The sequence below is a fragment of the Arachis stenosperma genome, chromosome 9 (genome assembly GCF_014773155.1).
Source record: "Arachis stenosperma cultivar V10309 chromosome 9, arast.V10309.gnm1.PFL2, whole genome shotgun sequence".
NCBI lineage: Eukaryota > Viridiplantae > Streptophyta > Magnoliopsida > Fabales > Fabaceae > Arachis > Arachis stenosperma.
The window spans coordinates 110,439,265-110,511,353 of NC_080385.1; the positions used below are offsets into that span (position 1 = coordinate 110,439,265).

The window sequence follows — 72,089 nt, forward strand, 5'->3', positions numbered from 1 at the left end:
TAGAGGATTCCTCTTTCTTTTCTTGTTTTCTTCTCTTTCATATGAGCAGGAACAGGGATAAAGGCACTCTTGTTGAAATTGATCCAGAACCTGAAAGGACTTTGAAGAGAAAATTAAGAGAAGCTAAATTGCAACAATCCAGAAACAACCTTTCAGAAATTTTCGAACAAGAGAAGGAGATGGCAGCCGAAAATAATAATAATGCAAGGAGAATGCTTGGTGACTTCACAAAGCCAACGTCCAAGTTTGATGGAAGAAGCATCTCCATTCCTGCCATTGGAGCCAATAATTTTGAGCTTAAGCCTCAACTAGTTGCTTTAATGCAACAAAACTGCAAGTTTTATGGACTTCCATCTGAAGATCCTTATCAGTTTTTAACTGAGTTCTTGCAGATCTGTGAGACTGTAAAGACGAATGGAGTTGATCCTGAAGTCTACAGACTCATGCTTTTCCCTTTTGCTGTAAGAGACAGAGCTAGAATATGGTTGGATTCACAACCCAAGGATAGCCTGGACTCATGGGATAAGCTGGTCACTGCCTTCTTGGACAAATTCTTTCCTCCTCAAAAGCTGAGCAAGCTGAGAGTGGATGTTCAAACTTTCAAACAAAAAGATGGTGAATCACTCTATGAAGCTTGGGAAAGATACAAGCAGCTAACCAAAAGATGTCCATCTAACATGTTTTCAGAATGGACCATATTAGACATATTCTATTATGGTCTCTCTGAATTTTCGAAAATGTCATTGGACCATTCTGCAGGTGGATCTATTCACCTGAAGAAAACGCCTGAAGAGGCTCAAGAACTCATTGACATGGTTGCAAATAACCAGTTCATGTACACTTCTGAGAGGAATTCCGTGAACAATGGGATACCTCAGAAGAAAGGAGTTCTTGAAATTGATACTCTGAATGCCATATTGGCTCAGAACAAAGTGTTGACTCAACAGGTCAACATAATCTCTCAAAATCTGAATGGATGGCAACATGCATCCAACAGTACTAGAGAGGCAGCTTCTGAAGAAGCTTATGATCCTGAGAACCCTGCCATGGCAGAGGTTAATTACATGGGTGAACCTTATGGAAACACCTATAACCCATCATGGAGAAATCATCCAAATTTCTCATGGAAGGATCAACAAAAGCCTCAACAAGGCTTTAACAATGGTGGACGTAATAGGCTGGGCAATAGCAAGCCATATCCATCATCTTCTCTGCAACAGACAAAGAATTCTGAACAAAACACTTCTAATTTAGCCAATGTAGTCTCTGATCTGTCAAAAGCCACTTTCAGTTTCATGAGTGAAACAAGATCCTCTATCAGAAATCTGGAGGCACAAGTGGGCCAGCTGAGTAAGAAAGTCATTGAAACTCCTCCCAGTATTCTCCCAAGCAATACAGAAGAGAATCCAAAAGGAGAGTGCAAGGCCATTGACATAGTCAATATGGCCGAATGCACAAGGGAGGAGGAGGACGAAAATCCTAGTGAGGAAGACCTCCTGGGACGTTCCTCAAGCAAGAAGGAGTTTCCTATTAAGGATCAAAAGGAATCTGAGGCTCATACAGAGACCATAGAGATTCCATTGAATCTCCTTCTGCCATTCATGAGCTCTGAAGACTATTCATCCTCTGAAGAGGATAAAGATGTGACTGGAGAGCAAGTTGCTCAATATTTAAGAGCTATTATGAAGCTGAATGCCAAGTTATTTGGTAATGGGACTTGGAAAAGTGAACCTCCATTGCTCATTAATGAACTGGATACTTGGATTCAGAAAATTCTACCTCAAAAGAAACAAGATCCTGGCAAGTTCTTAATACCTTGTACCATAGGCACCATGATCTTTGAAAAAGCTCTGTGTGATCTGGGGTCAGGGATAAATCTTATGCCACTCTCTGTAATGGAGAAGCTGGGGATCATTGAGGTACAACCTGCCTTGTTCTCATTACAACTAGCAGACAAGTCATTGAGACAGGCTTATGGAATAGTAGAGGACGTGCTAGTAAAGGTTGAAGGCCTTTACATCCCTGCTGATTTCATAATCTTAGACACTAGGAAGGAAGAGGATGATTGCATCATCCTTGGAAGACCTTTCCTAGCCACAGCAGGAGCTGTGATAGATGTCAACAGAGGTGAATTAGTTCTTCAATTAAATGGAGACTACCTTGTGTTTAAGGCACATGGCCATCCCTCTGTGACAAAAGAGAGTAAGCATGAAGAGCTCCTCTCAGTTCAGAGTCAAGAAGAGCCCACACAGTCAAACTCTAAGTTTGGTGTTGTGAGGCCACAACCAAACTCTAAGTTTGGTGTTAAGACCCCATATCCAAACTCTAAGTTTGGTGTTGGCAACTATACAACATTGACCTGATCACCTTGTGGCTCCATGAGAGCCACTGTCAAGCTATTGACATTAAAGAAGCGCTTGTTGGGAGGCAACCCAATTTTATTTATCTAATTTTATTTTATTCTATTTTATTGTTATTTTGTGTTTTATTAGGTACATGAACATGAGGAGTCACGAAAAAATCATAAAAATTAAAAACAGAATCAAAAACAGCAGAAGAAAAAATTCACACCCTGGAGGACGCACAGGCTGGCGTTCAACGCCAGCAAGATGCATCTGGCTGGCGTTCAACCCCAGAACAGAGCACCATTCTGGCGCTGAACGCCAGAAACAAGCAACATTCTGGCGCTGAACGCCAGGAATGTGCCCAGAGAGGAAAAACTGGCGCTGAACGCCAGTAACAAGCATGAAACTGGCGTTCAACGCCAGAAACATGCTTTACATGGGCGTTGAACGCCCAGAATGTGCACCAATGGGCGTTTAAACGGCAGAATGATGCACGAAGGCATTTTACATGCCTATTTGGTGCAGGGATGGAATTCCTTGACACCTCAGGATCTGTGGACCCCACAGGATCCCCACCTAACATATTCCCACCTTACCTCCTAATCCTATTTTTGTGATTTCTTTTCCCCATGTCACACTTCCCAACAACTTCAATCTCTGAATCTCTCTCTTCCCAATGAACACTCTTTCCCAAAACCCTTCACCAATCACCTCAATTCCTCTTCCCAATTACTCCCTTCACCATTCACATCCATCCACTCTTCCCCATAAACCCCACCTACCTTCAAAATTCAAAACCAATTTCCCACCCATTCCCACCCTAAATATCCGAACACACCATCCCCCCTCTCCCTATAAATACCCTTCCATTCTACTTCATTTTCACACAACACAACCCCCTCTTCTCACCCTTGGCCGAACCATCACTTTCCCTTCTCTACCATATTTTCTTCTTCTTCTTCTTCTCTTCTTTCTTCTCATGCTCGAGGGCGAGCAATATTTTAAGTTTGGTGTGGTAAAAGCATAAGCTTTTTGTTTTTTTCCATTACCATCAATGGCACCTAAGGCCGGAGTATCCTCTAGAAAAGGAAAAGGGAAGACAAAAGCTTCCACCTCCGAGTCATGGGAGATGGAAAGATTCATCTCCAAGAGCCATCAAGACCACTTCTATGATGTTGTGGCAAAGAAGAAGGTGATCCCTGAGGTCCCTTTCAAGCTCAAGAAAAATGAGTATCCGGAGATCGGACATGAAGTCCGAAGAAGAGGTTGGGAAGTCCTAACCAACCCCATGCAACAAGTCGGAATCTTAATGGTTCAAGAGTTCTATGCCAATGCATGGATCACTAGGAACCATGATCAAGGTATGAACCCGAGTCCAAAGAATTATCTCACAATGGTTCGGGGGAAATACTTGGATTTTAGTCCGGAAAATGTGAGGTTGGCATTCCACTTGCCCATGATGCAAGGAGATGAACGCCCCTACACTAGAAGGGTCAACTTTGATCAAAGGTTCCCATATGATCTAAGATAGCATAAAATTAGAAAATAGCTACCAAGATTCCAAGATGAAAAATACAATAGTAAAAGGTCCTATATATAGAAAACTAGTAGCCTAAGGTGTACAAAGATGAGTAAATGACATAAAAATCCACTTCCGGGCCCACTTGGTGTGTGCTTGGGCTGAGCAATGAAGCATTTTCGTGTAGAGACTTGTCTTGGAGTTAAACGCCAGCTTTAGTGCCAGTTTGGGCGTTTAACTCCCATTTAGGTGCCAGTTCCAGCGTTTAACGCTGGGATTTCTTGAAGTGACTTTGAACGCCGGTTTGGGCCATCAAATCTTGGGCAAAGTATGGACTATCATATATTGCTGGAAAGCCCAAGATGTCTACTTTCCAACGCCGTTGAGAGCGCGCCAATTGGGCTTCTTTAGCTCCAGAAAATCCACTTCGAGTGCAGGGAGGTCAGAATCCAACAGCATCTGCAGTCCTTTTCAGTCTCTGAATCAGATTTTTGCTCAGAACCTTCAATTTCAGCCAGAAAATACCTGAAATCACAGAAAAACACACAAACTCATAGTAAAGTCCAGAAAAGTGAATTTTAACTAAAAACTAATAAAAATATACTAAAAACTAACTAGATCATACTAAAAACATACTAAAAATAATGCCAAAAAGTGTATAAATTATCCGCTCATCACAACACCAAACTTAAATTGTTGCTTGTCCCCAAGCAACTGAAGATCAAATAAAATAAAAAGAAGAGAATATGCAATGAACTCCAAAAACATCTATGAAGATCAGTATTAATTAGATGAGCGGGGCTTTTAGCTTTTTGCCTCTGAATAGTTTTGGCATCTCATTTTATCCTTTGGAACTCAGAATGATTGGCTTCTTTAGGAACTCAGAATCCAGATAGTGTTATTGATTCTCCTAGTTTAAGTATGATGATTCTTGAACACAGCTACTTATTGAGTCTTGGCCGTGGCCCAAAGCACTCTGTCTTCCAGTATTACCACCGGATACATACATGCCACAGACACATAATTGGGTGAACCTTTTCAGATTGTGACTCAGCTTTGCTAAAGTCCCCAATTAGAGGTGTCCAGGGTTCTTAAGCACACTCTTATTGCCTTGGATCACAACTCCATTTCTTTCTTTTTCTTTCTTTTTTTCTTTTCTTCTCTTTTTTTCGGTTTTTTTTTTCGCTTGCTTCCTTCTTTTTTTTTTGTATTCACTGCTTTTTCTTGCTTCAAGAATCATTTTTATGATTTTTCAGATCCTCAGTAACATGTCTCCTTTTTCATCATTCTTTCAAGAGCCAACATTCATGAACCACAAATTCAAAAGACATATGCACTGTTCAAGCATACATTCAGAGAACAAAAGTGTTGCCACCACATCAAAATAATTAAACTGTTATAAAATTCAAAATTCATGCAATTCTTTTCCTTTTCAATTAAGCACGTTTTTATTTAAGAAAGGTGATGGATTCATAGGACATTCATAACTTTAAGGCATAAACACTAAGACACTAATGATCATAAGACACAAACATGGATAAACATAAGCACTAAAATTCGAAAAACAGAAGAATAAAGAACAAGGAAATCAAGGAACGGGTCCACCTTAGTGATGGCGGCTCTTCCTTCCTCTTGAAGGTCCTATGGAGTGCTTAAGCTCCTCAATGTCTCTTCCTTGCCTTTGTTGCTCCTCTCTCATGATTCTTTGATCTTCTCTTATTTCATGGAGGAGAATGGAGTGTTCTTGGTGCTCCACCCTTAGTTGTCCCATGTTGGAACTCAATTCTCCTAGGGAGGTGTTTAGTTGCTCCCAATAGTTTTGTGGAGGAAAGTGCATCCCTTGAGGCATCTCAGGGATCTCATGATGAGAGGGGTCTCTTGTGTGCTCCATCCTTTTCTTGGTAATGGGCTTATCCTCATCAATGGTGATGTCTCCCTCTATGTCAACTCCAACTGAATAACAGAGGTGACAAATGAGGTGAGGAAAGGCTAACCTTGCCAAGGTAGAGGACTTGTCCGCCACCTTGTAGAGTTCTTGGGCTATAACCTCATGAACTTCCACTTCTTCTCCAATCATGATGCTATGGATCATGATGGCCCGGTCTAGAGTAACTTCGGACCGGTTGCTAGTGGGAATGATTGAGCGTTGGATAAACTCCAACCATCCTCTAGCCACGGGTTTGAGGTCATGCCTTCTCAATTGAACCGGCTTGCCTCTTGAATCTCTCTTCCATTGTGCGCCCTCTTCACATATGATTGTGAGGACTTGGTCCAACCTTTGATCAAAGTTGACCCTTCTTGTGTAAGGATGTTCATCTCCTTGCATCATAGGCAAGTTGAACGCCACCCTCACACTTTCCGGACTAAAATCCAAGTATTTCCCCCGAACCATTGTGAGATAATTCTTTGGATCCGGGTTCACACTTTGATCATGGTTCTTGGTGATCCATGCATTGGCATAGAACTCTTGAACCATCAAGATTCCGACTTGTTGAATGGGGTTGGTAAGCACTTCCCAACCTCTTCTTCGGATCTCATGGTGGATCTCCGCATATTCACCCTTTTTGAGTGAAAAGGGGACCTCGGGGATCACCTTTTTCAAGGCCACAACTTCATAGAAGTGGTCTTGATGCACCCTTGAGATGAATCTATCCATCTCCCATGACTCGGAGGTGGAAGCTTTTGCCTTCCCTTTCCTCTTTCTAGAGGTTTCTCCGGCCTTGGATGCCATAATGGTTATGGAAAAACGAAAAAGCAACGCTTTTACCACACCAAACTTAAAATGTTTGCTCGTCCTCGAGCAAAAGAAGAAAGAAAAGAGTAGAAGAAGAAGAAATGAGGAAGAGGGAGATGGTGGTGTATTCGGCCAAAGAGGGGGAGAAGTGTTGTTTAGGTTGTGTGAAAATGAAGGAGTGAAGAAGGGTATTTATAGGAGAGAGGGGAGATGGTGTTCGGCCATTATGGGTGGGTTTGGGAGGGAAAGTGGTTAGAATTTGAAGGGTGAGGTTGGTGGTGTTTTATGAAGGATGGATGTGAGTGGTGAAGAGAAAGATGGGATTTGATAGGTGAAGGGTTTTTGGGGAAGAGGTGTTGAGGTGATTGGTGAATGGGGAAGAAGAGAGAGGGTGGTGGTGGGGTTGTGGGGGTCCTGTGGGGTCCACAGATCCTGTGGTGTCAAGGAAAAGTCATCCCTGCACCAAATGGCATCAAAATTCACGTTTTGAGCCATTGCTGGCGTTAAACGCCGGGCTGGTGCCCATTCCTGGTGTTTAACGCCAGGTTCTTGCCCTTTTCTGGCGTTTAACGCCAGTCTGGTGCCCCTTTCTGGCGTTAAACGCCCAGAATGGTGCCAGACTGGGCGTTAAACGCCCAACTGCTAGGTTTACTGGCGTTTGAACGCCAGCAACATCTTCCTCCAGGGTGTGCTGTTTTTCTTCCTGTTTTTCATTTTGTTTTTGCTTTTTCAATTGATTTTGTGACTTCTCATGATCATCAACCTACATAATAAGATAAAATAACAAAAGAAATATATAAAATATAATCATTGGGTTGCCTCCCAACAAGCGCTTCTTTAATGTCAGTAGCTTGACAGAGGGCTCTCATGGAGCCTCACAGATACTCAGAGCAATGTTGGAACCTCCCAACACCAAACTTAGAGTTTGAATGTGGGGGTTCAACACCAAACTTAGAGTTTGGTTGTGGCCTCCCAACACCAAACTTAGAGTTTGACTGTGGGGGCTCTGGTTGTCTCTGATTTGAGAGAAGCTCTTCATGCTTCTTCTCCATGGTGACAGAGAGATATCCTTGAGCCTTAAACACCAAGGATTTTTCATTCACTTTAATGATCAGTTCACCTCCATCAACATCAATCACAGCCTTTGCTGTGGCTAGGAAGGGTCTACCAAGGATGATGGATTCATCCATGCACCTCCCAGTCTCTAGGACTATGAAATCAGTAGGGATGTAATGGTCTTCAACTTTTACCAAAACATTCTCTACAAGTCCATGAGCTTGTTTTCTTGAGTTGTCTGCCATCTCTAGTGAGATTTTTGCAGCTTGTACCTCAAAGATCCTTAGCTTCTCCATTACTGAGAGAGGCATGAGGTTTACACTTGACCCTAAGTCACACGGAGCCTTCTTGAAGGTCATGGTGCCTATGGTACAAGGTATGGAAAACTTCCCAGGGTCTTGTCTCTTTTGAGGTAATTTCTGCCTAGACAAGTCATCCAGTTCTTTGGTGAGCAAAGGAGGTTCATCCTTCCAAGTCTCATTTCCAAATAACTTGTCATTTAGCTTCATGATTGCTCCAAGGTATTTAGCAACTTGCTCTTCAGTGACATACTCATCCTCTTCAGAGGAAGAATACTCATCAGAGCTCATAAAAGGCAGAAGTAAGTCCAATGGAATCTCTATGGTCTCATTTTGAGTCTCAGATTTCCATGGTTCCTCATTAGGGAACTCAGTGGAGGTTAGTGCACGCCCATTGAAGCCTTCCTCAGTGGCGTCCACTTCCTCTCCATCCTCTCCAAATTCGGCCATGTTTATAGCTTTGCACTCTCCTTTTGGATTTTCTTCTGTGTTGCTTGGGAGAGTACTTGGAGGGAGTTCAGTAACTTTCTTGCTCAGCTGTCCCACTTGTGCCTCCAAATTTCTAATGGAGGACCTTGTTTCATTCATGAAACTTTGAGTGGTTTTAATTAGATCAGAGACCATGGTTGCTAAGTCAGAGGGGTTCTGCTTAGGATTCTCTGTCTGTTGCTGAGAAGATGATGGAAAAGGTTTGCCATTGTTAAACCTGTTTCTTCCACCATTATTATTGAAACCTTGTTGAGGTCTCTCTTGATTCTTCCATGAGAGATTTGGGTGATTTCTCCATGAAGAATTATAGGTGTTACCATAGGGTTCTCCTAGGTAATTCACCTCTTCCATTGAAGGGTTCTCAGGATCATAAGCTTCTTCCTCAGATGAAGCATCCTTGGTACTACTTGGTGCATTTTGCATTCCAGACAGACTTTGAGAAATCAAATTGACTTGTTGAGTCAATATTTTATTCTGAGCCAAAATGGCGTTCAGAGTATCAATCTCAAGAACTCCTTTCTTCTGACTTGTCCCATTGTTCACAGGATTTCTCTCAGAAGTGTACATGAATTGGTTATTTGCAACCATTTCAATGAGCTCTTGAGCTTCTGTAGGCGTCTTCTTCAGATGAAGAGATCCTCCAGCAGAGCTATCCAAGGACATCTTAGATAGTTCAGAGAGACCATCATAGAAAATACCTATGATGCTCCATTCAGAAAGCATGTCAGAAGGACATTTTCTGATCAATTGTTTGTATCTTTCCCAAGCTTCATAGAGGGATTCTCCATCCTTCTGTCTGAAGGTTTGGACTTCCACTCTAAGCTTACTCCATCTTTGTGGTGGAAAGAACTTTGCCAAGAAGGCATTGACTAGCTTTTCCCAAGAATCCAGGCTTTCTTTAGGTTGTGAGTCCAACCATATTCTAGCTCTGTCTCTTACAGCAAAAGGGAATAGCATCAGTCTATAGACCTCAGGGTCTACCCCATTAGTCTTGACTGTGTCACAGATTTGCAAGAATTCAGCTAAGAACTGATGAGGATCTTCCATTGGAAGTCCATGGAACTTGCAATTCTGTTGCATTAGAGAAACTAATTGAGGTTTAAGCTCAAAGTTGTTTGCTCCAATGGCAGGGATAGAGATGCTTCTCCCATAGAAGTCGGGAGTAGGTGCAGTAAAGTCACCCAGCACCTTCCTTGCATTGTTGGCATTGTTGTTATTTTCGGCTGCCATGTCTTCTTCTTCTTTGAAGAATTCGGTCAGGTCCTCAACAGAGAGTTGTGCTTTGGCTTCTCTTAGCTTTCGCTTCAAGGTCCTTTCAGGTTCAGGGTCAACTTCAACAATAATGCCTTTGTCTCTGCTCCTGCTCATATGAAAGAGAAGAGAACAAGAAAATGTGGAATCCTCTATGTCACAGTATAGAGATTCCTTGAGGTGTCAGAGGAAAAGAGAAATAGAAAGAAGAAGCAGAAGAAGAATTCGAACTTTAATTAGATAAGGTTCGAATTGTGCATTGAGAGGGAGTGGTACTCCATAAATAGAAGGATGTGAGAAGGAGGGAAGAGAATTTTCGAAAATTCAATTAAAAAGATTTTGAAAACATTTTGAAAAATTGATTGATAATTTTCGAAAATTCAAAGTGAAAAAGAAATCAAGTGATTTTTGAAAAAGATTTTGAAATTAGAAGTTAAAAAGATTTGATTGAAAACTTATTTTGAAAAAGATGTGATTGAGAAGATATGATTTGAAAACAGTTTTAAAAAGATTTGATTTGAAAACAATTTTAAAAAGATTTGATTTTAAAAATTAATGACTTGCCTAACAAGAAAAGATATGATTTGAAACATTAAACCTTTCTCAACAGAAAAGGCAACAATCTTGTGATGTTCAATCAAATCATTAATTGTTAGTAAGTATCTTTGAAAAAGGAAAGAAATTGATTTTGAAAACATTTGATTGAAAAGATATGGTTTGAAAAAGATTTGATCTTGAAAAACTTTGAAAACTTGAAAAAAATTGATTTTGAAAACAAAATCTTCCCCCTTTGCCATCCTGGCGTTAAACTCCCAGAATGGTATACATTCTGGCGTTTAACGCCCAAAATGCACCCTTTTTGGGCGTTAAACGCCCAACCAGGTACCCTGGCTGGCGTTTAAACGCCAGTCTGCCTTCTTCACTGGGCATTTTTGAATGCCCAGCTTTTTCTGTATAATTCCTCTGCAGTATGTTCTGAATCTTCAATTCTCTGTATTATTGACTTGAAAAGACACAAATTAAAAATATTTTTGGATTTTTAATAATCAAAATGCAACAAGAATCAAATAACAATGCATGTAAGACACCAAACTTAGCAGTTTGTATACTACTGACACTACATGAGACACATAAACACTCAAGTCAAAAGAATTCAAAGATCAGAGTAAGAAATCATCAAGAATTACTTGAAGATCCTTAAGACACATGAATGAATGTATGCAATTGACACCAAACTTAAGATAAGACACTAGATTCAAGCAAGAAACATCAAATATTTTTGGTTTTTATGGTTTTTGTGAATTTTTTTTGTGATTTTCGAAAATTAAGTGAAAAAAGATATCAAAATTCTTAATGAGAATTCCAGGAATCAGTGCAATGCTAGTCTAAGACTCCGGTCCAGGAATTAGACATGGCTTCACAGCCAGCCAAGCTTTCAAAGAAAGCTTCGGTCCAAAACACTAGACATGGCCAAAGGCCAGCCAAGCCTTAGCAGATCACTGCTCCAAAAGCACGATCAACAAGCTCTTGTGATGATAAGTTGAAACCTCGGTCCAATGAAATTAGACATGGCTTTACAGCCAGCCAGATTTCAGCAAATCATCATGAAACTCTAGAATTCATCTTCAAGAATTTTGAAAAAAATAAATGCCTAATCTAAGCAACAAGATGAACCGTCAGTTGTCCATACACAAGAACAATCCCCGGCAACGGCGCCAAAAACTTGGTGCACGAAATTGTGATCAATACTTTTCAAAACATAAACAATCCCTAGTAATGGCTCCAAAGACTTGGTGCTCAATACCATGGCATAAACACAACTTCGCACAACTAACCAGCAAGTGCACTGGGTCGTCCAAGTAATAAACCTTACGCGAGTAAGGGTCGATCCCACGGAGATTGGTGGTATGAAGCAAGCTATGGTCACCTTGTAAATCTCAGTCAGGCAGACTCAAATGGGTATAGTGATAAACGAATAAAGCATAAAGATAAAGATAGAGATACTTATGTATATCATTGGTGTAAGAGCTTCAGACAAGCGTATGAAGATGCCTTCCCTTCCGTCTCTCTGCTTTCCTACTGTCTTCATCCAATCCTTCTTACTCCTTTCCATGGCAAGCTCATGTAGGGTTTCACCGTTGTCAGTGGCTACCTCCCATCCTCTCAGTGAAAATACGTCCCTGATGCTCTGTCACAGCATAGGCTAATCATCTGTCGGTTCTCGGTCCGGCCGGAATAGAATCCAGTGATTCTTTTGCGTCTGTCACTAACGCCCCGCCTTTCGGAGTTTGAAGCACGTCACAGTCATTCAATCATTGAATCCTACTCAGAATACCACAGACAAGGTTAGACCTTCCGGATTCTCTTGAATGCCGCCATCAGTTCTTGCCTATACCACGAAGACTCTGATCTCACGGAATGGCTGGCTCGTTTGTCAGGCGAGCACTCGGTTGTCAGGCAATCAACCATGCATCATGCAATCAGAAATCCAAGAGATATTCACTAAGCCTCATATGCATGTAGAACAAGAATGGTTGTCAGTCACCTTGTTCATAGGTGAGAATGATGATGAGTGTCACGGATCATCACATTCATCAAGTTGAAGAACAAGTGATATCTTGGACAAAGAACAAGCGGAATTGAATAGAAGAACAATAGTAATTGCATTAATACTCGAGGTACAGCAGAGCTCCACACCTTAATCTATGGTGTGTAGAAACTCCACCGTTGAAAATACATAAGAACAAGGTCTAGGCATGGCCGAATGGCCAGCCTCCCATATGATCTAAGATAGCATAAAATTAGAAAATAGCTACCAAGATTCCAAGATGAAAAATACAATAGTAAAAGGTCCTATATATAGAAAACTAGTAGCCTAAGGTGTACAAAGATGAGTAAATGACATAAAAATCCACTTCCGGGCCCACTTGGTGTGTGCTTGGGCTGAGCAATGAAGCATTTTCGTGTAGAGACTTGTCTTGGAGTTAAACGCCAGCTTTAGTGCCAGTTTGGGCGTTTAACTCCCATTTAGGTGCCAGTTCCGGCGTTTAACGCTGGGATTTCTTGAGGTGACTTTGAACGCCGGTTTGGGCCATCAAATCTTGGGCAAAGTATGAACTATCATATATTGCTGGAAAGCCCAGGATGTCTACTTTCCAAAGCCGTTGAGAGCGCGCCAATTGGGCTTCTGTAGCTCCAGAAAATCCACTTCGAGTGCAGGGAGGTCAGAATCCAACAGCATCTGCAGTCCTTTTCAGTCTCTGAATCAGATTTTTGCTCAGAACCTTCAATTTCAGCCAGAAAATACCTGAAATCACAGAAAAACACACAAACTCATAGTAAAGTCCAGAAAAGTGAATTTTAACTAAAAACTAATAAAAATATACTAAAAACTAACTAGATCATACTAAAAACATACTAAAAACAATGCCAAAAAGTGTATAAATTATCCGCTCATCAAAAAGCGAGAACCAACCAGTGATTAGCCGTGCTGTGACAGAGCGCGTGAGCGTAGTTTTCACTGCGAGGATGGGATGTAGCCTTCGGCCAGTGTGATGCCTCCAGACTATTAGCCATGCGAGTGACAGCGCAGAGGACCATTTTCCAGAGAGGATACAAAGTAGCCATCGTCGAACGGTGAACCCCTATACACAGCTTGCTATGGAAAGGAGTAAGTAGGATTGAGCTGAAGCAGTAGGAAAGTAGGCGTTCTTGAGCCATACAGTATCTTCATTCGCTTATCTGAAATTCCCACCAATGAATCTGCATAAGTATTCTATCCCTTTTATTATTTCTATTTTATTATTAATTTTCGAAACCATAAGCAAATTTAATCTGCCTAACTGAGATTTACAAGGTGACCATAGCTTGCTTCATACCAACAATCTCTATGGGATCGACCCTTACTCACGTAAGGTTTATTACTTGGACGACCCAGTACACTTGCTGGCTAGTTGAACGGAGTTGTGAATTCAACCGGTGCCATAATAATGATTTCATACAAATACAAAGAATATGGATCACAATTTCGTCCACCAACTACTATGAATTCTCACCCCTCTCGCTTTGAGTTTAGTTCTAACTTTGTTGAAGGAAACAGAAACCACAGCAGGAATATGCATCAAGGTCAGACCAATCAAGGATGGATGGAGTCAAGAGGATCTAATCAACCCTTTAGGCAACAACACCCTCCAAGATATCATGGGCAACGACCATTCTGCAATGCAAACTCAGCTAAAGGATATGGTGGACAACCTTGTAATTACCAACAAGCCCCACCCCGTGCCTATAGACCATCTTCTCAACATAACCTCGAACCACCACGCTCACAAGCTTCTTTTCACCATTCACCACCGTACGATCCTTATCCACCCCAACACCAATCCAATTACTCCCAAGAATCACCACTCCCCCAAACACCATACCCATATCCATCAAAGCCAGAATCACAGTTTCGCCTCGAATAATCAGTAAAACAATTTACTGCAACCCTTCATCAACTGGAGCAAGCAATAATTCAATTATATTCCAGACGTTCAACCCCTCAACAGACTCCCATGGCTTTATGTGGAGAATCCAATGAAGAACGCAGTACAAAGAAGACGCTAGAAGCTCTAGTGAACAACATAGAGCATAACTTCGTACTAGAACAAGCAAAGGACGCTGTCATTGTAAAAGAAGAAGAGTTGGTTGAAGATTTAGGAGATGCTGAACCTCCATGGGAATACAGAGTCATGGAAGACCCCGTCAAGGATGTTATAACTGACGCTAAAGAGGGTGTTGCACAGCCTCCAATGCAGATATCTTATGAAGAACTAGACGGAGTAACTCAAGACGCATGTTTCTTTAATGATGATAGTCACCAGTCAAGTCCCCCTCGTGATGAACTTGCATCCGCAAGTGAATCCTTTGAGACAGAAGAATCTTCCCCAAGTGAATACGAAGATGATGCAGAGGTCGACTTTTCTCAACCTCCTGTTTATGACTCAAGTGATGAGGAAGATATGGATGACTTTGACCAGGACACGACTGGAATGGAAAAGGTTTCCAAGGAAGTGGAGGAATTCACTGAAGACCACAAGGGAGTAGATCTTGCAGAACCACTGGAAACGCTTGTCCCAAGGCCACTACCACCCAATACAGACTTCGAGTGGGTAAGATCCTTAGCTTTTATCTTTACTTTTCCACTTGAATATGGTTTACTTGAAACAGATGGCCAGCTTAGAGCTCTCTGCGGTTTTAAGAGGAAAAGGGATATGACTCGCACTCAGCGCTGGTATGCAAGATTCAATAAGGGTTCGCACTTCAACTTGAGGTGCAAGAATTGGTGTCAAGCTCAATTTAAAGGATCTCGAAAGCCATTTGGTCACTGCAGTGAGAATTCGGATTACTCATCACCCGACTGGACTAATGTAGATCAAGACAAAGACGGGTGTAGAAGAAAAGTTTGGGATCCTGGAGTCTATTCTGACATTCAATACTCTGGGAGCCTACAAGCCTGTTTGAACTCACACAAGGGCTTTACGTACTTTGTTTGGGACCCCGGAGGATGCTGGCATTCCAAACACTGGTGGAGATTTCTGGACGAATTCAAACATAAGCCACCATAGCAGGAAGCTCATCCAATGTCAAACTTAAGGACTTTAACTAAAAGTGCTAGGTGGGAGACAACCCACCATGGTATGATCGTCCCTTTTTCAGTTTTCACTTTTGTCTATTTTGTTTGTCCTTGAGTTTTGATTGAACCTGGAATCATGCATAGCATTCACATTAAGCACTGCATTTGCATCTGCATATTGCATTAAAAAAATATGGAAAAACACGCACGCGACGCGACAGCGTCGCTGACGCGTCTGCGTCACTAGTGCGTTGGGAAGAAAAGAATTGAACAGAGAGTCACACGAGAGCGTGGCTGGAGGCGCGCCTTTAGCATACATTGACCCCACGCGACCGCGTCATATGGAACTTTGGCCTCCCACGTGACCGCGTCATCCACGCGGCCGCGTGCCATGAAAATCGACGTCAAAAAGGTGCATGGCCGAAAGTTGTGCTGGAATTAGGCTGGACTCGTGCTAGAAGCCCAAGCCCTCCCACGCGAACGCGTGCCCCACGCGGCCGCGTCGTCTTTCAAAAATGACCATCCACGCGATGGCGCCATCCACGAGATGGCGTCACCCACGCGACCGCGTTACCCAGATTTTTGGCAAAATAAGATTTTGAACAGAAAGTTGCGCGAGCGCGCGGCTGCCCTCGCGCCTGTAGCACAAATTCACTCACGCGACCGCGTGCCCCACGCGGCCGCGTCACTTGACAATAGCGCCAACCGCGCGAACGCGTCACTCATGCGGCCGCGTCGCCTGCACCGCACAGCTTATCCAGATCAGCCAAGATATCTTCTCTTTTCTCCCCCAAATCTAAACCTTTTCTTTCCCTTCTTATTTCTTTCTTCCTTCCTTTCTTTTTCTTTTAATTGGTGTTGGAAATTTATTTGGGTCATTAATTCCCATATTTTGCTTATGGATTATTTGGAATTTGTTTAAACAATTATATATTATTATAAGGGTGCTTGCATGTTCTAATTAATATTTTCCATACCTTATTTAACATGCATGCTATGTGTTTGTGAAAACGCCCATATGGCATTTTACGCTATTTTTAGTTTCTTTTAAATCTACTAATCTAAATGCCTGCTTTTCACACCTTCTCTATTTTATTATTTAAATATAATTATTTTTACAAACATATTATTAGTTTGGAAGACTTGGTAATCCAACTTGGACATTGAATGCTTGATCTATGCTACTCATGCCTTTGCCAGCATGCCAATAAACATCTTTGCATTTAACTGTCATCACATGCACTTACTATATTTCCATTGATGACTTTCACATGTAGTCATGACCATGTGTTAACATCATTCTTCTTTACTGTGCATTGATTACCACCTTTCCCGCTCTCTTCCTTGCTGGCTCCCCTAGCTTTACTTGTTACTTTCTTTTTCCCTTTTCAGGATGGCCACCAAGAAGGGTACAGAGAAAGCTACTCCCAAACCACCGACAAGGAAAGGAACAAAGAGAGCACCAGCTGAGGAACCACAACCCCCATCCACCTGCACATCTCAGCATGCACCGAGGACGGTGCAATCTTTAAGTGTGGGGAGGTCGATACCGATCTCCACGGGTTAGTTAGTCCCTTCTCAACACCAATTTTAGTCTTTCATTGTTGCATTTGCATGTTTGATTGCATGTTTGTTTTTTGTGCATATTTTACCACTTGGTTAAAGTAATATTTTCTTTTTCAAGAAATTTTTATAGTATTTCACTAATTTGAGTAAAACTTTTTGAAAAACTTGTTTGAAGAAATATTATTTTGGAACATAGTTTAGAGCTCGAACACATAAAACCTGTGAGATTTCTGAGCCTATTTGAATTGGTTGCATTTTATCAACCAATATTTTATTTTTGGTGTGTGTTTTTTCTCTCTAAAATTGTGATCTTTGTCTTGCTTAATTCTATATTTCCATTGTTTGATGTATGCATGCACTGATATGATTGAGGCCTTTGTTTCACTAAGCTTACATACCCATATGGCCTTACCCTTTCATTATCCTTTGCAAACCAATTTGAGCCTAATATACCCATTTGTTCTTTACTTTAGCTCATTACTAACTCTAAGCGGAAAACAATAATGTCCTTAATTTGAATCCTTGGTTAGCTTAGACTAGTAAAAGTGTTCATGATTTAAGTGTGGGGAAGTTGGGTTTGAAATTATTTGGTTTGAATAATTGGGTGTTGTATATTTTAGTGAAAATGTGCAAAATAATGGTTGAGCACATGTTATTGCATTCAATACTTTAATCATATGCATTGAAAAAAAAAGTGAAAAAGAAAAAGAAAAAGAGCAATTAATAAAAGGGGACAAAATGCCCCAAAATAAATAGTGAAATCAATGCATATGAGCTGTACTCAAAACTTGGAATGCATGAACATGTGGAAAGCACAGTTAATGGGAAGTTAGATTTGTATTTTAATTAAATGGATTGTCTTAAGTTAGGTGGGAAGTTTATGTTAATTAAGGATTCAAATTTCAGTCCACTTGGCCAAATACAATCCTACCTTGACCCTAACCCCATTACAACCCTTACAAGACCTCTTGATTTGTGTATTGGTGCATTAAATTTTTGTTGATTGTTAGATGAAGAGCAAGCTAGAGAAAGCAAGATTAGTAGAGAATTGAGAGAATTGACCCTAGACACTTGAGAGTTAGAGTGATATACACTACCAAGTAAGGGTTCAGCGCTTAATTCTATGTTTCCTGCTTTTATAAGCTATCTTCTTTTTGCAAGTTATTTGTATTGTATTTTGTGATTTGAATTAGTGAAATCCAGTTCATATTTATTCTTGAAAGATTTATTTACTTTTTCACCAAGTAGGTAGAAACATTTTTGCATTTAGTTACATTCATAGGTTGCATCTCATACATTCTATCATTCCTCTTCATCTCTTTATAGTTTCTCTTGAGCTTAGCATGAGGACATGCTATTGTTTAAGTGTGGGGAGGTTGATAAACCACTATTTTATGATTTATTTTATGCTCAATTGAGTGGTTTTTATCAACTCTTTACTCACTTATTCATACAATTCGCATGTTTTACATTTTCCTTCCTGATTTTGTGTTATGATTGAAAACATGCTTCTTTGATCTAATATTTGCTTATTATTAATCCTCTCTTATTACCATTAGATGTCTTGATATGTGTGTTAAGTATTTTCAGGGATTACAGGGCAAGAATGGCTTAGAGGATGGAAAGGAAGCATGCAAAAGTGGAAGGAATACAAGAAGTTGAAGAAACTGCAAAGCTGTCAGCCTGACCCTCTCGCACTAAAACCATCATAACTTGAGCTACAGAAGTCCAAATGACACGATTTTACTTGTGTTGGAAAGCTAACGTCCGGAGCTTCGATTTGATATATAATTTGCTATAGTGGCCATACAGATAGGCGACGTGAACGTGTCATCCACGCGGACGCGTCGCATCTGCGAAAATCAGCGTGGCAGATTTCGCAAACAGCGAATCCTGGGCTATTTCCGGCCCAGTTTCAAGCCCAGAAAACACAGATTAAAGGCTGCACAGTGGAGGAATGTAGGGGACACTTCAGATGCTCTCATAATTCATAATTTTAGTTTTAGATGTAGTTTTTAGAGAGAGAGGTTCTCTCCTCTCTCTTAGGATTTAGAAATTAGGATTTAGGACTTCTCTTAGTTTTAGGAGTGACTCTCAATCCCAGGTTCTTTGTATTTATTTATTTTCAATGTTCCATGTTTAGATTGATTTTCTTAATTAATGTTATTTGAGATATTTCAGATTGATGATTGCTGTCTTTTATTTATATAAATAATTTGGATTTTCCTGTTGCCCAATTGGCTTATGAATATTTTCCATGTTAGATTTTACTGCTTTGAATGAATTGAAGGTATTCCAGATATTTATGATTTTAATTTAGCTTTTTACATTCTTGACTGTGGTTGATTAATTGGTGACTCTAGAGTTATCAGCTCCATTGTTGATTGAAAATTGGATTTCTTTATTTCATTAATTCAAGTTCCAATAACTCTAGCCTTTTCCAAGGAAAGACTAGGACCTGAGGAATCAAAATTAATTCATCCACTTAACTTACCTTCATAGTTAGAGGTTAACAAAGTGGGAGAAAAATCCAATTCTCATCACAATTGATAAGGATAACTAGGATAGGACTTCCAGTTCTTATACCTTGCCAAGAGTTTATTTTACAGTTATTTATTTATTTTTATTGCTTTGAAAATATACCTGTGCCCATTGCCCAAATTCCAAAAACCCCCAATTTTACCTTTTTCATAGCCAATAATAAGAACATACCTCCCTGCAATTCCTTGAGAAGACGACCCGAGGTTTAAATACTCGGTTATCAATTTTAAAAGGGGTTTGTTACTTGTGACAACCAAAACGTTTGTACAAAGGGATTTCTGTTGGTTTAGAATCTATATCTACAACGCAACTATTTTTATAAAATTATTTACTAGCAAAATCCCAACGTCGCATGCTTCCACACTCTTAGGATATAGTGCCCATCACACTCTCGAAATATAGTGCCCGCTACACTCAGGGAATATAGTGCCCGTCGCATTTTCCAGGATAAAGTATTTCCACACTCTTGGGATATAGCTCCTGCCACGCTCTTGGGATATAGTGTCCGCCACACTCATGGGATATAGTGTCCGACACAATTCCCAGGGTAAAGTGCTCCCACAATCTTCGGATATAGCACCCGCCACGCTCTTGGGATATAGTGTCTGCCACATTCCTGAGATATAGTACCTGACACGCTTTACAAACAAAGAGAAAGTGATGCAACACAACAAAACAGAACATACATTCACACTTCACATTCATAATCATTGTCTTTATAATCACTTTCAATCATTCTTCTTCCTCATTTTTTACCTAGAGCAAGTAGACAACGCCACTGCATATTACCTTGTCTCATATATCTCAATCAATCTCATCATATCTCTTTCAAAGTTCATAATTAACTAAGTTTTCCTTATTCTTCTTTCTCATAGCCAACCTCATCATCAAACACCTCTCAACTTAGCCACATTTTATTACTATTATCATGATTTTTATTATTTACTTCTTATTCAACATCACCAACACCTCATTAATTCAGATAACACTTCGCAAAACCCTCCCAAGTATCTCCTCGACTTATTTAACAGACTCATCCCCGTTCTAAAGTTTAAAGACTCACTAACGAACCTTAAACAAGTGCAAAAGAGGTCTGGTTAAACATTCAAAAATATCACATTTGGCCAAAACAGGTGTTCCGCGTATGCAATATTATGTCTGCGTATGCGAGATTTCAAAATAGGGCGGAGTGCTCGCGCCGCGTGTGTACTCTCAGGTACGCGAGCTAAGTGAATTAGGTTTCGCATATGCGGGACTTGCCCCGCGTATGCGAGATTGCAAAATAGTGAGCATAGCTCGCATCGTGCGTGCAAGTCGCGTACGTGACACTCCCTTTTCTGCAAAATCTGTTAAGACATTAAAAATCAGTTTTATACGCCTAACGTCCGACGTTCATAACTTCCTCTACCAAACTCTGATTTCCACAAATTTTAAACCGTTTTAAAGATCTTGAAATGACCTTTAATTTGAAAGAAATTTCATTCAAATCTAAAATCCGAGGCTCATGTTATGATCCACCGAAATTGGTTAAAATTTACTTTTTGCCAAAAATACCAAATTCCATATGCTTTCCAAATTTTCAATTCTATAGCATAATTCTATAACCAAAACAACCCCAAAATCATATCTACCTATTTCCAACCACTTCTCATCTTCAATACATAAAAATATCATCAATACACTCAAATTCTTTATTCTAATTACAATCATTATTCATCAATTTCATCATCTCACTACAAAAAATATGATTAAAATGACACTAATATTAAGGAGGTTTAACATAATCGCTGTATTATTCCGTCTTTTCAACATTTTTCTCTTATGTCATAATGTCTATAGTAAAAGCAGTACATTTTGGCATTTGCTATACTCGTCACTCTCTCAATTTGTTTTATTATCTTTTTTAATAAAACTAAAAGAGCATATGAGAGGGGAGTGAATCTTTTTTAGTGGAAAAAAATTAGATGGTGTCAATTGTTTAATTTTACTTTTCATTGCTTTTTCTCTCATATATATTTTTGGTACCATTTATAAATTAATAGTAAAAAATCACATTTTATTCTCTCAAATGTTTAAAAAAATTGAAAGAATACATTTCCATATGAGAGTGAAAGAAAATGATATTTTTAAACATATGAGAGTGAGAATATACGAAAGCCTAACAATTGCACCACCGTTCATCTCCACATCAAAGCCATTGTTACCTCCGATTGAGCTTTTACTTAACAGCAAATCTTGCTTGAAATCTAATTTCAATTAGAAAATAATCTAAATAACAGATTTTTTATTATATATTATTTTGGTGATAAGAATTTTGTAATTATTTAATTCGAGATGTCTACTATTATAGATATCTAGATCTATATTTTAGGGGATCATGTAACCTCATACTAAGTGCTGAGTGCTTATAATGTTAACCTAGTGATTCATGATGAAAATTTTATGTGATAAATATATCTGTATCTTATTTCCAAAAACATCAATATTGCAAGTAAATAGAGTTCATGTGAAGCGTCTTTTCCTTAAATTCTGAATTTATCATGATAGGTATTTGGCATTCAAAGTTCAAATTTAGTATAAATAGAAAACGATAAATCCTTATGCTAAACAGGTCAAAATCTAAACCATAACGAATTCATTCCAATTGAGCAATGCAATTGAAAAAAAAAAAGAGCTTAAAATATATCTTCCACATTTTATTCAGATCTACTACTTCAATCAGCACATGTTTTTATTATCCGATCAGAAGACAAAATATTGGGTCAACATTTTGAATGCACTAACTAGTCCATGGATTCCCTTTCTGTAAATAAAATCTGAAGAGACTAAAATGATTTTGTCAATCCTTGATGCACATGTTAATTTAAGCTATCTCTCCAATACCTGATCAATCTAAGGTTTCTTTCATATTGCAAATTGCTTGTTATTTGTTGTTTTCATTGCTGATTATTAATACTGAGCATGATGAGGAGAAGTAGCTTTCATGCATTGACTTAAATGTGCTTACAACTTAGCTTCTATGGAAGTCTTGATTTTCTATTTTACGTTACTTTTTTTTACTCTAAAATGATAGTTTATCACGGGGACTCTCTTGTCGACTGTGGTTGAATTCAATTTGTTGGACATACTATTCTTTGATATACTAACTTTGTGGGGCGTTTTTCACCTAAATAAATTAAATTAAAATGATAAATACTAGATTGTCCTAATATAATTTTAGTTACAATGTTACAGTTTAGTCTTTTTATTGAATTGTCATTACTAATTTTTTGTTGTATTTTCCTTTGGCAGATTACTTATAACTTAGAATAAAGATTTTACAAGGATTTACGTAATAAAAACTTGGTTTTAGTGAACGCTGTCTTATGTATATATAAAAAATTGTTATCGTTGTATATTTATAGTTAAAAATCATGTTATGTTCGATACTTTGTATACGAGTTATTATTTTTTATTTTCAATACTAAAAATTCATATATTATGTTTAATATTTTGTTTACGAGTTATATAATATTTTGTTTATGGATTTTGACTTTTATTATTGTTAAATTTTAATAAAAAATTATTTGTTTAACGTGATAAAAACGAGTTTTTTAAACGATAAAAATTGTCACTTTTACTCGGTAAAAATGGCAGTTTGTAACTGCCATTTTAAAAAGCATGAAACGCCCTTTTAACTAATAAAAATGTCTCGCCAGGGTAAAAAGGCGGTTCAAAACCACCGTTTTAACCAACCAAAACGCCACTCTGTTAGGTAATAATGTCGGTTCATAAACGCCATTTTAACCAGCCAAAACCACCATTTTAACCAACAAGAAAACGCCGTTTTAACCCAAGAAATTGTGACGATTTTTAAAAAACCGTCATAATAACCAGAATGGCGCCCAGAATTATGTTGCTTTCTGAAACCGCCGTTCTTGGTAATAATGGCAATTCAAACTGCCGTAAATACAAAAGAAAACTACCATTTTTACCAGATTTTTTTGTAGTGTCTCATCATTCTGTCATCATCAATCATCGACAGTTGGGAATAATCAACACATAATTATCACAAACTCAACACCATGTTCACCACACTCATACATATACATAATAATTTCATCAATCCAACTACACCACATCAATTCAACACATATAGCATCAACTAAATCCGCTAAATACGCACCAAACTCAAAATTCGTCTTATCCTAAATTGTTTAGCCTAATTTTTCACGCAACATTATATATTATCTACGAAAAACCAAAATCATACCTTGGCTGATTCCTCTCTTAGCTCAGAACACCATAAATACACCGTTTTATAAATGCTAGAAGCTCCAAATGTACACCAAATAGAAAATTCAGCCACAAAGAATCAAACTCAAGCTTCCAATGTTCACTCCTAAGCCTCCAATTCTATTAATTTGTCTCCACAACACATAATTTAATCTAATACCATACAAATATTACTAAATCAACATAAGGTTTGCTATACCAATAATTTCATAAGTGTTAGAGAATCCTCACCTTACCAACGGATATTTGGGACAAGACCCAGCAAGTTTACAAAGTTAATTTGATCCTAAACACTAAAATTTAACAAAATCTCAACACATTTACTCAAAGTTTTCAAAATTGACAAAGGAAAAACTGGGTCTGAAATTGAGATTTTTTTAACAAATTGTTCAGTGAGTTTTGTAGAAAATTCTGGGATGAACGCGTGGCCACCGACGGCTCATCAATCAGAGCTCCAAATTGAAAGTTACGTGAGATTGAATTTTAGGTAAGGGTTTGAACGTTCCTCCCCTTTCTCTCCTTAGTGCCCAGCGTGTTTCCCTCTTTGTGTGGGGAAGAAGAGCTGTGCTCTTCGTTAAAGTGTTGTTAGGTTGGGCCTTGAGCCCGATATGGGTCTTGTTTAATCAGTTCGGTCCGTTTAGCTTAATTTTGGGTCAAAATTTTTGAAATTAGTGTCAAAATTTATATTTTAATTATTTCTACTCTATTAAACTATAGAATTTAATTTTATAATTTTTTAAATAATAATTATTTTATTAGTTAACTATTTATTAATTACCCGAAGTTTATAACAACGATCTATCTGATGAAGAAACCATAAATTTTGCTCTATTTTCATATTGTGAGCCATTGAACTTTGAAGAAGTCTTTAGAGACAACAATTAAAGAAAATTAATGTATGAGGAGATTCATGCCATTGAAAAGAATGACACATGGAACCTAACAGATTTACCAACAGATAAGAAGCAGATTGGAGTAAAGTGGGTTTATAAAAATAAGTACAAATCCAATGGTGAAGTTGAGCATTTCAAGGCAAGATTAGCTGCTAATAGATACAAAAAAAGCCATGTATCAATTATTTTGAAGTATTTGCCCCTATTGCTAGATTAGACACTATTCGTATGGTTATTTCACTCTCGACCCAAAATAAATAGAAGATACATCAAATAGATGTTAAGTCAGTATTTCTAAATGGTATTTTAGAGAAAGAAGTCTATGTTGAGCAACCTGTAGTATATGAAATTCCTAGAGAAGAAGATAAAGTTTACAGGTTGAAGAAAGTTTTGTACGGGTTGCAACAAGCACCAAGAGCGTGGTACAAGAAGATTAATTCTTATTTTATTGAGAATGGTTTTAGAAGATGTCCATTTGAGCATATCCCTTGTATCAAGTTCGTTGAGCCTGAAGAAATCTTGATCGTACTTTTTTATGTTGATGATTTATTTTTACCAACAACAATTTGAAGATAATTGCAAAATTCAAGGAGGCTATGAAAAAGCACTTTGAAATGACGGATATGGGGTTGATGCCTTACTTTCTTGGCATTGAAGTCGTTCAAAAAGATGATGGAATCTTCATTTTAGAGAAGAAATATGCAAATGACATTTTGAAGAAATTTTAGATGGAGCACTCAAAACTAGTTCCTACTCTGGTTAAAGAAAAGTTCAAATTACTGAGAGAAGATAAAGGAAGATCAGTAAATCCCACATATTACAAAAGCTTGATTGGAAGTCTGAGTGATTGGGCCAGAGATATAGAAACAAAAAAGTACTTCGGGATTTGTATTTCATCTTGGTTTTGGTGCAATTTCATGGTCTTCAAAGAAACAACTAGTAGTAGCATTCTCTACAGCAGAAGTAGAATATATAACAGCAACAAGTTATGCAACGCAAGCAGTTTGGCTAAGAAAAATTCCTGAGGAATTGAACAAGAAACAAAGTACTCCAGCAACAATATTTTGTGATAACAAATCAGCTATTACACTTTGTAAAAAAATTCAATATTCCATGAGAAATCAAAGTATATTGATATTCAATTTCTTAAAATCAGAGAGTTGGTGAATGAAAAAGAAGTTGTAATTGAGTATTGTCTTACCAAAGAATAAGTTGCAGATATATTTACATAGCTATTGAAGACTTAGTTATGTTACAAATTGAAAAAGATGTTTGGAATATTTAATTCTGCAAGTTTGATTTAAGGGAAGCAATGTTAGATAATTAAATCAAGAACATTCAAAGATAGTACAAATACAATATGCTAAAACATTAAAGAAATTCGAAATTAAATTGAATTGGAAACCATGTTGCACCCTCAATTAAGTGGTAGAAACTACAAGAATGCAAGTTGTTTTTTCTAGTGCAAGACAACACAACATTTATGAAAAATAAAGAATTATGAATTGGAAGTTTCAAGTTGATGACTAAGCTTGAAAATTTTGAAGCAAATTTGAATAAGTTAACTAGTCAAAGTTTCTACTAGTTTCATAAAATATTACAATTAGTATTTAGTTCTTATAAGAATTATTATTTTATTATGAAAAGTTGCCTATATAAAAACTTCATAGGTATGTTGTTAACCATCTCTCCATATGAATGAAAACATATTGGATTATTAGAAAGTTTCTTCTAATTTATGAGTGTGTTGTTGGTGACATTGAAAGCCAAAAAGATGATAGTATCGTTTATGAGTGAGTGATTCTGAGACCAATAAATTGTGAGTATTTTACTTGTAATTTTGCTTCCAAATCCAATCTGAACCACCCAATTACATCCTTTGTTTACTAGACCTGCCAAGAGGGGTGTTTATCCTTACAAGTGATAAAGCTGACACAAAACGTTCTCATAATTAACAAAAACATAAAAGGAATGGTCATTCAATTGTTCGAATTAACTATTTCTACTATCTGCTTGATAGTTGTTGAAGTTAGATCGGGTTGGCTAATTAACAAAGAACTCATCAATAGAAGTTCAAGAATATAAAATGCTATAACTGAACTATTCCTCAAATTTGAGGATATGAATGCAAAACTCAGCAACTAGACAAGTTCTCAATGTGTTGTTTAGCTGTGGCTGTGACAAATTTACAAGAGACAATGTATCTTTGACCTCCTCATGACCTGACAATATTTTCTTAGCTAGGATCATTAACATACCTATAATCCCCATTTTGATCTTCTAAGCAACTTAAAATGTACAACTAAAAAATGAAACAATATCTGATACCTCCAGTTTGTTCTGCCGTATAGAAGGTACTTGTCTGTCACATTCATAATCAACAACTGATCATGAATGAACAACATATCTGCATTTCCCATTTACGCTCTGGTTCTCATGGTCCTCGCATCTTCTCAACAATGTGCCTGCTTTTCTCTTCAAGATGACGCCTTTTCTCTTCGAACTTCTCACCCATCTTCTTCCGCAAATCAAACATCCTTTCCCTTCTCCCCATTTTCCTTGGCGTTCCCTCATCTTGCTCAATAGAATGATTGCGTTTCTCAGCTACCAAACTTCTATCCACTGATATGATCTGAGAGTTATCCTCCATCCTATGTTCACTAGTTTCGTCTTCGTCATTTTGTGAAGGCGTTCCAAATGGCTCCGAGTCTCTAGTTTCTTGTGGTTTGTCATTCTCTAATAAAGGCGTTGTCAATTCTTCCAACTTTCTGCTGCTTTCCAGGGATGGTTGGCTTGATGAACTTTGTGGAAGAGCAGAGTATGATGATTTGCTGGTCGGCTCTTTACTAGGTTTAGGAATTTTAGGCCTTTGTTGTTTGTGGTCCGAACCAGTACTCGAAGTACATGCATTAGCTTTCACTCCACCAGAAGGTTGATTATTGCTATCATTTGAACTGTCAACCGCAAATTCTTGGTTAATCCATATGAATGGAGCAACAGTGCGAGGAACCCAATCATTCTTTTCTGCTAACATCCATGGGATACAAATGGATTCACAATTGGGGAGTACTAAAGTTTCCCAAATTCCTGCCTGCAGGAGGAAAAGAAACAGTGAAATTTTATAGATTCCCTTTTGGCGGGGAAAAGAAAAATACCAGCTCAATCTCTTGTCCCGAAAATCCAAATTCCAATTTGTGTATAACTGACCATATTTGAGACAAGCTCAACCAGAAAGTAATAAAATGAGAGAAACTTAGGCACTTAAAAGGGGGTCCATATAAACAGATAGATGGAGACAAAAAAAAAATTGCTTATAGAAGATTTATCCTCATTTAATACAATTACTGACACCTGTGATATATGTAAACTCGGTCTAAGTTTAAATAGCCTATGGTCGAGTTACGCTTATGACAACCAACATAAAATTTGTCTATGCATGGCCATGACGCAATGACGTCTTTGGATCCATGTAGGGTTGTGTTAGGTTTGCAACGACCAACGTAAAACTGTCGCATCCCAATGAATGGACACGACGCAATGACGTCTTGGATCCATGTAACCGACTCCGCCTAGTAGGAAAAGGCTTTCTTAAGAGTTAAGAGAGTTACACACTGAATAAAAACTGTAGGAAAAGAATGATCTTTGGCTTGAATTCTTTAATGAAATTACATACCTTTATTCTATTGATGAGGTACGAAGCAATGTGCCCACTAGCTATCTTACGTTCTCCAACAGATGACTCCAAGCTAAAATCAATATCTGGCATTGATGTGAAACCGTACCAGAGTTGATCAGACGGAGGTGGCTTTACATGCAAACGCAATGTCCCTCTGAGGGATTCTACCTTTATTGCCAAAGAGAGCGGAACCTTTTGATAAGAAATAATCAGTTACTCTGAGAATAAAACACCTTTGGCTGTTTCAATAATAATAATAATAATAAACGCACATATCATCAAATATAAATGTCTCTAGGTGCATGCATCAAAATAGTCTAGAATTGCAATATTATGCACCTTGTCAATGATGTTGTATATTATCAAAAACCTACAAAGTGGTTATGCGTGCAGTGACAAGAAAAATGAAGATAATATTAAGAATCATAACCAAAAAAGATTCAACTCACGCACTTCAGTTAATTTAGTTATTAAAAAATTCAGATAAATATATTAACCAACACTTATTGAAAGCAGAAGTCAGTGTTACTCGAACCAATATATTTGTATATAGGAGAAGATGCCAGCTTGCTGCTGAATCTTTCTAAGTAAGAACAGTTTGAGGATTTTCAAATTCAATGTTCTGGTACAAAGAAAAGAGAAGTTTAGCACAAATATGCAATTTTAACAAAAGCCTGTGACTCTCAAGAACCTTCTTGAGATAATCTTGAATTGCATGCTACTTCTGTATAGATTATTCATTTAAATTAACTCATTGTCTTCCAATTGGGAATACTCATGCCCATGGTCATAAACTTGCTGGAAAACAAATGACAATCAGCCACCAGAAAATTACACGATATGATAAACTTTCTATGCATGTGAAAAAAAGAAAAAAAAAAAAACTTTATGATGTCATGAGAACCTATTTGGTTAGAATTCATTTAATGTAACTTTCAAGTAGTATGTTGTAGTACATACACCATTTCAAAATACCGGTCATATATATTGAAATCAAAAGAAAACTAAATAATAATGGTCTCATTGGAGGCTTCCTGTTTGGCATGTTTGATATGGATTTGTGCAAGTTTGCTAGTCAGTGTCTACCCATTCAGTTTCAAGGATTCAGAAGAAGAAAGAAAGCAATTTTGTGACATTGCAGTTTATGGGTAATGTGAGTGGTACAGCAATGGTTGGAAAGAAACACCCGTATACTCAATGATATTTCATTACCTCTTAAATTTGTTATGCATCACATGATTTTCAAGAACCTATCTTTTCAGACATGCAAAGGGATTGACTCTAATACAGTTACTAATTTTGTACGAGTTCTTTCATTATGGTTTCTTTTACTGATTTTATTTGTTGGGGATTTCTTATCCTACAATCTTGATTGTTTCTTTATCCAGCTTTACCTTATAAAGTTCTTTTATCAATACACACACAAAGACCTCCCTTGTGGTTAATTTTCATTGGTCTTTGTGTACAAGACTACAGCAGCAAAGTCTCTATATTTTCCAACAAATGGACAGTCTCTTCACTGGTTTGGTAAATCTCACGGAGAAGTTAATTCAAGTTACTCAAACAAGAAGTTATTTTTCAAAAAATTTAGGGTGAAATAACAAGCTCGTGTGCCAAAATATAGGAGGATCTGTGCAACACACACACTATTTAACTGAGAAAAAAGGAATAAAGGAGAGAAGATGCCAATTTATTATGACCACACCACATTAGTGAAATAGCAGAAATTTAATAACAGTGAAAGGGACTGGTAAAGTGTAAATGAAAGAAGAAACCATGGAATAAAGGAGGAAAATATAAGAAAATGGTACCTGTGAAACCTGTTTGGCAAGAGACTTTAATATAGATTTCCATCTTGATCCAGTTGAGGAAGACAAAATCTTCTTAAAGCTCTTAGACACATCTGCTAATAGAAAGCAAGAAATGATGGAAGTAAATTGAAGTTTGAAAAATAACAAAAAAGTATTGGATGTTCAAACAATAATGAAAGTGGAGACCTCATGTCCTGTTTTTATTTCCATTTTTCATTTACTTTTTTGTTTTTGTTTTAAAATTGTGTGAGGGAGATAGTTAAAATAGGAAATATAAATTGTTTTAACTATTGTCACCTTGACAGAATCCTTAAAATGGGAAACACAAAAAATGGGATAAAAAAAGAAGCCAAACAGGCCCATAATTGTGAAACAGATTGAACAATCTCCGAGACAACCAAGTTCAAGTAGATTTCCCGGAAGAAAGACAAACAACATAAATAATTGTGTTTGACACAACTCAAGAGGAAAGTTCAGTATAGGATGCACGTAGAAAATGCATAAATAACTGGACTTGATAGGACTCATCACTAACCAGTGTTCCAATCATCATCGTCTTCTTTTTCCTCTTGTAAATCATTCTTTCTTTCCTCAAGATTCAATTGTTTTCCTAAATCTTCAAAACCTTCAAGAAGATCTGATGGGACAGCTCCTCCATCACTTACCTCTGGATTTGAGTCCTCTGTTTCAAGTTCACCAACTTCAAGCCTTGTTTCAATCTCTACCACCACACCTCCAGAATATTCAATGTCAACTTCAAAGGCCCATACTTCACTCAGTTCCATAGGAAGAACCCTCATTCTAGCTATACAAGGTGGAACATTCCCAGTATTGATGTCAGTACAGATGACTTCACCAATATAGCTGGGAGTCCTCATATTGGACAATGATCTCTGTTAGATTTTAATAAAAAAATAATAAGAATAAGAAATTAAAGAAGGAAACTTAACAAACAACAACCACCTCTCTAGCAGCAACCATAATGAAATTAACAAGTAGTGCACTATGACCATAAGTCCATGACGGAATTGCTGCATAAACATTGGTGGGGAAAACAAAATGCATGATTACATTCTCTCCAATTCTATCCAAAAATATTTTTAAATCAATTAATTACATTTTCCATTCACCAGATTGAAAAACTCTGAAACGGAAGAGATGCCTTTTGATTAGTTAAACTAACAAATTTTCTTTACAAAAGAACACATTTGGAAAGAACAGTGGCTGTGATTCTTAATGTTTTATATTTAGCACAATTTAAATTCTATGAGTATAACCTTGAGCTTTATCGAAGAACTAAGAATGAAAAGGTTACTCAATACTCAAAAGATAGAATATCTGTTATCATGTTTCCAGCAACAATAAGCAAATATTCTCAATTTGAATAACAAGTGCAGATAAATGCAAGAAATTCATAATTAAGCACAATGATCTCCACTTATACATTGATGCAAAAGAAAGATAACTAAACAAACTCACACGAATCCAATGGGACAAGTACAAACCTGAATCCGTGATTGAATCGATTTCTTCAACTCTGTGTTTCCTTTGACATCAAAAAATAGTCGAGAAATCAACAGATTCCAACATAATGTTCCCTCATCAATGCCAAACTTCTCCTCAGCATCAGCATCATCTACTACCAAGGAACTCTTATGCTTTCCTGTTGGAGCATTTTTCATCAATCCAGTGGCCAAAACTGCATCTTGACCAGCACGAAGCTTCTCGCTGTACTTTTTTTCGTCATGGCCTAACAATAAAGCTGAACTTGATTTATGTTCCAAACCAACCCGGGAAGTTCTTTTCGAAAACTTCTTCAAAAGTTGACGAACCTTTGAGGAAGCACTATCAGGCTTACTAGATCTTTCTACCGTATCAACACTTATTCCTGCTGATGGTTTCATAAAAGAATGAAATACAGAATTTAAGGATGTTAAATAATTATGAAATTCTTCATGCAACTGGGAGAACCATTTGATTTTATCCTTTTGATCACATGAAACCAGATGGAGAGCTTTACACCAGGCTTCTTTCTCCCATGAAGTTTCGAGATATATGTAGAGGGTTTTGCTTCCATCATATATTGCAGAGCCCTTACTTTCCAATTTGATGGGGAACCTTTTTGCCCTATTAAGTAAACCATTAATCAAATAAGAACTTGAAACATTTAATTTCTTGAATGAATGATCAATAAATAAAATAAAATTCATCTCTCCAATATTATGAAACGAATACCCCCAAAATCCATGCTATCACATGACACCCATTTTTAAGAAGCAGAAAAAGACAAAGAAATGACATTCTCTATATGAATACACATATGAGGAGAATTCAGAAAAAGAAGTCCATTTTTACAGCTTTGAAGTTTTGAATCAAATGTTGAAATAAAAAATCATGCACAATGCACTTGAAAATGTTTGCCTTTGAAAGGAATAAAATAAGTTACAGAAGACGACTGCAACTCTAGCATAACCAATTTAGTCAAGAATATAATACTCACTACGGTAATTCATTATAACCTATTCATTTCTTTTCTTTACACTGATACTAAATAGTTAAACCCATGTATGCGTGTGCAGTTAAGAGAAAACCAGCAATGATAGGAATCACAAACAAAAGAGAGGCAGCATGAGATAAAATTGGAAAAAAGGATATGCATGAATATCACCAAATAAACATCGACACTCTTCCTATTTACTGTGAGAAATTAGATACCACCAAATGAAAGTGACTACAAAATCACATTACCATTTTCTTGAAGAAAAGCTTGAAGCTGACACAGCCTGAACTGTGCAGCCCTTGAGTTCAATTGTTCTCTGCAAACCATCAGACTCTCTTAGAAGAAGCGATTGACCCTTGATCTGCCCATACATTTTGATAGGGAAAACCTCTAAGAGCTCCCTTTTTCTTTTTTGTTCTTTTGATGGTTTATCCAGCCATGATCTCGAAACTTCTTCTGATTCTAGAACCCATAGAACACCCTGCAAGAAGCTAATTAGAATTAGATGAGGAGTAATAAGATGGATTAAAAATTGTGGAAATTAATGATTCCCAAATGAAGGTTTCAAATCTGTAATTTAGTATTGCATAATCAAAACCTAAAACCTAACAGAGTACCGTGCGGAGTTCCTTACTGGGTTTTCCCCACCCTATGTACAAGACTTTCCTTTTTCCAAATTCTTTAAACATCAATATTTTCTTTGAAATCATTGTGATTAGTGGCACAAGGCTTGGTTAACATTAAAATAACTATTTTCCATAAATCAGAAGCTCTACTTTCCTTCTTTCTTTCTATTTCCATTTCCCAATTCCAACCACTAAGAGCCAAAAATGCGAAGGACTAACTAATTGCTTCCTATGAAACTCAGTTTTATATCTGCAGATAAATCGCAGTCTTCAGTTTACACGAAGCATACACCAAATAAAAAATGAAGCTCACGTCAACAGAAAAAAAAAAGGCAAAAGAAACTGAAGAACATACAATGAATTTTACTCGAAAGCATAAAAAATCAGCTCAAAATATTATTATTGTACCAGCATTATTATTAACGAATTAATTTAATTAATTGATTAATATCATTCAGTTTGCTAAAGCGCGTAACGTAGTAATATAATTAAAAATACGATTAATTTAAATTTAAATTTTGAAAGAAAAAAAAAGAGGGAGAAAAAGAAGGATTTGAGTTGAGTTGAGTTGAGTTGAAGAATCGAAGAACCTGCTTCTTGGAGACGAAATCGAGAGACTGGAGAGGATCGAGCTCAGCGGGTGGTGGTTGGGAAGCAGCGATTCGGGATTGGTCTCTATCGGCCTTAAAACGCAGTCGTTTGAGGATGAAGAAGAGTGCGAGAGCTTGGGCCGCAAGAACCGCCGCAACCCCGAGAATGAAGCCAACAAAAATCAGAGCAGATACCCACACCATTCTCGATTCTGACTGACGCTGACACCAGAGCTTGGATTGAATAAGAGACTCTGAGAAGTTGAATTCAAGTGAGAGAGAGAGGAAGTTGGAAGATGGAAAATGGAATGAAGAAGAAGAGTTGCTTTGTTTCGTTGTTGTGGGAAACAGAACACAAAGGAAGGAAGGAAGGAAGGAAGGAAGCGCGTTGTGGGAAGAAAGAAACACGTAACAGTAACAATAACAGTAACAGTAACAGTAACGGCCAGAGACACAGTCGCACCGAGTCATTTCCAATAATCTATTTTTAAATTAGTAAATTGTCTATTTGACCCCTGAATATCAAAACACTTATCAAATTTATTTATTAATAAATAATATTTATTTTATATTTACGAAAAATAATTTTTATAAGAAAAAAATATTTAAAATATTAATTTTGTTTAGGAAAAAGTTTTTATTAATATTCTAGATAAAAATAATAATTTATTTTCTATATAAAACTATTTTTTTTGTTCGCAAATAAATTTGTTTATAACTTTAAATTTCAAATATAAAAATTATAATATTTTATAAAATATATTTGTAAAAAAATTATAAATAAAAATACCTCCAACACGATCAATTTTTTCTCAAAAAATAGATGCTTTTGAATTGGTTTAGTTCTTGTTTGATTAATGTTTATTTTTTTTCTAAAAAACAGATCATATGCCAGTGCTATTTATTTACCCAAACAGAAAAAATTAATTTGACTGCAATTTCAAGAAAAATAGAGACGAATGTTATTATTTTGGACAGACAAATAATTGAACTTCTTTTCTTTTTTTTTAAATATTATTTATATATCAAAATTAATCATTAAAATTAATTATCAATATATTTATATATAAATATATGTATAATTTAATTTATTTTTAATGTATATTTATATTTAATATATATTTTATATTAATAATTATTTTTAATGATTAATTTTAATGAACACGTAATATATTTTTTTTTTCTTAGTAAAATAGCCCTCCACATTGAATTCGGGTAAAGTACTAATGAGGTTAACTCAGGTCACGACTAAATGCTTAAATACTCAAATAACACCAACGTATCAACGAAGATACCTCTTCAAAAATCACAAGCATCAAATTCTATCAAAAAGGTTGTACAAAAGAATAATATAATATTTGGTGTAATTCAGAAAATAAAGCTTTGAAATAATAAAATAAGTGGCCTGGACTCATAAGAATTCAGAATCACAAGAAAAGAAAGGTATACCTTCAAAAATATCTGTAAGAGAAACTTGAACCATGCACCGGGCTACCGACCCTTCAAGTTCATGATCAATCAATAGGATACAAATTTTAAAAATATTCTTAAATTTTATTTTGTTTCAATTTTGTCGCATAAATTTTTGTTTCATATTAAATATATTTTTGATAGCTAATTTTTTAAAAAATTTAAAATCAATTCAACAACAATTTCATAAGAACAATCCTCAACTCAAGCAAATCAAATATAATTTCATATATTATTATTAGATTAGTCTTAATTTTTTTAAAAATTTAGCCATAAAAAATATATTTGATATAAATCGAAAATTTTTTGGACAAAATTTAAACAAAATAAATTTAGAGATATTTTTAAAATTTTTGTCAAACTTTAGGAGTAAAAAATATACTTTACCCTAATAAAAAACATCAAATTTTACTCATAGTTTATTAAAAGAAAAATATAAAAAACTATCTTTTAGTTAGTTAACGTGAGTTTTTCTTTTAATTCTAAAAAACAAAAAATCTTTTTTTATTTAAAATTTAAAATTTATTATTAAAGATTTATAATTTAGAATTTAAAATTTAAGATAAATAAAATAATTTTAAAAAGGTCGACCGATATTTGCCAAAAAATATTTTCATTAACATTATTTTTTAATCCACATGCCTTGAATTATATGCAATTTATCTAACAATAACAATAGCAACCACAAATAAACTATTACTTTTATTCAGGATATTTAAGATGCTGATAATTTATTAAAAAATAATAAATAAAATTAATATTGTACTCAAAACAATAAAATTTAAAAGACAATACTACTCAACTACAAAAAAAAATAGCCATATTTTTAAAATATTCCTTCTAACTTAATATAACCCAAAATATCTAACAAAATTTTTATTTTATTTCACCATAAATCTCTAACTTTTCACTACCACTCCATCTACTTGTAAATTGCAACCACTATAACTCTACTGATGCAAAATTGTATCAAGAAATAGAAAATTAGATAAAAATTCAGAAAAAATAGAATAAAAATTCTTAAAATTAAAGTCAAAAGAGAGAAAATAGAATTTTCAATTACATCATACATATTTACATTAATATATTTTATTTATATTTATAATATAATTTTTTAATTAGACTAGACCCAATACTAATTTTAACATTATTCTCTCCTTCAAAATAACTGTCTTCAAAAGTTGTAAGAAAAAATTATAAATCATTATTAAATTTATAAAAGTAAATTACAAAAAATTAATTCTAAAACAATATTTTTTATACCACTGCTTAAAATAAAAATTAACCACCAGACCACGAGGATCTTATTGTTTAAAAAAAAAACTAGATTTTTTTTAGTATATTTTGGAACCAGAGTTTAAGAAAACAAAAGAAAAATTACAGATTCATTATTCTCCGAGGTAAAGAGACCCTTTTACAGTAATCATCAAGTAATAATCTAAGGCTATGAGGTGGTTGATCAAGAAAATAGTATTCCTATTGTATTTTCAAGGTTTCCTTTGTGAGCTAATCTACACTCCTGTTACTCTCTCTGTAGATATGTCTTATGACTCTTATCTGTATTTTTCAGCTTTGCTTCATGATGGAACCTATCTTTCTAACTAGACTTTTCAGGTGTTTGTGCATGTGTTCCAATTTCGTGAGCACTATTACTGCTGCTTGTGAATCTGATTCCACCATTACCTTCCTAAATCCTAGCTCCCAGGCCATTTGTATACTGTGGAGAACGCCAAATCTCTGCTCGAAAAGTCACACAGCTTCCAATGTTAATCATAAAGCTACCAATCCAATGTCCTTGTTCATCCGAATGAGCCCTCTACAATCCGCTGCCTGCCATGCTATTAACAGCCCCATCCGTAGTCAACTTAGTCCATCCTTCATTTGGAGGTTACTTTTTAGAAGTTGACCCAATATTTGGTCTATTCTACAAGATCTGAATTTGGGCTGAGCCAACATATTGGAAGCCTAACCGGGAGGATCCCTTCCCTTCCCTTCTTTCATTCCTAGAGATGGAAAAGAGGAGTAAGGAACTCGCTACTGCAACCGACCCAGATACCGTCGGTAGTCGCTGGCTTGCATTGAGGAACCGCTATCCAGCTCTTATCTTACAGAGTATATTTTATTTTTGAATTACTGGACTCAATTGAAAAAAAATATATGGCTGTTGCTGATTTGCTTAATTTCTATTTTTTTCACTATTGTATATTTCTCAATTTGGAGTAGTTAAACTAGGATTCTGATAATATGCATGGCTGCAAAGTTAATTTGCTTGCTAGAAATAAGACAGATATTTAATTTACTATGTATAAAGATGGTTGGTTTCCTTCAATAAATGGATGTTAGTTTCAATAAGAAGGATGTTTAATTTACTATGTATACAGATGGTTGGTTTTCTTCAATAAAAGGATGTTTGTATATGGATGGTTGGTTTCCTTCATATGAAAATCGCCATCGAAGTGACTGATGTTGTGAAACCGAGGCATGTTATGGTGGTCCCAAATGAAGGGATGCAAATTTCTAAAGAACCAGGGATACAAAGATTCTTGAGAATCAAGTTTGATGTTATGTTCCCTTTAAGGCTTTCCACATATCAGAAACATGAGCTTAAGAAGATTATGAGAAAGGATTATGAATTGTCATCATGAACATGATATATATAAATAAACTAATTCTTTCAATCTTTTATCACTTACACTGATATATGTATGTAGTGTAATTTTCAGCACTAGTCTTAAAAAAATTGTGCATAATACTAATAAACAAGGCATGGTTGGTTACTGCTACACAGGTTTTGAAATTGATAGCAAAAAATTATTACTGTGTAAAAATTGAAAAATGAAAATATTTTTTGTTTGTAACTTGAGCATTGTCTATTAAGGTAGTTAAATATAGTTATATTGTAATTTACATAACTAAGTATAACACCACAAGTGGCCCTGGATTTTGTTTTTAATAATATTATTATAACACGTTACTACTTGTTATGTGTAAAGTGTGTATGGTTCACCTTATGAGTGGTTTCAGTTAAAGAAGTTATAGGCTTCTTATTTAGTTTGTCATATTAATTGCTTATTATAAAAATGACTTGTCTCTAGATATTTCCCTAAGGACTAAGGTCCCATGACATGATATTATTATGAATTAAAGTTGGATTTGAGTTAAGCCATTAAATATGGTACACGAGTGGTATTTTAGTTTGGTCAATTTGTTAATTATTTATTATCAACTAAAGCGGATGTTCATTTTACTATGTATGGGGATAGTGCTTTCATATGAAAAGTTAACCATTGGTTTTTTGTTTGATTTGCTAGATTCTACATACACATGTTCTGTAGGTTTCTTTTGCTATATGGTTTAGATTAGATTTAGTTTAATTTTGCTTGAATTGAAGTTGGATTTAAGTTAAGTCATTTAAACATGGTGCACGAGTGGTATTTTGGTCAATTTGTTAGTTATTTCTTATTAACTAAAGCGGGTATTCATTTTACTATGTATGCAGATGGTTCTTTCATATGAAAAAGTGGATGTTTATATGGGTTATACTATTGATCTTTTGCTTGATTTGCTACATTCTGCTTGCACATACTCTATAGGTTTCTTTTGCTATGTGGTTTGGGAGTTATAAAAAAATTCGATTAGATTTAATTTAAGTTTGCTTAAATTGAAGTTGGGTTTGAGTTAAGCTAATTAAGCATGGTTTGATGGATGTTTCTTTGTTTTGTGTAAAACACAAGGAGAAGATTTGTGTTCAAATGGACAATTCAACTATATTTGGGGAAACTTTGTGTTTACTTATGGATAAGTTTGTGCCTTGGTGAATTATGATAGAGACAAATCTTGGTGACCAAGAAGATGTTCTTGTATAAAATGTATTTTCTTAGTCTATGAGAATTTGTAATGGGAAATATTATTAATTGATGTAGAAATATTATATCTAATTACTCTTTTGATGGTAGCGTATAGTAAAAATTTTGTTTCACATATTGTCTATGCTTATATTTTAATCGGAAAAAGAATGTACATTAAGGGGAAAAAGAATTATACTCCATCTAAAGATAAAGAAGGAATCTTATTTCCATTTACATAGATGAATTTATATTAAAGGAAAAAAGAATAGCATTATCTTCTATATTTTAATTCTTTATATATTTCCTCTAGTGTACATATACACAATTGTTTTTGTTACAATATGAAGAAGCTCTAATCTAAACTTCGTGAATCTTTAATTAAAATCGAACCATCTCATAAACCTATTTTCATACATCAAAATATCCAAATAATAAGAAGCTCTTATTCTAACTTCATGAATCTATAGCCAAAAAATAACATCTGAATCTAATTAATCTATATCAATATAAAAACATCCCAGAGCAAAAATAAACATTCGAAAAAGTGCACATCACAAGCTTCTCAATCATTATATGCTACAAGAAATGGAATGACCATAGCCATAAACTCATCGTATGAAAGTTTTGCTAAACCAGTATAACATTTGTCCTTCTCCTTAAACTTTTTTGTTAGAACCTGAAAATACAACAAGTAATTAGCACAATAAAACAAACAAGCATGCACACACACATATAAGGAGAAATACTTGATTCTAATAAGATGAATTCCATGACTGTGCTAATTTTTAAGAACTGAAATGAAATAAATGAAATGTAAAATGCTGCAGCATTTGAAAATAATGGATTCTATGAGTTCTTGAAGGGGAACCAGCTCCTTCTTGTCAATCAAACCGAATTCCTGCAAAAAAAAAAACACCTTTAATAACATTGTGATGTTAACAATTAGAAATGATTTCTAAACCAGATGATACACAAATAGAAATCACAGCAAGGGGATCGAAAGATACACAAGATGGGTGCAAACAGGTAAATAGCATATAACTAGAGATCTTTATTCGGAAAAAAGGCATAAAGCAATAGGAAACAAGAAACTGTATTGCAAGGCATTATGCTAAACCAAACCATCTAATCAGTTTTGAGCTTCTCCTCAATACTTGCCTTGCTAAGAATCATTATACCAATTATGATGAGTAAGGGCAAACCACTATGGAAGAGTTATTTTGCATAAGAACATGTTGAACAATGACAGAAAAATGAAATAACAAGCCATAATGTTGAATATGATTGACAAAAGTAAGTCCTTTCTTTTTTTGGTTTCTTTGTGGCATATTAACAAACAATTTGTGTGGTGTTGTATACCTGAGGAGAGAGTGATTCATGCATGGAAGAAGAAGAAGAAACCAGCCAAACCGGAAGAGATGAAATTAGTGGCAAAATTGGTGACGGTTGCTTGAAGCGAAGAAAGGGATTTGAGGCTGTTGACAAAGCATCCCCACATGGTGACATTGAAGAGTGCTACAAAGGCATACCTAAGAAAATGAGATGTAGGGTTAGGATACAAGGTTTGGTTTATTTGATGAGAAATACAAACGAATAGAATACATGATGCGGAAGGGGCACGGTCGTTCGGAAGTCTAGTTGATGTCGCGGCGGCACGAAAAAATGGCACGTTGGGTTGTTGGGAGCGACGGCAGTGACGGCGGCATGGCATTGGGGGTTTGGGCGAGAGGAATTAGGGTTTGTGGGAGAGAGATTAGGTGCTCGTAGTGAGAGTGAATTTTTTTGGGTATACAATGGGCTTATTTATTTTTAAAAAATTCAATTTTTAATCATGAATTTGAATTAAATAATTTCTATTTTAAACCATTATTCATATTGTTCACCTATACTTTCTCTTCTTACAAAAGGCTAATTGTCTTAGAAATTCTATTGAGTATATTGGCATTTAGAGTCCAAACAATTAAAATGTCACAATAGAGATTTCATAGAATTAAGAATTTTACCAAATCTAATTGACACTTAGAACTTAACATATGAAAGAAATGACTTCACAAAGTTAAGACAACGGTCAATTAACACATATTGTGTCAATTAACAATGTCAATTGGAACAATAAAGAAGTATGTGTCAAAAGATCTCAATTAAAATTTTAAAATGTTAAGACAAAGGTCAATTAACACATATTTAATATGCCAAAATTTAGAATAGATACCATTTGACATGCTTACAAGCCCATACAGAAGAATAGATTCCATTAACAGACATGTATTCAACTATTAATGTAAAAGCTTTTATTGAGTTAGAAATTTTGTTCAGTCTATAATTAATAGTTAACATTCAATTTTTCAAGCAAATATGTGCTCTAGCATCAACTTAAAGGCACTTGATATTCCTATTGTCAATCGGTCAAAAGATAAGATAAATATTAATTGATACCCTCAACTTATCAAAGGTAAGATAAATGTCAATAGGAGTTGTCAATAAACAACTAAGTTTCCACATTTTCAATTGTTACATGTCTTCAAGTGAGAAATCATGGGGGCATTGTGTTAGGCAAAAAAATATATCAAAAAAGAAACTTTGAATGATGCAAACGAAGTTGTAACTGACACAATGTTATTGGGCATATTTGGTCAAAGACATAATTTTACATAGATAGCAATGCAAAGCATCAAGAAAACAAGTGTGGGACTGTTACTAATTCAAATTTGAAAATTGACAAAGATATTATGAAAGTAACTGTTAATAGACATTAGGTTAGTTTATAAACAAAATTTAGGGTAAACATTGTAATCAGTTTAGTTTTTCTTGAAAAATATTTGAAAATTCAAAAATACTTTTAGCTTCTCTAGCATCAGAGAGTAAAACTGAAAATCTTAAGTAATTTCTCTGAAATTTGAACTCAAACTTGTACTCTATTTTCTATTTTTAATCAGAAATCTTTATTTTTATTTATTCTTCTTCATCTTTTTCTTCTTTTCTCTTTTAATTTTTTCATTTTACTTTGCCTCTCGCACCTTGCATATTTTTGTTTTATCTTTAATTTTATTTTTAAAAAACTACCATTAAGACCTTGAAACACCCACAAGAGGAGTCGTTTTGCTTTTTGAATTAAGATTGTGAAACAAAACTCGAAAATTATTAATTTATTTGTTGTTAACAATGGAACAAAAAATTGAGTAAAATAAATTGGCCACTTGGTGGGACATTGTCAATAGGTTATAGTTTTGTTAAAAAAAATTCCAAACTTACAAGAGGTTACGGAATTGCAAAATATTTTTTGATACTAGAAAATTAGTATCAATTGACATGTTAAGTTTGTCTACTATATCTTCTACTTCTAGTGATGAAAGAAGAAAGGAAATTGAAAATATTTTCATACCTCAAACCACAGAGGCTATTTTATTGTCAGTGAGACATGATGACGTTAGTCGTACTCGTACCTATCTTGGCTTCTATGAGGTGGCCATCTAATGCCTTGCCATTGGAGTTTGTCCCCTCCATAGCGACACAAGGTTTGATTAATTCTGTTTACTCACCAATTCAAAACCATGTCTACTAAAACCCATATGTCAATGCTACCATGGAAAAATTTTCAACTTTTGGCTCACAAACTTCACTTGGTATATTATCTACTTCAAATGTGAGCACAATATGCGATAATTGTTCTACTACCCAAAATATAAGTCCAGTTTTTCTAGTATGTCAAAAACATTGTCGTCAGAAAACTTTATGGTTACTACAGATACATTGAAAAAGTTTCATTAGCAAATAAATGAAAATCATTATAATTTGGCTAATATATTGACTCATCATATGACAAAAACGTTTGATTCTTTTATTGAGTTGACCAACACTAAGTATGAGCAATTAATCTATAAAGTAAATCAAATTGCTAAGATAGTTAGTATGAAGAAAAATTAAAATGGTTTCATTGAAGTACAAGAGATAAATACAAAACAAAATTCTCCTGAACATAATATGCATTTGGGTAACCAAGATCAAAATGATAGTGATGTAATAAAAGATGATACTAGACTACAACAAAATATTAATCAAGTTATTAAACAAAATGATATTGAGGGCAAGGGGTCAACCAAGTGGTTGAAGAAATTCTAAAAAGATTGATTTGGATTTGTAGATCAACCTCAGTTTATGTCTTCTTTTTTCTGAATTTATCCAACAAACTAAATTGCCTAAGGGATAGAAGTTTCCTAAGTCATTAACTATATTCTTTAGGGAAGATGAAGAATCGTCAATAGAGCACATTGCTCGCATACCGTCGACATCATCGAGGTGGTGTCAAATGATGAGTATTTGAAGATAAAATTCTTTTTCTCCTTGTAGGGTTGGAAGTGAGTCAACCCAACTTACTCGACTCATTAATAGATCGATAAGCTGAACATGTGAGTTGGTGAGTTGAGCTTAAGCCTGGAATTGAGCTCATAAATTAAATGAGCCGAGTTTGAGCTTGGATAAGCTCAGCTCATTAGCTCGTGAGTTGGCTCGAATATATATATATATTAATACACATATCTTATATGCATTTAATCTATACTTTTAATATTATATATATACATATGAAATGGTAATATAAAATTATATATATTAATGATCTTAATTATTTAAAATTTTATATTTATTTTTTATATATAATTTTAATGTAGGACATAAATAAAAAATTTATAATTTATTGATAAATAGACAATATATAAAATTAATTTTTTTAAATATTTTTTAAAATATATAAGTTATAATTTATTGATATAGAATTATAGATTATATTCTTATTATTTGAGTAATTTATTCTCCACTAAACTCAATGTAGGAGAATCAATTGATAAGTATTTGGCTAGAATCACAAAAAATAGAAGCTTTAATCTAGTTTCAGAATCTGAAGTAGTCAAAATGGCCATAAATGAATTAGAATTTGGAATTAGGAAGAAGCTTGTAAATCAATAATATCATGGCATGACTTAACTTGTTGAAATGTTAGACAAATTGAACAATTGAAAGTTGAGAAAGAAGCAAAGTATAAGGAGATGATAAAAGAAAAATTGATGAATAATCATCTAATGTCTACATATCATTGAATAAGAAATGTAGAGAGTGATCTGAAAGAAATTTTTGAAGTATAAGATAAATGACTTTTCTGCAAATAATGAGTAATTTTTATAATATAAAATATAACAAAAAATGATATCATCTTTATTTTTTTATCGTCCTTCGTCTTTTCCTCAATCTAATTTTATTTTTTCTTTTCTCTCTTCTTTCTCTAATTCTCTATCTCTTTTCTCTCTCTTATTCACCGTAGTCTTCTTTCTTCATTTTTTCTCTTCTTTCTTTGTTTCTCTATCCCTTTTCTCTTTCTTATTCATCCCATTCTTTTGCTTTTTCTTTCTCATTTATGATTTTTTAAATTCTTTTTCTTTCTTGTCTTTTGGTTCTAACTATTTTATTTACATTTTTATAGTTTTATTTAAAAAAAATGCATCAAGTTTAAAATCATGGGAAAAAAACAATCACTCATTGACATTTGAATATGTAATTCATAAGTACACAAGCCTAATTGTCTTAGAAATTATGTTAAGTCAATTGGCACTTGGAGTCAAAACTATTAGAATATTAGTATCAAAATTTCATAGGATTAAGAATTTTATAAAATCTAATTGATACTTAGAGCTTTACATATGAAATAAACGACTTTACAAAGTTAAGATTCTGTTACTTCTGAAGTTAGAAAAATTGTGTCAACTAATAGTGTTAATTGGAACAACAAAAGAGTATGTGTAAAAAAATATGAAGTAAAATGTCAAAAGGTTAAAATGAAAGTCAATTGACATATATTTAGTGTGCCAAAGACTAGAACATATACCATTTGACATGCTTACAGCTTCAGACAAAAGAATAAATTTCATTAACAGACATGTATTCAACTATCAATGTAGAAGCTTTTATAGACTTAGGAATTCTGTTAAGTCTATTAATGGTTAGCATTCAATTTTTCAAGCAAATTTGTTCTCAAAGTATCAACTTAAAGGCACTTGATAATCCCATTGTCAGTCAGTCAAAAGATAAGATAAATATTAATTGATAACCTTAACTTGTCGATGGGAAGATAAATGTCAATAAGGATTGTCAATAAACAACTAAGTTTTCATAATTTTATTCATTACATGTCTTCAAATGAGAATATTTTCTAAGAAAAAACTTTGAATGATGTAAAGGAGGTTGTAACTGATACGATATTATTGGGCATACTTGGTCAAAGACATAACTAATAGAGGTAGCATTGCAAAGCGTCGAGAAAACAAGCGCAGGAAAGTTACTAATTCTAATTTGAAAACAAACAAAGATAATATAAACGTAACTATCAATTGACATTAAATTAGTATATAAATAGAGTTTTGGTAAACATTGTAATCGGTTTAGTTTATTTTGGGAAACACTTAGAAACCAAAAAATACTTTCAACCTTCTTGGCATCACAGAGTTAAACTAGAAATTTTAAGTAATTCCTCTTAAATTTGAACTCAAATTTGTACTCATTTTCTATTTTTAATCAAAGTTCTTATTTTTATTTGTTTTTCTTTATCTTCTTCTTCTTCATTTCTCTTTTAATTTTTGCATTTTACTTTACCTCTAGTACCTTGCATGTTTTCTTTTTATCTTTAATTTTACTTTCGAAACTACAATTGAAACCTTGAAACACCCACAAGAGGAGTCATTTTCGCTCCTAAAATTAAGATTGTGAAGCAAAACTAAAAAATTATTAAATGATTTGTTGTTAAAATGAAACAGAAAAACAAAAAAAAATAGTCAGTAAAATAAATTTTTAAATATTATTTTAATATTTTATTTTTATCAAAAGACATGTCATTCTGACTTTATACATGTCATTCAAAAACTAAATATAGAAGGGGAGAGAAATTTTACCAAAATAGTAGGTGTTATAGAGGGAAATATGAAATAGGTTGATTCATCCAATCAAAATATAAAAAAAAAAGCTCTGATGATAAAAAAAACATTTAGGGGGTGTTAATGAATCATAAAAGTGAGAAAGAACCATAACAAGAAGAAGGAAAGATAGAAAAGTAGTAACACATGGAGAAGTACATGGTAAGGTTGATCAGACAATATTAGAGAAGCTTAGAATAAGTATCATTGGAGAGTCAATAAGGCCTATGAGAGTAGAAGACTGATGAATCCGTATTTGATGATGATTTTTTATTAGAATTGAACGAATTTCATCACATAAACTTACACTTATTTCCTTGAATAGCATGTTTTTGAACTTTCTTCCTAAATTGTGCTTGATTATGAAAACATACTCTTTTGTGCCCAATTTGATATATTTTATTCCATTTGCCTTCCATTCGATGTCTTGATCTTGTTTGTGAGTGTTTTCAAGTGTATAAGGTGGGAGTGGTTTGGAGAAAATGGAAAAAGAGCATGCAAAGTGGAGGAAACATGAAGAATCAAAGGAGATGAGTTCAGAGACGTGTGCGTGCGCACAGCCTCTTGTGCGTACGCACAGGAGCCCAAGCAGAGCGCGTGGATCATTTCGAGTGCGTCGCGTGTCCAAGCAAGCATCGCCTAGTATGCGTGCGCACAGGTACTTGTGCGTACGCATATGATGGGATTTTCGCAAGGTGTCGCGTGCGTCCGCACAGGTGTCCGCGCATGACTTCATTAAAAAAGAACGTGACTCGCGATTTGAGGGCTTTGGAGGCCCATTTATGAAGTCTCTTAGCTCATATTGGAGGGGGAATGAAAGACATAACATAGCATATCATTAGTATAGTTTAGGAGTAGGAGTAGAAGGTTTTAATTTTAGTTTTCTCTAAGTTTTTCCTCATCTCTACTAGGGTTTCTATTAGGGTTTTACATTCAAAGTGCCATTTCCATTTTTTATCTTGGATTTTGCTAATCTCATTGTAAGTATTCTCTTATTACTCTTTATAGCTACATTGTCATTACTCTTTCTTCTATTTCAAGTTATAGTTCAATTTCACTTCTCCTTTGCAATTTCAATTTCTTGTTGATGTATTTGGTATTTGATGTTTGTTCTATGCTTTTTTATGTTATTCTTGTTGATTGAGATCAATTGTTGCTTTTAATTTTAAGTTTTTTCTTATTTCCCTCATGTTTAAGGTTTTTGCCCACCAAGTGTTTGACAAAATGTCAAACATGGTTTTAGGCTAAATTTTTGTCTCTTGGCTTGAGTGAAGTGAGCCATTGGGTTTCTAGAGTTGGAATGTCCAACATTTTGTGTCAATTCTTGGATTGTTAATTGTTCTTGTTCTTACTAACGCTAATTTGTTGCTAAAGCAATTAGCAAGCAATTTAGGATTTGTGGGTTAAGAACACTTATGCTCATTTAACTTACCTTCCGATGTGAGGGTTGATCAAGTGAGACTAATCCATCATAATTGTCATAGTTGTCGTTCCAACAAGGAAAGGACCCTTAGCTCACTCCAACCCAAGACCCCTTTTATGCTTTCAATCTTTCATAGATTGCTATGTTAATCTCTTTTATACTTTACTTGTTTATATTACATAGTCGGTTCTTTAATTTCTTTATTGGTTCAATCATTACAATTTTACATGATCTTTTATTGCTTTATATGTTCATTTCTTCGTTGACAACCCCGTGATCATTACAACCGGAATTTGCACACTTGTTGCCCTCAAGTTATTCTTTGGGAGACGACCCAGGAGTCAAATACTCTCGGTTTTAAATTGGTTTTGAGTTGTGACATATCTTGTGAATTTCCAATTTGATCGGTGACTGATTGTTTGGTTTGGTCTATGCTTGCAACATTAATCCTCTTTTAGTGTGAAAAATCCAAACTTAAGTAATTGGCAATATCAATCGCTCGTCAAATTTTGGCACCGTTGCTGGGGAATTCACTTTAAGTGCAACGAGTTCTATGATTTTGGTTGTGTAAATATGTGAATAGTGTGAATATTTGGTTTTTGGTTTGCTATTTAGCATTAATTGTAGATACTATTTTCCTCTCTAGTTAGTCTTAGTAGTTGTAAATCGTTAAGTTAGTTCTTGATTACTTGCCTACTTTTGTTTTGCTTTTCACAATTGCATGCTTTCATTGCCTCCTCAGTTGAATAACACGGTCGCTTCCAGACCCGAGCTTGGCCACTTTTGATCTAGAAATTGAAAGAACTTTAACTCGTATAAGGCAAGCTCGGCGCCGGCTAGCTTTCGTGAATAGTAAATCGGGTTCCCTTGAGGATCACTCCCATTCACTATCACCGCGAATCCGTAACCATCATTCTCCAATCAACGAGGAGACTCTATATTCATCTGTGGGTAGTACTAAATTCTCTTTGAGTGACTCAAGTGACACCGTCATGGCGGACCCACCCCAAAGGATCACCTTGAAGGAAGCCGGAGCTCCTGATCTTAATTTGCAACCGCTTCAGATTCTATATCCGGCCTTGGACCCAAATTTTGAGCTTAAGTCTGGCACAATTAACTTGCTCCCCAAATACAATGGACTACCTAGGGAAGATCCTCTGAAGCGCCTTAAGGATTTCCAAGTTGTATGTGCAACTGCGAGAAGACATGGGGCAGATGAAGCCGCGGTGTTGGTCTTCGCTTTCCCGTTCTCTCTAGAGGGAAAAGCGAAGGAGTGGTTTTATACTCAGCTGGGTGAAGTTAGATCCAATTGGGACTTGTTGCGAAAAGAATTTTTGGAGAAGTTATACCATCCTCAGAAAATAGACAAGCTGCAAAGAGAGATCTCTTGCATTATGCAATGAGATGGAGAGAGTTTGTATGAATACTGGGGAAGATTCAAGAAGTTGCTGGAGGCTTGCCCTCACCACCGGATTGATGAGTTGGTTCTGATCAGTTATTTCTGTTAAGGAATGCACAACCAAGACAACCTTCTCCTAGATGTTGCGAGTGGAGGGTCATTGACCAAAAACAAGACCGCTGCAGAAGCATGAGAAGTTATATCGGATCTAGCAGACTCAACTCAATACTCAAGGGTAAGGAGTCCACAACCAAAAGCCTTGAGTGAGGTTTCTCCCTCTGGAGATGCAATTTTGACTAAGACCCTCGGTGAGATGACGATTTTGTTGAGGCAAATCACCCAAGGGCAACAAATCCCTCAAGCTTTGATAAATGCTCCACCTCAACCTCCACGGATTGAAGGACCATCAAGGATATGTGGTCTTTGTGCTTGTAATACTCATTACACCGATGAATGCCCTCAAATTCAAGAAGACACTATATTGGTGGTTGCTAATCCTTACCCGCAAAGACCCAATTACAACCAAAGATCATACCCACATGGAGGTAATCAAAGATAAGGGTGGAGAGATAACTCAAACCAAAGGTGGAATCAAGCTTCCCAAGCTTAACGCAACCAAAATGCTCAAGTCTACTACCATCAACACTCCCAAGGTCAACCACAATACCAACAACAATACCAACAATCCCCACAACCTCAGTCTCAAGTGAAGTATCAACATGCAAACAGTCGATCCAATCCTTCTCAAATTAACCAAGCCCTTCCCTCCAATCAATCCCACATGAATGACACAATTCACACCTTCATGCAAGAGCAAAGAGAGTTCCATAAGAAATAAGATGCTTACATGGCTACAATAGCCAAAGCCCTTACCCGTTTAACTCTCCCTCTTCAAGCCGTACAAAGCACCCAACAAGCTTCAACCTCAAGTAGTTTACCCTCTCAACTCCAACCTAACCCTACGGGGAGCATAAATGACATTACCCTTAGAAGTGGTACCAAATTGGATAAGAATGTTGTTATACCCACAAGGTTGAGTGAGGAAATAAACAATGAGGAGGTAGGAGATGAAGTAGAGGTGATGAGGGATGAAGAAGAAAATGTTGACAAAAGTGAGGAAGAACCACCAAAGGTCAAAGAGCTAAAGAGAAAGACCTTGCTTGAAGAGCCTTTACCCATTCCATTCCCAACTTTAGCCAAGAAAATAAAGAAGCAAGAAGATCTTGACCCCACTATAGTGGAAGTTTTTGAGAAAGTTGAAGTTACCGTCCCTCTCTTTCAAGCCATTCAACAAGTGTCGAAATATGTCAAGTTTCTCAAGGATGTTTGCACTCACAAAGACAAACTTGGCAATCTCAACAAAAAGCCGGTAGATGACTCTATCTCTTCTTTACTTCCTGAAAAATGTAATGATCCCGGCCTATGTTTGGTGACTTGTTTGATTGGTGGGATTAAGTTCATGGATTGTATGTGTGATTTGGGTGCGTGTGTGAGCATCATGCCATTCCCCATCTGTGAAAGATTTAACTTATCTCCCCTAAAGAGGTCCGGGGTGAGGTTTGTGTTAGCCGATAAGAGTATTGTGTCAGTTGTGGGGATTGCAGAGAATGTCATAGTTAATATTCAAGGATTACTCTTTCCAGTTGATTTTCACATTTTGGAGACCCCTCCCATTGACTCAACCAAGCCATCATCAATACTCTTTGGAAGACCATTCTTGAAGACGGCCCGTTTCAGGCTAGATGCACACTCGGGAGTCTATTCTTTTGAGTCGGATCGCAAGTTAGTCAAGTTCACTTTGGAGGAGTCCAACAAGCCCATCCTTGAAGCTTACTCTATTTTTGGGTGCGACATAGTTGAAGACAAAGTGAGTGAAGATGGCAAGGAGCAAGGAAAAGAGGATAGTGCCAAGAAGTCAAATTCAAAGGATCATACTCAACCAAAGCAAGCCAAGGTATGCAAGCCCAACTTAAGACTCTAAACCAAAGTGCTTGGTGGGAGACACCCCACCATGGTGACATTTTCCAATTCTATCTCTTGTTTATAGCTTTTTGAACTACTTGTTTTCTTGTGATATAATGATTAGTTTAGATTTAGTTGGATAATTTTGAGTTGTATAAGTTAAATTACTCGTGGACTATGACTTTGTGCTTGTTTGAATGATTTGGGGTTGGTATCTTTTTGTGCTAAGGTTAGGAACCTTAGTTTTGAAAAGAAAAGAAATTTCTAAAATAGGGCATCTGTGCGTATGCACCAAGCTGTGCGTGCGCACAAAACTGTGTTTTTCGCCATCTGTGCGGACGCACAAGCCTTTGCGTCCGCACACAACTTGACATGCCCTCTGGTCGTGGCGCCAGCACAGCTTATGCATGCATGTTGCCCCCTTTCCTTTGACCTGTGCGTGCGCACAGCTGCGTGCGTACGCACACGTTCCCTTTCATGCTTCATTTGTGCGGCCGCACAGACGTGTGCGTCAGCACACCAATTGCAAGCCCCTCTGGTGGGAGCGAAGGAACAACCTGTGTGCGTGAAAACCTCCCCCATTCTTAAACTTTGTGCGTGCGCACGGACCCGTGTGCGCACACACACCTGCTTCTGTCCACATAAAAAAAAGAGTGAGCCCTTTGTACGCATGGTGCACAAAATTGTGATCTCTAATAATGGCATTCAACTTGGTATGTGCATCTACTAACTCAGCACTTTCTTCACAACTTCGCACAACTAACCAGCAAGTGCACTGGGTCGTCCAAGTAATAAACCTTAAGTGAGTAAGGGTTGATCCCACGGAGATTGTTGGTATGAAGCAAGTTATGGTCATCTTGTAAATCTCAGTTAGACGGATAATAAATGGTTATGGGATTTTTGAATAATAATAATAAATAAACAGAAAATAAAGATAGAAATTGTTCCGAGGGTTACCTGAAACTGTAGGTTAATCTCGGACGAGATCTTCTGTGCTGGTCGGAGTTGTTATGTCCGACTTGATGATGGTGGCTGGAGCCGCCGTGTTCGACTTGTTGGACTTGGCGATGGTGCTAATCCTTCGTCCCCGGAGGGTGGGGGGTACCTGCAAGGGATTCCGATGCTTAAGTTAGCAAGGGTATTAAGCAGGTATTTAGTAGAATCAGAGTATGAGTTATACCTGGGTGCTCCAGTGTATTTATAATGGTGAGATGTAACCTTCTGTGGATAAGATAAGTTAGTTATCTTATCTTATCTTCAAGTGAGGTCATCTTATCTTTAAGGGAACCGCCTTTCCCTCTGTAGACTTGGGCCGCCTTAGGATTTGGGGCGTGTTCCTCCACTTGGGCCCTTCTTTGGGCTTTCCTGGTGACTTGGCCGAGCTCTTTGGAAAGAGGTCGGGTTGTCCTGACCTGAAGAGGTCGGTTGCTTTGTCTGTCGAACATCCCGGGTCGGACAACTTGACCCAGGGTATGAACAGTGCCCCTGCTTGAGCTCGGTCTTTCTGTTGAGGTTGAGTTTTTTGACTTCGGTCCTTTCATGATGAAGCCGAACTCAAGCATTTTGTCGATTTTCTTTTTGTAGAATCTTTTGAATGTAGAACGTTTTCCTCTAAAGGCGCGCGCTTTTATATCAACGTTTGCTTTTGGGAACGTGAAAGGGTTTAATACCTTCATTAATTGGTATTAATTGCCCCGTTTTCTCCTGGCTTTCATTTTGAATTTTCTCAATCAAAAACGGTTTCTCTTCTTCGCTCTTCTTTGTAACTTCTCCCTTTACTCTCTCATTTTCTGTTTCTTTCATAACTTCTTCCTGCAACGTCTGTTCTGTCATTGCTCTCTGTGGAAGAGGGGTGATTTCCAGATTTTCTCCTTCTATCTTTGCGGTTTTTCGCTTCGAGGTTTTTCTTCTATTTCTCCAGGTTCGATTTTTTTTCCTCTGTTCCTTATATATGTCGGTAGAAAGTTTGAATTTTGCTTTAGAGAAAGTTGGGATTTTTCTGTTTTTACCATGCCTGATTGTTTGCGTGTTCTGGAATTTCTTCATTTTTTGGTGCGAGTCTTTTGCTTTTCGTTGCTTGAATTTTTTCTTAGGGCTTTTGCATGTTGTCGCCGCTTCTGGTTGCGCCTTTGATGATGATTTTTGCTTGATCTTGAAAAAGTTTGCGTCTTTGGTGATTTTCTGCTTGACATTTTTGATGTTTGACAATGCTTTTTGCTGATAGACTGTAGGAAGGTGGTGACTTTGTTCTTTTGTTTTTACTTCCTTTGTTTCTTTTGAGACTTTGTTTTCTTTCTGATGAGTGCCGGGGCGTAAGCTGTAGAAATTTCCTGAATCCTTGCTTTGTTACTACCTCCAAAGGATGCCCCAGGATTTTGGTTTGAATCTTGGGGCTTTCCTTTTTTGTTCGTCCGTCGAGTTGTTTTTGCCCCTTGTCCGAGATGCTTTTTTAGTAACCCACTCTTCTTTTCTTATTGTAGGATTTATTTGGCCTCATGTATTCTTGCAATAACGTTGTAGAGATGTCTTCCCGGGTTCCTGAGGGCATGGCTGATTGGGTGGACTCAATGGTCCTTATGTGTGTCTCCTTGGTTGATTCCGAGTTTTGCGCGCAGCTTAGGCAGTTTCATAGGGTCTGTAGTAATCCAGGTGATGCGAAGAACTATGAACTTGTCCCTCCCTCCTCCGAAGAGAGAGTCTGCTTCTCTACTCGGGTTGTTGACGATCGCCCTCTCTTCTATGTTTATGACTTTTTCTTTGGTCCGCTGGGTATCACCCTTCCTTTTACTAAATTTGAGGCCGACTTGTTATGGTCCTGCAATGTCGCCCCCTCTCAACTTCACCCTAATTCCTGGGGTTTCATAAAGATTTTTCAATTGTTGTGCAATGGTTTTGGTATCCCTGCTTTCCAATCTCTCTTTTTCTATCTGTTTGTCTTGACTAAGCTCGGAGTGGTAAAAAAGAAGGCAGCTTGGGTCTCCTTTCGCTCTACCTTGGGAAAGAATGTCTTTTCCATGTTTGACGAGTCATTCCGTGGTTTTAAAAACTACTTTTTCAAGGTCCGAGCTGTTGAAGGAGCTCGGCCCTTTTTTCTGGATGAAAATAACGAGCCTGCTTTTCCCTTGGAGTGGCAAAAGGATGTGAGGGTGTCCCGGTATACGTGGAAAATGTTGGATGAGGCTGAGCGAGCCTTTGTGACTGTCTTGGAAGAATACTGGGGGCAACCTCCCCATCTCGACACAAAGAAATTTCTAACCAATCCCTCTCTTCTTCAAACTAAGCTGGGTATTTTGTGTTTCCTTTTTTATCTGTTTATATTGCTTGTGACTGTCCTTTTTGACTTGTGGCTTAATTTCTGTTTTATCTGCAGAGGCAATGAAGAATAATGAAGCCATGAAAGCTTTTAAAAGGGCGCAGAGGGCGACTGCTGCTAGAAACATCTCGGCCAAGGCGGCTGGGGAAGGGTCCTCCCAAGTGCACGTGAAGCCGTCTCTGCCGAGTTCCCCTGGGGTGAAGAAGGTGATCCCCACTCCCCGAGTTCGTCTGGTGGATCCTCACCCTACTTCTGCTGCTCCTTCTGTTGCTTCTCCCAATAAAAAACAAAAAACAGCTGAGCCTTTCGACCTCAATGCTCCCGATTTTAATGCCATTGAATTTGTGGATCAGCAAATCGGTCCCTATGGTACCCTCTCAATGGACGATGTGTCCATCCTTCATCATTTGGAATTTATGGCCCGAAATCACGTATAGATGGCGTATATGTCGGCTGCTATATACCGGACTGCTCAAAATCTTCCTCTCCATACTACCCAAGGCATTTATGGAGGAGGCAAAGCAGGAGTTTGACCGGATGAAGGGGCTGAAGGAGGAGCTTGAATTAAAGGTGACCAAGTTGGAGAAGGATCTAGAGAATGAGAAGGCGAGTTCCCTTTCACTGGCGGCTTCTTTGAGGTTGGCCGATGATGCACGAAATTGTGATCATCAATGGCGCAATCAACATGGTACGCTCAATTGCAATCTCAACTCTTTATCACAACTTCGCACAACTAACCAGCAAGTGCACTGGGTCGTCCAAGTAATAAACCTTACGCGAGTAAGGGTCGATCCCACGGAGATTGTTGGTATGAAGCAAGCTATGGTCACCTTGTAAATCTTAGTCAGGCAGACTCAAATGGTTATGGATGATATATGAATAAAACATAAAGATAAAGATAGAGATACTTATGTATTTCATTGGTGAGAACTTCAGATAAGCGTATGAAGATGCTTTGTCCCTTCCGTCTCTCTGCTTTCCTACTGTCTTCATCTAATCCTTCTTACTCCTTTCCATGGCAAGCTGTATGCAAGGGTTTCACCGTTGTCAGTGGCTACCTCCCATCCTCTCAATGGAAATGTTCAACGCACCCTGTCACGGCACGGCTATCCAGCTGTCGTTCTCGATCATGTCGGAATAGAATCCAGTGATTCTTTTGCGTCTGTCACTAACGCCCCACAATCGCGAGTTTGAAGCACGTCACAGTCATTCAATCATTGAATCCTACTCAGAATACCACAGACAAGGTTTAGACCTTCCGGATTCTCTTGAATGCCGCCATCAATTCTAGCTTATACCACGAAGATTCCGGTTAAAGAACCCAAGAGATAAACATTAGAGCCTTGTTTGCTTGTAGAATAGAAGTGGTTGTCAGTCACTTGTTCATAAGTGAGAATGATGATGAGCGTCACATAATCATCACATTCATCAAGTTCTTGAGTGCGAATGAATATCTTGGAATAAGAACAAGCTGAATTGAATAGAAGAACAATAGTAATTGCATTAATACTCGAGGTACAGCAGAGCTCCACACCTTAATCTATGGTGTGTAGAAACTCCACCGTTGAAAATACATAAGAACAAGGTCTAGGCATGGCCGTGAGGGCAGCCCCCAGTGATCTAAAGATACAAAATGATCAAAAGATGATCTACGATCCAAAGATCCAAAGATGTAAAATACAATAGTAAAGGGTCCTATTTATAGGGAACTAGTAGCTTAAGAATTACAAAGATGAGTAAAAGACATAAAAATCCACTTCCGAGCCCACTTGGTGTGTGTTTGGGCTGAGCTTTGAAGCATTTTCGTGTAGAGACTCTTCTTGGAGTTAAACGCCAGCTTTTGTGCCAGTTTGGGCGTTTAACTCCCACTTTGGTGCCAGTTCCGGCGTTTAACGGCGGGCATTCTTGAGTTGATTTGGAACGCCGGTTTGAGCCATCAAATCTTGGGCAAAGTATGGACTATTATACATTTTTGGAAAGCCCATGATGTCTACTTTCCAACGCCGTTGAGAGCGCGCCAATTGGGCTTCTGTAGCTCCAGAAAATCCACTTCGAGTGCAGGGAGGTCAGAATCCAACAGCATCTGCAGTCCTTTTAGTCTCTGAATCAGATTTTTGCTCAGGTCCCTCAATTTCAGCCAGAAAATACCTGAAATCACAGAAAAATACACAAACTCATAGTAAAGTCCAGAAAAGTGAATTTTAATTAAAAACTAATAAAAATATACTAAAAACTAACTAAATCATACTAAAAACATACTAAAAACAATGCCAAAAAGCGTATAAATTATCTGCTCATCACAACACCAAACTTAAATTGTTGCTTGTCCCCAAGCAACTAAAAATCAAATAAGATAAAAAATAAGAGAATATGCAATGAATTCCAAAAACATCTATGAAGATCAGTATTAATTAGATGAGCGGGGCTTTTAGCTTTTTGCCTCTGAACAGTTTTGGCATCTCACTCTATCCTTTGAAATTCAGAATGATTGGCTTCTTTAGGAACTCAGAATCCAGATAGTGTTATTGATTCTCCTAGTTAAGTATGATGATTCTTGAACACAGCTACTTTATGAGTCTTGGCCGTGGCCCAAAGCACTCTTTCTTCCAGTATTACCACCGTATACATACATGCCACAGACGCATAATTGGGTGAACCTTTTCAGATTGTGACTCAGCTTTGCTAGAGTCCCCAATTAGAGGTGTCCAGGGTTCTTAAGCACACTCTTTTTGCCTTGGATCACAACTTTATTTCTTTCTTTTTCTTTCTTTTTCTCTTTCTCTTTTTTTCGTTTTTTTTTCGCTTCTTCTCTTTTTTTTTTGTATTCACTGCTTTTTCTTGCTTCAAGAATCATTTTTATGATTTTTCAGATCCTCAGTAACATGTCTCCTTTTTCATCATTCTTTCAAGAGCCAACATTCATGAACCACAAATTCAAAAGACATATGCACTGTTTAAGCATGCATTCAGAAAACAAAAGTGTTGCCACCACATCAAAATAATTAATCTGTTATAAAATCTGAAATTCATGCAATTCTTCCCTTTTTCAATTAAGAATAATTTTTTAAGAAAGGTGATGGATTCATAGGACATTCATAACTTTAAGGCATAGACACTAAGACACTAATGATCATAAGACACAAACATGGATAAACATAAGCATAGATTTTCGAAAAACAGAAAAATAAAGAACAAGGAAATTAAAAAACGGGTCCACCTTAGTGATGGCGGCTTGTTCTTCCTCTTGAAGGTCTTATGGAGTGCTTGAGCTCCTCAATGTCTCTTCCTTGTCTTTGTTGTTCCTCTCTCATGATTCTTTGATCTTCTCTAATTTCATGGAGGAGGATGGAATGTTCTTGGTGCTCCACCCTTAGTTGTCCCATGTTGGAACTCAATTCTCCTAGGGAGGTGTTGATTTGCTCCCAATAATTTTGTGGAGAAAAGTGCATCCCTTGAGGTATCTCAGGAATTTCATGATGAGTGGGATCTCTTGTTTGCTCCATCCTCTTCTTAGTGATGGGCTTGAGGTCATGCCTTCTCAGTTGAACTGGCTTCCCTCTTGAGTCTCTCTTCCATTGGGCGCCCTCTTCACAAATGTTTATGAGGACTTGGTCCAACCTTTGATCAAAGTTGACCCTTTTTGAGTTTGAAAGGGATCTCGGAGATCACCTTCTTCAAGGCCACAACTTCATAAAAGTGGTCTTGATGCACCCTTGAGATGAATCTCTCCATCTCCCATGACTCGGAGGTGAAAGCCTTTGCCTTCCCTTTCCTCTTTCTAGAGGTTTCTCCGGCCTTGGATGCCATAAATGGTTATGGAAAAACAAAAAGCAATGCTTTTACCACACCAAACTTAAAAGGTTTGCTCGTCCTCGAGCAAAAGAAGAAAGAAGAGAGTAGAAGAAGAAGAAATAGAGGAGAAGGAGGTGGCTTTGTGATTTGGCCAAAGGGGGGAGAAGTAGTGTTTAGGGTGTGTGAAAATGAAGGAGTGAAGATGGGTTTATATAGGGGTGAAGAGAAGGGTAGGGTTTTTTTGGGGAAGAGTGGTTGAGGTGATTGGTGAATGGGTGAAGAAGAGAGAGGGTGGTGGGGTAGGTGGGGATCCTGTGGGGTCCACAGATCCTGAGGTGTCAAGGAAAATTCAACCCTGCACCAAGTGGCGTACAAAATGCACCCTTTGCCAGTTCTGGCGTTAAACGCCGGGCTGGTGCCCATTTCTGGCGTTTAACGCCATGTTCTTGCCCTTTCCTGGCGTTTAACGCCAGTCTGGTGCCCCTTTCTGGCATTAAACGCCCAGAATGGTGCCAGACTGGGCGTTAAACGCCCAACTGCTACCCTTACTGGCGTTTGAACGCCAGCAGGATCTTCCTCCAGGGTGTGCTGTTTTTCTTCCTGTTTTTCATTCTATTTTTGCTTTTTCAATTGATTTTGTGGCTTCTCATGATTATCAACCTACAGAAAACATAAAATAACAAAGAAAAATAGATTAAATATAACATTGGGTTGCCTCCCAACAAGCGCTTCTTTAATGTCAGTAGCTTGACAGAGGGCTCTCATGGAGCCTCACAGATACTCAGAGCAATGTTGGAACCTCCCAACACCAAACTTAGAGTTTGAATGTGGGGGTTCAACACCAAACTTAGAGTTTGGTTGTGGCCTCCCAACACCAAACTTAGAGTTTGACTGTGGGGGCTCTGTTTGACTCTGTTTTGAGAGAAGCTCTTCATGCTTCCTCTCCATGGTGACAGAGGGATATCCTTGAGCCTTAAACACAAAGGATTTTTCATTCACTTGAATGATCAATTCTCCTCTGTCAACATCAATCACAGCCTTTGCTGTGGCTAGGAAGGGTCTGCCAAGGATGATGGATTCATCCATGCACTTTCCAGTCTCTAGGAGTATGAAATCAGCAGGGATGTAATGGTCTTCAATCTTCACCAAAACATCCTCTACAAGCCCATAAGCTTGTTTTCTTGAATTGTCTGCCATCTCTAGTGAGATTCTTGCAGCTTGTACCTCAAAGATCCCTAGCTTCTTCATTACAGAGAGAGGCATGAGGTTTACACTTGACCCTAAGTCACACAGAGCCTTCTTAAAGGTCATGGTGCCTATGGTACAAGGTATTGAAAACTTCCCAGGATCTTGTCTCTTTTGAGGTAATTTCTGCCTAGACAAGTCATCCAGTTCTTTGGTAAGCAAAGGAGGTTCATTCTCCCAAGTCTCATTACCAAATAACTTGTCATTTAGCTTCGTGATTGCTCCAAGGTATTTAGCAACTTGCTCTTCAGTGACATACTCATCCTCTTCAGAGGAAGAATACTCATCAGAGCTCATAAATGGCAGAAGTAAATCCATTGGAATCTCTATGGTCTCAGTGTGAGCCTCAGATTCCCATGGTTCCTCATTAGGGAACTCATTGGAGGCCAGTGGACGTCCATTGAGGTCTTCCTCAGTGGCGTTCACTGCCTCTTCATCCTCTCCAAATTCGGCCATGTTGATGGCCTTGCACTCTCCTTTTGGATTTTCTTCTGTATTGCTTGGAAGAGTACTAGGAGGGAGTTCAGTAATTCTCTTGCTCAGCTGTCCCACTTGTGCCTCCAAGTTTCTAATGGAGGATCTTGTTTCAGTCATGAAACTTTGAGTGGTGTTAATTAGATCAGAGACCATGGTTGCTAAGTCAGAGTGGGTCTGCTTAGAATTCTCTGTCTGTTGCTGAGAAGATGATGGAAAAGGCTTGCCATTGCTAAACCTGTTTCTTCCACCATTGTTGTTGTTGAAACCTTGTTGAGGTCTCTGTTGATCCTTCCATGAGAAATTTGGATGATTTCTCCATGAAGAATTATAGGTGTTTCCATAGGGTTCTCCCATGTAATTCACCTCTTCCATTGAAGGGTTCTCAAGATCATAAGCTACTTCTTCAGATGAAGCATCCTTAGTACTGCCTGGTGCATTTTGCATTCCAGACAGACTTTGAGAAATCAAATTGACTTGTTGGGTCAATATTTTGTTCTGAACCAGTATGGCATTCAGAGTATCAATCTCAAGAACTCCTTTCTTCTGATTTGTCCCATTGTTCACAGGATTCCTTTCAGAAGTGTACATGAATTGGTTCTTTGCAACCATTTCAATTAGTTCTTGAGCTTCTGTAGGCGTCTTCTTCAGATGAAGAGATCCTCCAGCAGAGCTATCCAAAGACATCTTGGACAGTTCAGACAGACCATCATAAAAAATACCTATGATGCTCCATTCAGAAAGCATGTCAGAAGGACACTTTCTGATCAATTGTTTGTATCTTTCCCAAGCTTCATAATATTTTTCTATGACCCAATTGTCCCTAATATTTTTATTAAATATCAATTTTATTCCTAGGAACCTAAAATACTATTTTATCCTTTATTAATTTATTTACTTGTTTTAGTTACTATTTTTTACCATTTTACTTCTAACTTTTACTATAACTTTTATTTAGTCTCAAAACTTTATTTTAATTATAATTTTGACCCAACTAATTTATATAATTTCTATTTTATTCTTGATGACACTAAGTTCATAATTTTACCAATCTTTTAATTAAATTATATTTTTAACCTTCTTTTTACCCAAAAATGACCATAACACCCGTTTTATTCTTACCTACTTGTTTCATAGGATTAAAACTATTTTTCCTAACCTCTTTTAACCCTGAGCACATGGCTTTTCAGCTTTTTTGGTGCTGAAATTTTCAGAAACACACTTTTACATTTTTATTCACTTTTAATGATATTTAAGGCTTGAAACTTAAACCCAAAGTGCTCCATTAATTTTCGGTTGTCCCATACGAGGGTAATGCTCCAGTGAGTGAGCATTTGTCAACATCCTCCTCCCGCCGATCACGAACATACTACTGCTCGAGTTGTACTACCTCTTCTGCTGACATGACAGAGAGAAATTTGGCTCCATGCAATCATAAAAGACCTTCTTCATCAAATCCATCGCCGGCACCATCTGACTAAGAACTACATTCCCCCACATAGGATGGGAGGTTTGGCCATGGTGGGGGACTTTCTTGGGGCGGCGGCGTTGGTTTGGATTGGCACTAGTGTCAATGAGGTCAACGTTAGTGACGAAGAAGACACCTTCCATGGTGGAAGGAGTGGTGGCAGCTACACTAGGAGCGCTTGGATATTTTAGGGCTTATTTGGGCAAACTTCTAAGAAAATATCTTTTTTTGAGTTATTTTTTTTAAAAAGATTTTATGAAAAAGTAAAAATAATTTTTTCTTTGGATATCTCATGCAAAAATATCCTTTTATTTATCAATTATGTTTATGTATAACAATATAAAAGTATTTTTTTATTTTTTTATTATGTAAAAATTATTTTTTTAAGAAAAAAAGATCTTTTAAAAAAGGATATAAATTGTAGCTTCTCAAAAAAGATATTTTTCTATTTTTCTAGTGCTTTTACTTTTACTATAAAAAATTTAACAAACACGCTAAAAAATAAAAAAAAAAGAAATTTTTTTCATTGAAAAAAGATTTTTTTTTATTAACTTAATGACGTCCAAACAAATACTTAGCCTTAAAAAGATATTTTAATCTATTTAAAATTAACCAAACTTGTATTTTAGATTTTTTTTAAAACTAAGTTCAAATTTTTAAAGTCTAGTATAAATAAATAATTATAATTTTAAAAGAGTATTTATCTTTTTGAAATTAACTAATAGGTATTTTGATCTTCTTAAAATTAAATTCTTATTCCTAATACAAATTAAACAATCTTATTTTATAATTAATACTAAAAGGGTATTTTGTCTTTTTAAAATCAACAAGAAGTTATTTTAGTCTTTTTATAATTAAATTTTAATTTCTAATACCATTAAAGAATCTCAATTCTAAAAGAGATATTTAAATCTTTTAAAATAAAAATATATATTAGTCTTTTTAAAATTAAATTCAAATTTATTTATAATAAAAATAATCAAAATCATTCCTAAAATATTATTTTTGTCTTTCCAAGTAAATATTTAAAGGGATATTTTAGTATTTTAAAGCTTAATTTTTAAAAGAGACATTTTAGTCTTATAATTTAATTAAAGGGTATATTAGTTGTTTTAAAATTAAACTTATAATTTAAAATATAATTAAAAATTTTAATATTAAAAAATTATTTGTAAAGATATTTTTGTATTTTTAGAAAAAAAATGAAAACACTGTGAAAAAATTAAAAAGATATTTGTTTTTATGAAATTAGCCAAAGGGATATTTTGTTCATTTCATAATTAATAGCAAAGGTCTTTTAGTATATTACGTAATATATATTTAAAAAAATGAAAAATAAATATTGACATAGATAATATGATGCACGTATCATATTTTTATTCATCTATATTTTTTTTATCATATTTATATAAATTAGTCATCACATCTAAACAAACACCTAATAAAAATAATAAATACATTGATTTCCTAATAAAATTTAAAAAAGTAGAATAAATAAGAGGTTAATTACAAATTTAGTACCTGAAAATTTCAACCACTAATAAAAAAATTCCTGAAAAATATTATCAACGAAACAGTCCTCAAATGATTTGATAATATGATAAAAAAAATTAATAAATATTATATTTTTGTAAATAATAAAAAACTTTCATATTTAATAAATGACTTATCCATTGGATCTAAATTTTTATAGAAACATTTGAATAAATATTTAGAATGTATACAAAAATATTTGGAGCAAAATTTATCTCTAAATTTTGCTTTTTATTTTTCAAAAACATGTAGTCATTCACAATAAAAAATTTTGTTTAAAAAATCCGATAAACAAAAATTACCAAATTTTAAAGATAAAAATATCTTAATTTTTTTAATAATAATTCTAAAATTTTATATCAAAATTTGGCCTCTCAAATAATTTTTTAGTATTTTTAATATATAGTTCTTTTTTTGTGGTGTTTTAAAATCTTTTATGGACTTATTTGCCATTAGCATATTTTAGAGTTAGTTTTACTAGTAATACAAATTTTCGAATACCATTTTAATAGTTTACTCATAAATAAATAAATACATAAAAGAGCAGCAATATTAATTCATAATCTTTGTCTTTATAACAAAAGTCAAAAATAAATACATAAAAAAAAAGAAAACAGACACACATAATCAAAATAAGAGTTTAATTTTAATGCACTGACAATATAAATCGTTTTATACAGTCAGTTCTTTTATATGATCATTCATGCAGATTTTTACTTATGTAACATTATGTAATTAGATGAACACAATGCATCAAAATTAAAGTCCCAAAATAATTATACAAAAGTTTAGTCACTTCCAAAATGCAAATGCTAACCTCTTCAAAAAAAAAGAAAAAAAGAAATCCCTCAGTTTATATAAACTAAAATTTACATTGCTTAAGGTCACACATCTTTTTAAGATGTACTTCTGAACATTTCTCAGAACTACTGCAAAACTTCTAACGCCGGAGTCAGATTCACCAGAATAAACAAGCAAAAGAGGTAGTTATTAGTTAGTTGATCCACACGAACCAGAATTTACAGGGAAGATCGGCATGCGAAGAAGTTGAAGTCAGGGTGGAACACATTGAGCTGCTTCAACCATGAGTTTGCAGCATTGTATAAATATGTTACCCTTTCATTCACATGTGATGATGGAGTTAACCAGATATCTCCCTGCATTCTATAGGTGGCTAGGCCGAAAGGCAACACCGATATGCAGCCGCTGTTCTTCCTCTTGGATTTCTCCCCCACCACCATTCCCCACCCTGTCAGAAAACATACGTCATTCTCTATGTTGATTTCAGCACAAATGTTATCACAGTCTGCCGAAACACAAGAAAATTAGTTATAAACTTGCAAAATTGTTGTAATTACAACTACAATTGAGCCACGGCTCGCTAAATAAGATTAATTATATTGATCAAACGATGTCATGGGATCCAAGTGAAAAACATACGTGTTTAAAACCATTATTGACCAGTTGCAATCCGAACATGCAATGATAGATATACTTGTTTTATATGAATGCCTACTTCCATGAAGACAACTTCATGTGAAAATAATACTGCAAATATTTAGATGATTCGGTTAAACATGTCAAAATATCTATGGGTTCATAATATTATTTTCACATAAAGATATTTTCATGGAAGTAATCACTTTTTACATATCATTCACCAGCTAGTTTTGGATACCTTGAAAAGAAGATGACAATGTATGATAAGTGAGGAAACACGTTGCCAAGGCCTTGTTATCTTTCTGAGTTGGTATGGCGTAAATCGGATACCTATCGATGATAAATCAGTATAAGATCTATCAAGCACTGAAACCAAGAGAATTTAATCCAGACAAGGAGAAACGTAGTAAAAAGAAACTTATGATTCTTGTATATGAATTCACAAGGAAACAGAACCAAATGTTGATCAAGAGTGCAAGACTCAGGCCCAGCTTCATTTCTATATGATTAAGAAACATAGTCATAAACTTAATCTTGTCGAAAAGAACATAACCTCAGATAAATTTTGCAAGAATTTAGGGCCACTTGTTATCAAGAAGTTGTTATTTTTGGATAATTCAAAACGCAATCTGAAGTTCTCACAAGAGCTAATTGAAAAGGTGAAGCTTTATTTGTGAATTGTGAAGTGTAAAACAAAATCAAAGCCAATTTCATTACGGGCAGAATTAAAAGAATAATTTAAACTCACCAAGAAACAGCCATCCAAGAAGCCGGAGAAAGATCCACACTCTTCAAGGTCATTAATGCCGGATAGCTTCTAGCTAATTCAATTATCTGGTGAGAAACAATCATAGTGTATGAGTGAACATACAAACACATTTGCAATGGCGAAGTTAAGGGCAACAACCTTATCTGCTAACGGGAGCCGGTTATATGGAGAACTCTTCTCCATGTACTCCAAGTAAAGGTAACCAAGCATATCCCTCGTGGGCCAAGAACCTACCTGGTCAGAGCTTGAATTGAAGGAATTAGCATCCCACGATTCACTAGAATTGTTACTTAATGACCTTGATAGTTTATCGCTGCTATCATCACTCCAGCAATCACATTCCAATTCAACTACTTCGTTATCCTCTCGCCGTCCCCTAGATAAGAAGTAGGAGATTACTATAAACAATTCTTTTGATACATCAACAAGCATGTAAACCTCATATTCGTCGTTTTAAAATAACTGCCAGTCTTTATTCTCTATTGAAAAGTACAATGCACCATAGCATTACCCTTGGCTTTTACCATACCTAGAAGCTGCAACAGACTTAGTGCTGTAGATTTGGATAGCGGACAGATACGGAACATAGAATTGCATTAGAGTTTCCCCACTTTCGCGCATCACCGGTGTACCGGCACCATATGCACTCCATTCAGAATAGCAGTCCCAAAGATCTTTCAGAGTGAAGTATTCAATTGTGTCCTTAACAGGAGGTAGCCATTGATTATTTAGATCATTTGAGCATCTCTGCAAACACAAACATTATCTCCACTACAGTAAGACAAACCATGCAATGCTAGCCATTAAAGGAATCTACACCTATGATTTAACCTTCAAGTAGCAAGTCAAGTAATTTATCCTAGTAATTGCAATATCACAAACTATTCACACATACACTAATTATGAGCAGAGATAAAATATTCCTAGTCACATAACATTTATAAAAAATAAAATATCTTTATTAAGTTTTAAATATATTTGGATATATTTTTTAAGAAAAATAATTTTATTAAAAAAATAAATTATTTGTTTTGTCTAAAAACTAACAATACCTTGCTTTTAAAAAAAACAAAAACAAAAGACGTTTTTAATGTTTAAAAACTCTTTTCCAAAAGCCTATTCAAATATAAAATGACTTTTGTCTATTAAAAACGATCTTTTTAAAAAGATAAAAAAAAATACTTATTTCAAAAGTCCATTCAAACTTACTCTAATACTAAGAGTTTATTTGAGAAGCTTCAAAAGCTATTTTTTTTTTTTTTTGACTTATGGAAGTCATGTTAATATTGTTTGAGATAGTTTTTTAAATATACTTTTAACGTTATTTAAGAGATTTTGAAAAATAATAAAATTTGACTTTTTTTTTTAAAAACTATTTTATCACTCTTATTTATTAAAACAATTTTAAAGACAAGTACTTATATGATAAAAAATTCAAATACAAAATAACTTATTTATAAACTACTTTTAATATAAATCCTTATATTTAAAATTTTTTTCATATTTTAAGTTTTTCTCTAAAAGAATTTAATTAACTTGTTTATCCAAACTCACCCTAATTATAATTGGCGAATAAAGACAAATGTTATAGGAACTATTTCTTTATATGTTTTTAGTGTATTTTTTATTTTGTATTAAAAATAATAATAATAAATGCATAAAATAAATTACACAAAGAAAAATACAAATATAATTTCACATTCATGATTAGTATGATTTATGACAAGGCCAATTATTCAAACCAAACTTTTAACTTGCTAGCAACACATGGCGCGACCAGTATCCAGTCACAGTCACACTTGTGGCTAGGTGAAGCCATGAGAATCACGTGGCACTCAACAACTTCAAAATTAACTTTTGAGGTTTATTTTAAAAGAAAATTTGAAAAAAAGGACGAAAACTTAAACTAAAGATTGAAAAAGAAAATAAAACAATAGTAGTAATATGCTGTGTTGCAATTTTAGTCATTGTCGTTTTAACTTATTTTGGATAAATTAACAAATTAGTGGATGTTGAAACAAAAGCAAATAAAATAAAATAGAACTCCCATTTAAAAATTGAAGAAAGTAATATAATACATGTCAATTTTTAACACGTATAAAATTAGCTATCATGTGGTGCATGCTTAATTGTTAATTAGAACCACCCAATTTTTAGTGTATATTAGTATATATCTATATATCTATATATATAATCATCCAATGGAAAGCAGAGACATATATATTTCTTTATCTCAAGTATCACAAAATTCCAAGCTAATGAGTTCCTTAACAGAATCCCGCAGATTATGCTAACACCGAGAAATAAAAAAAATATTTTATTTTAATTTTAAGAAGCATATAGACTTAGAAACAACCGTGTCTTTACTCTATGATTAACCCTAATATATAGGAATTCTAGTTGAAATATTATGGTACTTTGTGGTTAATTAATTTTCAATTAAGTGAGAAAGGGACACGTCAGAGAAGTTAATATCCGAATGGTGGTGGCATCAAACGAATATTCTTGTACACTGAGACACTTAGACAAAGGCAAGTTTTGATTGACCTTGACCCTGGTTTTAACGATGCTGTTTGACCGACAACACAATGACCACATCATTCCGATTTTCTCCCTCTTTTATTTATTATGGATTTTTCCCGTCGTATATTTATTTATTTTTTCAACCATATTATCTAACACTAAAAATTAATCTCTCATATAAAATATATATTTAAAATATGTTAAATAATATATTTATTTCTCTATAAATATATAATAACTATTCAGTGATTAATTTTTAATATACATATAATATTTTTAAATTTTTATAAAATTTTATTTTTATTTATTAAATTATATTAAATATATATTAAAATAAGCTATTAAATTAATATAAAATAAAATATATATCAAAATATAAAATATATATCAAAAATAAATTAATTATTTTTATATAAAAAACTAATTCTATGATTTTCATGAGTGATATCTAAATTTAGTTTAATTATAAATTTTAAATTTTTAAAAATAATTTATTTTTATATTTAAAATTAAATATAAATTTTTTATTTTTTTAATAAATTAAACACTACTTTTTAAACAAAAAAATCACTTTATTAATATCCGAATAACTATAGGAGTGAGTCACTCCCTTATCCTGTTATGGTTAAAATTTTAAAAATAATGATTACCACAGAATCACTGACTCTCGGTATTCCCTCTATTAGTCCGGAGGGAGAAATAGAAAGGAGAACCATCAACCGAACGAAGTGAACCAATGTTTCAGAATCATAATCATCACATAAATTAAAGAAAATTTAAAATGACATGGAAAAAAATAATAACATACAATCAAACTAATCACACCAAGATCACAAATAAAAGGAATTATTTTAAATTAAAGATTCGATTATTTATGATTATTAAAACTATTTGTGCAGAGGAAGCTAAGCGTCCTTTATCTTAAGTAGTTATCTAAGTTTTACACCCCCCTTTTATCGACGGCTAAATTGGATTAGAAAGCAAATTCATGATCGCACTGAATTTTCAAAATATTTAGGGGATCTCTAAAATATACAAAGAAAAGATAATCCAAACTTATAATAATAATAATAATAATAATAATAATAATAAAAGGCCCCTATGCCACTATTCCCACCCGAGTGAAAGAAATCTCTTGCTCCCTGTAACGGTGACATGAATTAATTTGGACCACGATTTAATAAAACTAGGAAACGAAAAAAACAAACTCCCAGCAGAAATCCAAAAACAAGTTAAATCAATATTAAATTAAAAATAAAAATTAACCAAGAAAAAAATATTTACCCTATGGAGAGTCCTTGAAGGAACATCTGGTGTGACACATTGGAGAAAGCGTTCCAAATTTGATATGTAGCTTCTGGAACTACCCCTTGTCGATGATGATGAGACCATAATTTTCCCGAGAGAGTGACAGAAAATTCTCTCTCTCTCTCTCTCTGAGCCTCAATTCCTCAGGATTGACTAGCAATAAAAGAAATATATACAATAATTTAAGAACTCTTTTTCTCTATCATATGATAATTTCTTTTTGGAAAACCAAATAATAATAGCTGGGAAGATAAAAAGACGGATTTTTTCTTAAAATCCAAGTTTCCGATTCGGGAGAGATTTCGTTAGGATTTTGAGAGTGATGATGGAGAATAAAAGAACATGACTAGATGTCAGCATTCTCAATCATTGGGGAAAAAAAAGAATTAATTAGAAAAAAGAGAGACAAATTGCTACCAACCTTCACCAAATTCCGAATGAAATAAGGGCAATAAAAGAAAAGATTCTATTTTCCTTTTCTCTTCCTTTACATGGGTGAATTCGTTGAAGCGTTCATCGTTTTCTCTTGAAGACCACAGAAACGAAGTGAATGAAGAAGTATGAAAGGGTTGGTAGGTAGTGAGACTGCGACAAAGAAAGAGAAAGAAGAGTCTGTAACTCTTTATAGTTTCTTTCTTCTTCTTTTTTTTTCCTTTTAATCTGTTACTTTTAAATTTTAATTATGTGAGAGCTCAATCAGTTTTTTCTATTTATTATTTAAAAAGGAGTTTTAAAAGAGAGAGATTAATAAATTAATTAATATAGAGTAATATTAATTGAAAAAAAGGGAAAAAAATAAAGAGGATGGGATTTTTTTTTTGAATTAAAATAAAAAAAATTATTATTTTTTCAAATCTTATCTTTTAATTTTAATTTTTTAAATATGATTTTTTTTAAAGCAAGTTCTTTGGCGAACCTCATGATTTATATCAAGGTTGCGAAAACCGGACCGGTCAATGAACCGGTGAGGTTACTGGTTTAATGGTTTAATGGTTCGATCGGAATTCAACCGGGGTTCAACGGTTTAATTAAATATTAAATAAAATTATTAAAAAACCTAAAAATAATTTTAAATATATTAATTTAATAAAAAACCGTTAAAAAATCGGCCGGTTCGACCGGTTTATCGGTTAACCGACCGATTTGACCGGTTTTTTACCGGTTTTTTGCTGGCCGATTTTTGAGCTTACCCGGACCGGTTAACTGACCGGTTCCCGGTTTTTCTGGTTGAACCGGCCGGTCCGGTCCGGTTTTTAGAACCATGATTTATATAGAGTTCACTTAATCCTGACAAAATTTCACTTTAAATTCTAAATAAAATGGTTAAGTCAAATTTTTAAGCTTTACAACTGACAATGACAATTATTATCATTATCTCTATAAAAGTACATAAGAATACAAAAGAATAAGTCATATTTTTAATAGAAAATAATGACTTTTTTTATTTATAATAAAAAAAATTCTTGTTAAATATCATTTATTTTCGTATATCTATGTATTTTTAGAGACGATAATAATAATTGTTATTGTTGTCATTAACATTGAAGAAGTCATGTTTGTTATTTGTATAATTTTATATATTTTTTTAATTTAGATTTTCTAAATTTTAAATTTATAATTTAGAGAGTAAAATATTTTTGGAATCTATGATAATGATTTAAAAATTTTGAATTTTATTAATTTTGAAAAAAATTGGAGTGGAATTCGCCAAAAATTAGACAAACTCTATAAAATTAATGAAGTTTGCCAAATATCAAATAAATTCTATTAAAAATATAAAGTTCGTCGGGTTTGTCTTAAATTTAAAAAACAAAATTATATTTAAAAATTTAAAATTAAAAAATAAATTCTTAACTTGTCTTAAATTTAAAAAACAAAATTATATTTAAAAAATTAAAATTAAAAAATAAAAATTTAAAAGATAATATTTTTTATTTTATTTTAAAAAAAAAATACGAAGAAGATGAAAAAATAGAAAGAGGTGAAAGAGGTGAAGGAGGAAAAAGACGATGATGACGGTGGATGGCTTAGAGAAGAGAGTGAGAGTTCGCATCGCCGCGTGTGAAGAATGAAATGTCAGTCAGTGTAATTAGATATCTTTGAGTTATCAGACTTCTTCTCTGGCCTATCTTGTTTCGTTCTCTGGGTTTTCGCTTTTTTTTTTTATATTTATTTTGTTTATTATTTGAGTTACTATATCCAATACTATATGGGCCTAATGGTTTAGTTTGGTTCCGATATAATCCACGTGTATCTATCTATAAAAAAATAATTTAATATCCAAAACAAATCTAAGAAGAAACTGAAAAGGGAGAAGAAAGTAATCACGTGGTGAGGGTCTTGGGGGATGGAATTTATACAGAACATCATATGGTAAAGGAGGTTTTTTTTATTTTAAATTAATTAAATATATTATTTACTAAACTTAGTTACATATAAATATTTATTAATATACACAACTTTATATAGAATTTTTTTAATTAAATTAAAAATATATAATATTTACTAATTTAAATAAACGTACAACTATTTAATAAAATACATTTTAGGTCACATTTCGAATGCACTGGGAGAAACCACACTAAAGATGTATTATGGATACATTGTTATCGTGTTGTGACATGTCACATGTTAGTCATATTTTGAATACATCCGAGATATGAATAAAACTATATCTTAAATACAGTGCATCCGTGATATAACCATAATTAATTTGTACCTACTACATCTGAGATATACACAATTAGAGTGATCAGGGACAGTGCATCCGAGATATGGTCAAGTGTGCATGACAATTTTTATTTTTAATCATTACAATATTTTTTTAAAAGACATATATTTACATGGATAAACAAGTCAAATTATACATTTGGATGTACTAAAAAAAAAAGTCATACATTTGATGGAAGTCTATAAATATAAGTATTAAGCAAAATACATATATGAATAATGGTAACTAACGCCGTCCAGCGGTAGGATCCAAGTGGTGTCCAATCCCACATCCACGAGGACAGGACATCCTGGGAGGATGGTATGGACGAGGACGAACACCTGGCAGACTAGAAGTGAGTGGTGGACGCTGGTATGGTGGCGGAGGAGGAGCTAATACAGTCATAGGAGGAGGAAGAGCTGATACAGTCATGGGAGGAGGCATAGGAGGTGATCGCCAGACAGTACTGGACGGTGGAATCGGCGATGGGAGGGATGGAGTTTGAAAGCGGGGTGACGGAGCAGAACCTAACTGGTGCGGTGGTGGAGGAGGAGTCTGATAGTTTTCTGGAGGAGCCGTCCCATGCCAGGTGGAAACACCGCTCGACGTCCCTAGTATGTCGGTGTCGTCTCTCTTGTGGCGATAATGACTGGTCAAGGCATCCACCG

At 35.3% G+C, this 72,089-nt stretch overlaps 2 protein-coding genes and 2 non-coding genes across 7 annotated transcripts; 1 reads left to right on the plus strand and 3 right to left on the minus strand.

Moving 5' to 3' along the window:
- Positions 1-9,159: 9,159 nt before the first annotated feature.
- On the plus strand, positions 9,160-9,267 carry LOC130953879 (small nucleolar RNA R71). Its single transcript, XR_009076040.1, has one exon. It is a non-coding gene; the product is annotated as a small nucleolar RNA R71 (small nucleolar RNA).
- Positions 9,268-26,536: 17,269 nt separating this feature from the next.
- Positions 26,537-34,174, minus strand: LOC130948645 (uncharacterized). Of its 3 annotated transcripts, none has more exons than XM_057877473.1 (8): positions 33,789-34,174; positions 32,821-33,053; positions 31,578-32,199; positions 31,036-31,103; positions 30,608-30,936; positions 30,073-30,167; positions 28,259-28,453; positions 26,537-27,676 (listed from the first exon to the last, which is right to left on the minus strand). In XM_057877473.1, exons 1-8 carry the CDS (start codon positions 33,990-33,992, stop codon positions 27,020-27,022), a joined length of 2,403 nt encoding a protein of 800 aa, XP_057733456.1. In that variant the 5' UTR covers positions 33,993-34,174; the 3' UTR covers positions 26,537-27,019. The 3 variants fall into 3 exon arrangements, with proteins under 3 accessions (XP_057733456.1, XP_057733457.1, XP_057733458.1); XM_057877474.1 differs by having other exon boundaries at positions 30,073-30,164; positions 33,789-34,172; XM_057877475.1 differs by lacking the exon at positions 31,036-31,103 and having other exon boundaries at positions 30,608-30,965; positions 33,789-34,170.
- A 14,678-nt stretch (positions 34,175-48,852) lies between these two features.
- Positions 48,853-48,959, minus strand: LOC130952184 (small nucleolar RNA R71). The gene has a single exon (XR_009074365.1). It is a non-coding gene; the product is annotated as a small nucleolar RNA R71 (small nucleolar RNA).
- Positions 48,960-63,403: 14,444 nt separating this feature from the next.
- On the minus strand, positions 63,404-69,371 carry LOC130947861 (uncharacterized). 2 transcript variants are annotated; one of them, XM_057876580.1, is made up of 7 exons: positions 69,133-69,371; positions 68,688-68,864; positions 65,410-65,627; positions 65,019-65,256; positions 64,860-64,945; positions 64,350-64,441; positions 63,404-63,920 (listed from the first exon to the last, which is right to left on the minus strand). In XM_057876580.1, the coding sequence occupies exons 2-7, from the start codon at positions 68,793-68,795 to the stop codon at positions 63,691-63,693; spliced, it is 972 nt and encodes a 323-aa protein (XP_057732563.1). In that variant the 5' UTR covers positions 68,796-68,864; positions 69,133-69,371; the 3' UTR covers positions 63,404-63,690. The 2 variants fall into 2 exon arrangements, with proteins under 2 accessions (XP_057732563.1, XP_057732562.1); XM_057876579.1 differs by having other exon boundaries at positions 63,404-63,977.
- Between the last annotated feature and the right edge of the window lie 2,718 nt (positions 69,372-72,089).

What these genes read in the sequence shown, in the direction of transcription:
- LOC130948645 (XM_057877473.1), bottom strand. Translation starts at nt 33,992, where the DNA reads ATGGTGTGGGTATCTGCTCTGATTTTTGTTGGCTTCATTCTCGGGGTT. An exon ending in TTATGGTTGCTGCTAGAGAG is followed by an intron (nt 30,937 to 31,035) that starts GTGGTTGTTGTT and finishes GAGGACTCCCAG; the next exon opens with CTATATTGGTGAAGTCATCT. An exon ending in CGATGATGATTGGAACACTG is followed by an intron (nt 30,168 to 30,607) that starts GTTAGTGATGAG and finishes GCTTTCTATTAG; the next exon opens with CAGATGTGTCTAAGAGCTTT.
- LOC130947861 (XM_057876579.1), bottom strand. Translation starts at nt 68,795, where the DNA reads ATGGTCTCATCATCATCGACAAGGGGTAGTTCCAGAAGCTACATATCA. An exon ending in TCTTGGATGGCTGTTTCTTG is followed by an intron (nt 64,442 to 64,859) that starts GTGAGTTTAAAT and finishes TATCATCGATAG; the next exon opens with GTATCCGATTTACGCCATAC. An exon ending in ATTGTCATCTTCTTTTCAAG is followed by an intron (nt 63,978 to 64,349) that starts GTATCCAAAACT and finishes GTGTTTCGGCAG; the next exon opens with ACTGTGATAACATTTGTGCT.